Source organism: Malus sylvestris, chromosome 7, assembly GCF_916048215.2.
Source record: "Malus sylvestris chromosome 7, drMalSylv7.2, whole genome shotgun sequence".
NCBI lineage: Eukaryota > Viridiplantae > Streptophyta > Magnoliopsida > Rosales > Rosaceae > Malus > Malus sylvestris.
In genome coordinates this window covers 16,392,010-16,464,098 of record NC_062266.1, presented here as the reverse complement: position 1 = coordinate 16,464,098, position 72,089 = coordinate 16,392,010, and the positions used below count along the sequence as shown (strand labels likewise).

Sequence of the window (72,089 nt, the reverse complement as noted above, 5' to 3'; positions counted from 1 at the left end):
GTGTTTTAGCAATCCCTCCTAATCCCCAGCCTAGAACGATCCCTACTTACATTCTTTACTACAATTGACAACAAGAGGGTTTAATTTGTGTGTTAAGATAATTTTCGCATCATTAGCAAAATTGCTAATCCCTCTTTATTTATGTCTATACCTTTTAGTTCTGTTTCTATTTTGTTTTGTCTAGTTTTATTTGTTTTAGGTACTAATTTATGACTCAAAGTTCCCAACCTATTAGTGCAAATATCTTGGAGTTTGACGACGATTTTGAACGAACATTGAGAAGGAAAATGAAGCAGCCAAAACCCAATTCACCTAGTTCTAGTTTCGAATCTGAAGTGGAAATTGAAGAGGAATTCGAAGAGGAACAAGACATGGCTATTGACAATTGATCAATCAAAGAACTTTCAACCTCGGGATTGGACAATGCCTTGCCTTTATGCATTCAATACCTCGTGGCTGCCCAAGGCAAGACTGATGAGTTTGAATTAAAATCAAGCTTGCTGCATCATATTCCTAAATACCATGGGCTGTCCATGGAAGATCCAAACAAGTACTTGAAGGAATTTGAAGTAATATGCTTAAGTATGACACCCATCAACGTGGATGGGAATATTTTGAAGATGAAAGCCTTTCCATTCTCTCTTATGGACATGGCTAAAGATTGGCTCTATGAATTAGAACTTGGAATCGTCACTTCTTGGGAAAGCATGAAAAGAGCATTCTTGGAGAAATTCTTCCCAACTTCAAGAGTTATTCTTTTGAGGAAGAAAATTAGTGGCATTCAACAGAACCAAAGAGAATCATTTCCAGCATATTATGAGCATTTCAAGATGTTAGTTGCATCATGCCCACAACATCAGATGAAGGAGGAGCTTCTAATTCAATATTTCTACGAATGACTTCTTCCAATTGAGAGACAAATGCTTGATGCTTCAGCGGGAAGTGCTTTGGTTGACAAGACTCCAGTTGATGCAAAGATCTTAATTGCAAATCGGGCCTTGAATGCACAACAATATGAAGGAGTTGGAGGAAGAAACCCCTCACGGCATCAACAACAAGTGAATAAGGTAAGTGCAATTTCTGAAATTCAATCCCAATTGGCTAATTTCACTGTTCTTGTGTCACAAGTTGTTGATGGAACCAAAGTGCAAGGTGTGGCCATATGTGGAGTGTGCTCTATGCAGGGGCATCTCAATGATCAATGCCCTCAATTGATAGAGAATGGAGGATGGGAAAGTGCAAATGTCGTGGGCTACCAAGGCCAAAATCAGCCACGGAATGATCCATACTCTAATACCTATAATTCGAGCTGGAGAGATCACCCAAACTTCAAATGGAGGGAGCCTCAACAACCTCAACAACAAGGAAGATATAGACAGCCACCTCCCGGGCTCTATCAGAGACCATTCGTACCAATTCAACCTCATCCACAATTTACCCAAACAAACTCAGGTTCGTCATTAGATAATGACACACTTCTTCAATTATTAACTTCATTAACGCAGGGCCAACAAAATCAAGCCAAGGAGATAAGTGAAGTAAAGAAGCAAATAAGGTAGATTTCAGAGTTCATGGGGTAGTTTCGAGAAGAAGGAAAACTCCCTAGTTCAACCATTGTGAATCTGAATGGAGGGTTTGAAACCGGTAAGACCATCACGTTGAGAAGTGGTAAGGAGGTTGGAACCAAGCCAAACATGTCTAAATCAAGTCAAAATGAGGACGACAAGTTGCTGCTCGAAGAGGAAGAGATGGACAAAGCCACGACAAGGAAAGAGACAATCTTGCCGCAACCCCCCAAAGACCCTAAGTCGTCCAACTCAGGTAAGGTGGTTCCAAATTTGACTCATTCTAACCCTATTCCACCCGATGCACCTTTCCCTCACAGATTTATGCAAGCCAACAACAAAGAGGATGAAAAAGACATTCTAGAGACGTTTAGGAAGGTGCACATCAATATCCCGCTCCTTGATGCTATAAAGCAAATCCCAAAGTATGCTAAGTTTTTGAAGAAGCTTTGTACAACAAAGAAACAAATTCGGGAGAAATAGGTAAGTTTTTTAAGAAGCTTTGTACAACAAGGAAACAAATTCGGGAGAAAGAGGTGGTGCATGTAAATGAAAATGTCTCTGTAATGTTGCAAAGAAAGATACCTCCTAAATGCAAAGATCCAGGTAGTTTTACTATCCCTTGCGTAATTGGGAATACAAGGTTTAAACATGCCATACTAGATTTAGGTGCTTCCATTAATGTCATGCCATATTCTGTTTATGCATCTATGAATCTAGGAGAGCTTAAAAATGATGAAGTTATTATCCAATTAGCCGATTGTTCTAATGCTTATCCGAAAAGAGTTTTGGAGGATGTTTTGGTGTAGGTAGACCATTTGATTTTTCCTACAGATTTTTATGTGCTTGAAATGGAGGATTCAGCCCACTCTCCATCACTACCACTCTTACTTGGATGACCTTTTATGAAAACAGCTCAAACCAAGATTAATGTGGCCAAATGAGCAGTCACTATGGCGTTTGGTGGTGATATGATTAATTTTAATGTTTCTGACTTTGTGGAGAAGCCTAATCATATTCATTCTTGTTTTTCCATTGATATAGTTAAAAATATAGAGCAAGAACCTTCAGTACCAATCAAGAAGGATGAATCTAGCACCACCATTGAAGAGGGAAGTGGAGTGGAGCACAAGAAACACACCACTATCCTCAAAACACCCAATCTGGCGGAGAGCACCTCTCATGCATTTGTTGATAGTGCTGCCACTTTTGAACCTTCATTGCAGTACATCGGTGAGCCACTTATTCCTATTCCAATTTCCATTTCAACTAATAGGTTGTTACCATCTTTGGTACATGTACCCAATCGAATTCAAGGTGGTGGGACATTTTACATTGACTTTAGGAAGCTGAACACCACAATGAGGAAAGATCACTATCCCCTGGCGTTCATAGATCCACTGTATGGAAGTTTTGAGGAGCATGTCGTGGAGGATGTACCCCTCCATGCCATTGGGCCTAATGGAGCTTAAAAGGAGATATCATCCGGCTGAAAGACGTTAAAGCAAGCGCTTCTTGGGAGGCAACCCATGTGTTCAAACGAGGGCTTGATGGCATTCTAACTCCATAACCAGATTTGCGCTCTTAAACTCTACTCTTTCTTGTTTTTACTTTGCCATCATTGTCATGTTTGTTAGTTGTGTTGTTTGCTTATTTGAGTGTGAGTCTATTTTTCAAACATTGAGGACAATGTTTGGTTTAAGTGTGGGGGGGTAAAAAGAGCTGTTTTTGCATGATTTTCGTGGGATTTATTCACCTATCACTTCTAATGTTGTTACTCACTATTTTTAAGTGTTTTTAGTGTGTTTTGAAATGTTTTTGTGTCATATTACAGAAAAAGAAAGAAAAAATCGAAAAAAGTTTTTGAAAAATACCAAAAAGAGTTGTTTTTGTGTGTTTGTTGTATCTTAGGGTACATTCCAACACAATGATGAGGATTTGGTTTTTAATTGCATGATTGTTAAAGAAAGTTACAAACATGGATGGAAGTTTGATATACTCTTTGGTTTATGCTTGGTTATAGTTATAGTTTACGAATTCACATGTAATCACAAAGGAAAAATCAGTTTTGTAACATGCTTGAAGGAAGGAACTCAAACTAACGCTACATCCCTAAGAGACTTGAGCCTAAAACGTTCTTTAGAGAGTTATTAATCTGTGATTTCTTGTTTTCTAAAGTCGTTGCATGATCTCATTATTCTTTGCTTGGTTGCTACTTAGAATGCGTTTCATCACTTTAGTTTCAAATACTAGAACTCATATCCGTTTCATTCAAAGCTTAAAATTGAGTGCATAACATATAAAAAGATGAAGTTGTTTCGTAGTTACCACCAGAGCCCAAAAGCCTTCATCCCATGCATTTGTTTTGTAGGTTTAACCCCTTTGAGCCTTATTTAGCCTATTTTCGTTGTTAGCCACATTATCCTGACCTAGCCTAGAATAGGAATATTCATACCCTTGTTCTTGAAGCATAGTAAAGCATGACTTAGAGGGAATTCCTTTTGATTATGAAGAAAAACAAGTGTGGGGGAAGGGTTTTCAAAGTTTGTGTGTTTGTGAAAAAAAAATAAAAAATTCCTGGAAAAAGAAAAAGAAAAGAAAAATGTTGTGAAAAGAATGAAAAAGTGTTGAAAAATAAGTGAGAATAAACTCACATGTGTTGGTTGTTGAAGAAAGGGTCCAAAGTTTGAATTTGACCCTAAGTGTTGCATGAATCTTCCCTTCTGTTTAAAAGTTGATTTTTGCATTCAAAAGTGAATTCTAAGTGTCAATTTCATTACTTTGCTTACTATTGCTTTAAGAATGTTTGTTTATCCTTACCTTTCTTTGTTAGCCAATACCTTTATGAAGGGAAATTGTGAGATTTCATGTGGGATTTCTAGTGACTAGCATGCATATACAATTCAAAATTTATATACGAAAGCAACGGAAGCATGTTATCAAATAATATCAAAGCTATAGTCATGCAAATCCCCTTCAAGATGCATAGGTTTATGTAAGATGCATCAAAAACAATTTATTGAAGAACAAAGTGTAGGAGTAGTTTTATACCTTTTGATATAGACTTTAGACCAAGGATGGACCACCTCCAAGTCCTTTGTTGTTGGAACTCCTTGAGCCTAGCCTCCCTCCTTGCCTCCTCCACTTTGTTAGAATGAGTGCTCCTTGGTTCTCCTTAAGTCTCCAAAGTTGAAGACCTCTAAAGATCCTCACCCACTAGAGTAGTAAGAATGATGAAGGAATAACCAAAAGGGTGAGAAGATGATTAGCTAAACCCCCCCTTTGGTGGCCGGCCCTTTAAGTGTTGAGAGAGATATTTCCTTTTTCTCTTTTATTGTTTTAACACTTCAAAAAACCCTAATGAAACTTTGTGCTATAAAGTTCCTTTTATAACCAAAAAGAAACAAGTCAACATTTGACTCTCTCTCTCTCCCTCCTTTGGCCGGCCCCTTTAGTGTTGTTTGGGCTTTGGGCTTTTATTATTTCAAGTCATCCTATGCTTGAATAAAAGCCCAATGGGCCCAATTAGACCCGAACTTTTCTTTAAGTCCAAAACGATCTTTTATCGCTTTTATGATTTCTTTAGACATTCTAATTAATCACAACACTTAATTAATCCAATTAATTATTTCCATCATCCATTAGTTACTCACTACAAGAGTGTATTGGTGAACAATCATTTTAGGTTCTAATTAGCAAGGCAGTGAGGTGATTGGCACCAATCCAATTGATTATTTTTAATCCAATCACTTAGTGAATTAAAACTTACTTTTAATTCACCTTCTTCTTTGACGACTACATTTAATCATCTAGAAGAACTCACAAGTCATGAGTGACATCTAACCATATATCATGGCTACCCAAGTTAATGTAGAATTTGTTCGGAGAACCTATTCAGTTGGAATTACAATGTAATTCGATCATTCTCTAAAACAATACTCTCAATCACATTACTAGGGTATGGATATATTATGTCAAACCCCTAATGTGATTATTCCTTCTTATATGATTCATTTGAGTCGTATAGGAACGTTTTCCTTTATTACGCTCGATACTTCGGCCGAAAATTCCCGAATCATATCTTAGAGCATTCATCCTCTCTTAACGAGGATTAGAGATTCCTTGTTGCGCATTCACTTGCCTCCATGACTAAGTGGCTTAACCCCAACTATGCCGTGGACACCCGCGGATGGAGTGACTTTGACATAATCAAAGATCAAGTACCTAACCACAAGACAACTATGATGCCTCAGGTCAAAGGACTACTTACATTATTCCAACCATTAGAGTTACTTGCTTGACATGTGAGTAGACCTCCATGCAAGTACTCTCGTTCGATTGTGTTCAGTGAACTCATTCCCTTAATGAGCACCTACATACCTGTCTTAGTGTCACTACAGGAATGGGATGAGACTTTCCATCCTTCCAATTGAAGGGGACACAGTATGTACTGGTTTTTGCATTGTCAGTATCCCTCTGACAATCATATGACCAGGAACCTTTTTGGACATGATGGTTATGTGAAGAAGGTCTCTGTAGTCTAACATCATTAGATTACTTCTTACATCGATCCATTGTCCATGGATTCACTATTTAGGACATATATCGTTTGTTGAGATAGTCCTAATTAGTATCTTTTCCTTTTGATGTATAAGAGTCATCTATACACACATTCATTGTCCTGAAAGGTTTCTTCCAAAGATTGACTTTCAGGGCATATTTCCAACACTTTAGCCCTGTTACAACCCTCAACTTTTATCTTGAGTGTTGTGTATTTCAATATGTGGAGTTTGGAATTGGTTTGAGCATATGGTATCCTTGGTTCTCGCATCTAAGTAGTGGCATTCCGTTCATGAGATCATATATATACATGCATTAATAATTCTAGAAAAGTGCTTTCTTTGTTATAACATATGTGAGTATTAGTTTTTATGTTTACATTAATCTTCTCACATATACCTAGTGTAAGGAGTGTAGTAAGAAATTATTGTGTGAAAATAAGAGAGCACCTGGTAAGGAATTGAGTGAATTTTCTAAGGCATGTTACTACATTCAAAACCATGTTTTAAATTGATTAAATGTGAGCTAGTAAGTGGTGACTGTGATTAAGTATGTGCTCGAGGGTAAGGATGATTAAAATCTATGTGAGTAGTGATTTTTAACATATCATGTGCATTGGAAATCCTTGAGGCAAATGTTGGAAGGTCTAGTTGTGTTTTGTTTCTTTTCGTTTTGCTCAAGGACTAGCAAAAGCTAAGTGTGGGGCAATTTGATAGGAGCATATTTATGCGACTTAATTAGCTTGTTTCCTTGCATTTACTTAATTAGTTCTTAGTTATTTTAGTATTTTAAGCTATTTTCATGTGTTTGTAGGTCCATAGGCCTTATGAAGCAATAAGGTGCATTTTGGAGCAATTTTGGGCTTGGAATGGATAACACATGCATGGAGCAAGGTGGATGGACGAAATTGAAGACTAAAGAGGCTAGGAATGTGTTAAAGAGAAAGAAGAATTAATTTAAAGAAGATAAAGAGCTCAGCAAGAAAAGAAGACACATGAGTCAAGTTACCTTATTTTGATTTAACCTTTCTTAAACCTAATCCAACTAAGTTCCAGCCACAAGGAGGGTTCCCAAAGATATTAGGACACTAAATAAAGGATTCTAGAAGCCTTAATCTCAGCCACAAAGGAGTGTCACACCACCTTTCACCTTCCTTGCCGTGCACACCATTCTTGTCCCCTCCATTGTCTCATTGCTGCACCATTTTATCACTTTCCCCTTCCTTGCCTTACACACCACCCTTGTCCCCTTCATTGTCCCCTTCATTGTCCCCTTGCTGAACCATTCCACCACCTTTCACCTTCGTTACCGTGCACACATCCATGTCTCCCTCCTTACAGCCTTAACATTTTGCCTTTCCTTCCCTTTTCCTTATCACACCACTCCCTTTACTTTCCCTAGTTGTGCATTCATTTCCCTTTCTTCTATATTTCTGCCACAACTTTCACTTTCACTTTCACTATTGTGTCATAACCTTTCCCTTTCCCTTACCTTGTGTCCCCTTCCTTGTCCCTTTAACCTTTTCCTTGGATTCTGATTTGATTTAGAGTTAAAAATCCTTCTACAAACATTACTTTCTTTCCCTTGGCTTTTCTACCGCACCTAGCTATATTTCCCTAGTATTTTGACATATTTTGCTATTTAAGTGTGTGTAACAGCCATTGGGGGACCAGATATCATCACTCATCCGCACCACCCCCCATATAACTCAGAAACCCTCTAACTAGCCTATTTCACCATTCAATTCACCTGATTTCGTGCTTAATTTGATTTAGTTTTGCAATTTGTTCAATTTAATTAATTTTGTCCAAATCAATCCCCCCTTTAATTAAGTGTGTTAGATTAGTTAGAAAAGTGTTTCAATCTGTCCAATTTAGTGTTTTGAGTCTTAATAGTCTTAAATTCGTTCAAATAACTCCCTAGAGTCATTTTTGAGTCTTTTCAACTTAGTTTTGCTGTTTTGAGTGTTTTAAGTCAGTTTTAAGTATTTAGAGTTTAGTTAAGTGTTTTTTAGTCTAGTTTAGTGTTTTAAAGTTTAAATTGAGTAGATTAGCATCCCTTTTAATTTCCGGCCTAAAACGATCCCTACTTACACATACTACAACCATAGGGTTTTAATTTGAGTGTTGGATTATTTCACATCAATGAATGTCTAGGTCTTCCATTTTCTTAAATTTTTCCATTCATTTAAAGATATTTTAGAGTTATTTAAAACGAAATATATTAGGGCTATATTGGGAATAATGGTGGGTATGAAAATAACATTTAACTTTTTTTAACTTTTTATGGTGTGTGTGATTATCATGTGGGTGGGAAAATAAGACACCGTGGTGGGTCTAGTAACACTCTTTTTTTTTTAATCTAAAATGTACCATTCTTTATATATATATATAATGTACCCATTTTTTTTTAATATAAAATGTACCCATTTTTTGTTATATAATACATGCCCCTTTTTTTTGTATAAAATGTATACATTTTTTTGTATGTAAAATGTACCCACATTTTTATATAAATGTACCAATTATTTATGTAATAAATGTAGCCAAATTTTATTATATAAATGTACTCATATTTTATTAAAATAAAATTAAAATTCAATTTTGAATAATTGAATTGGTAGTGTAAATGAAAGCAAAAAAAAAAAAAAAAAAACGGTTGATGTGACAACCAGTCCATAAAATTTCGTTTTTTTTTATTATTTTAATCGAGAGAATTGACGAAAATGCCTAGAGGCAAGGATTTTGATTTCTATTAACCATCATTTAGAGGAATGTATGACTTATTCTTTTGGCGTATTTAAGTAGTACTCGTTGGTACGAGTACATAGGCGAAAGCTGTTTGCAAGTCCGAATTATAACGGTATAGTTACAAACATTTGAAGTTGGTTATTTAAAGTTAGTTAATTGGTTAAGGAGGACCAATTAGATAAAAGGTAGAAAAAGGGCAGCAGCCCAATCAGAAATCAGAAAAGAAAAAAAAAAAAAAGGGAGAAAGCTCCCAGCTTTCCTGTGCACGCCACCATCCCGACCACCCAACTTCCAAGGTCGATTCCGGCCAACTACGGTGGAATTTTTCGACGCCACCACTACCATCTTGAAGCTCTCATTCCCCTCTACAAAATCCATCCAAGAACCACCTTGATTAACCTCTTTATGTGGCGGTTTGAGGCCACGAAAGTTTACGGTTCTCACGGTGCTCCAGCCACCCTTTTTGATTTTTTGGCAAATCGGCAAAGCAATGGCCAATGCCACCACTTGGGCTTTGTAGCCCATCATCCCAGGAGCAAAACCTAACCAAACTTGACCCCGTTGGACCACCGTAGATGATGAATCGACACCTCGAAGCTTTAGGCATTCGCTGGCTTCGTGGGTAAACTTGACCATCTTCCGTCCACTTTTGGACTTCATGGCAGGTATGAAAGTTGTTCCTCTCATTGAGATCTTCATTTCTGTGAAATTTGAGAATTTTTGGAGATAGTTGAATTTTTTGGCGAGTCGGGGCGGCCGACCGCCACCTGAGGCGGCGCGTGGCCAAGGGACCGTCGATGTTATCCTTTGGCTAAATTAGATGTCTTGAGTTCAGTTTTGGCAATTGTATATCGTAGGTTGATTGTTTGGACCTAAACTCATTAGGATACGTTACTTGGTAAAGATATGAATCGACGATCCGACTGTTGGATCGTCACCAAACTTTAATATATTTTAGTACATAATATTTGAAAACAATAGGAATTCATGGATCGGGAATCCAATATACGAATCTTCCCGAATTGAATTTGTAAGTTCATGAAATAAAAGGTTAACCGCCACTTAGTTTTGGCAATTGGCGGAGATCCGACCGTTGGATCATAATGGGACTTTAGGATGTTGTTCTAGAGGTATAATGTGGATATTTGGAAGCAACAGATTGGAAATCTGTGATGTAGATCTTCCAAATTGAATTACGTAGGGATGTGTTTTATGTAAATTGTGTATTTTATCGGTATGAACTCTAAGATGTGATTTGATAATTGGTCATAGGCGACGATGGTTCGTGATATCTCGATATGTGTGCTAGGAACTCGTAGCGCGAATGATGTGAAAAATAAGTTAACACACAAAATTAAACCCTCTTTTTATCAATTGTAGCAAAGTATGTAAATAGGGATCGTTCTAGACCGGGGATTAGGAGGGATTGCTAAACACTTGAAAACTGACTTAGAAATGTAAAAACAAAGTTTAAAGCACTAGATTAGACTCAAAGAATGCAAAACTCACGTTTAAAATACTAAAACAAACCAAAAACTCAAAACAGCAATCAAAAGATTCAAAACTGCCTTAAAAACACTTTCTGAGCAGTTTTGAACATAAAGCATCAAATTGGACGAATTTGGGTTTTAACTTGTACCAAAACACTTAAAAACATAAACCAACACACTTCCCAATTAATCTAGGAATTCAAAATAATTAGGGAATTGATTTGGACGAAAATAAACTTAAATGGCAGATTGTAAAAGAAACAGATTGTAATACAAAGTTATGAAGAATCAATGGATGATGGAATGGCTAAGGGGTTCTTCTCCACACATGAAATATATGCAACCTAAATCGATTTCCAGTTATCAATTGAATAAGTTATGAATCTTGACACTCCAAGTTAATTAGGTCCACTTAAATTAACCTTCAGATTTCCCTAGAATCATTGAATTGGATGAATATGCATCGCAAACAAATTATTCCTAACAAGTTCTTTATATGAACAGCATGATAAAGACACAAGTTAGAATCATTACGTTCTTTGGAAATCGTAAGCATCGACAAGGCATTCGTAACTATGAAAAACATGATACTCTTGCTAGGAATCTACTTAACACGATCGTGACTAGCGACCTTCACTACTTACGAATATAAATTCATAACGATTAGGTGAAACAAATTTATATCCTAGCATCAAATTCAAGCATTCAAATTAAGCGTGCACTCTCAACCAACATACAAGAATAAGTTCTAAATCAAAGGGTTAAGCAAATTGTATTCACGACTTATACAACGATAACGGAAAGTAATCAACTTATTTCACATATATAATCATGGTTTTGAATCCACCCTTAGCCAAAACAAATTTAGCCAATCATACTTAAAGCAAAACAAAGATTATATGAATTAGGTATTGAAATATAAGATAGAAAACACCTAAAATCGTTCAACAACTCAGAATGAAGAGTCAAACAATCGTAGTGAATCTGTCCCCTTCCTTGCTTGCGGCAGATTGGGTTATGAAGATGTTTTGGGTAGTTTTATGGTGTAGAATGGATGGGGAATGGTATGGAGAGGTTTAGGGCGAGTGTGGAGGAGTGTTTGATGGTTGTAGGATGGTAGAGAACTCGGCAAAGAGGGTGGAAGAAGGTGGGGTGGTTGTTATGTTTTCTGGGCACTAGAATGGTGTTTTTAGGGTGTTTGGCTGCCTAGGGTGTGCATGGACGAATTTTCTGTGATGAATGATGAATATGGGAGGTTCAACCCTTTGCCAAGGGTTGTAAACATGTATATATAGGCCCCAAAAATCCTAGAGAATCAGATTAGACAGTGGGGGAAATGCACAGCAAGGAGGGTGAATTTGTGGTGTGCAATGGTCCAAGGATGAAAATGGAGCAATGATGCAAAGTATGGAGGGTAAAATGGAGTGGTATTTCAGCTAGGGAGCATGAATGATTGTGTTCATTGCATGGAAATGAAAAGGGGAGGTGAAATGTTTCAGAAATTAGTCAAAGGTGCAGTAACATGTGTTGCACACAGCATTGGATCCCAAATGTGGATGATGGAGCATCAATTGGTGCATGGAATGGTTGTGAAAGTTGTGTGAAATCTGATGGGTGAAGGGAACAAGAGGTATGCAGCAATTGAGTGTGATAATTGAGTGTATTGAGGCATGAAATTAGAAATATTTTAGGGGACAAGGATGATTAAGCATGCATGGGAATCCAAAGGGAATGCTATGTGGATTGCACGGCAAGGATGTGTGTCCTTTTGTGGCTGAGTTCTTGATCCTTTGTACATTAATTCTTCACATTCTTAGCCTCTTTAAGTCTTCAATTTCGTCCAAACCTTGGTTCCAAATATGTGACATGCATTCCAAGCTCCATTTTGCTCCAAAATGCTCCAAAATACATCTTCTTGCCTACTTTGTCCTTAAAATCTGAAAACACACGAAAATGACTTTAAACAATAAAATAAATAAGGAAACACGACATAAATGCACAAGAACAAGCCAACTAAGTCGCATAAATATGCTCCTATCAAATTCCCCCACACTTAGCTTTTGCTAGTCCTCGAGCAAACAAAGAAATGAAACGAAACGAAACAAATACAACACAACCTAAACCTTCCAACATTTGCCTCAGGGATTTCCAATGCACATGACATGTTAAAGATTATCATCCCCACAGATTTGAGTCATCTCTACACTTAAGCACATACTTAATCATAGTCACTACTTACTTGTTCACGTTAATCAATTAAAACAATGTTTTGAATGTAGTAACATGCCTTCGAGAGTTCGCTCAAGTCCTTACAAAGTATGCACTCAATTTTCACTCAGATTTCCAACTACACACCTTATACTAGTCATATGTGAGAAGATTGATGTAAACATGAAAACGAACGTTCACATATATGTATTACAAAGAAAGCGATTTCTGGAGCATGTTTAGATATGATCTCATGAATGGAATACTACTACTTAGATGCGAGAACCAGTGACACCATATGCTCATATCAATTTCAAACTCCACATATTTAAACGCATGACACTCAAGATGAAGTCAAAGGTTGTAACGGGCTTGGGGTGTTGGCTAACAAATGAAGGTAAGGGAAAACAAACGTTCTTAAAGCAATAGCAAATAAAATAATGAACTTGAACTTAGAATTCACTTAGATTGCAGAAATCAACTTTTAGACGTAAGGGAAAGATTTAAACAACTCTTAGGGTCAAATTCAACTTTTTTTTTTTTCTTTCCACCCGTGCCTATGGCACACTACTTACATGAGAAACACTTCCCCCACACTTATTTTCTGCCATACATAATCACAAGGAATTCAATTTGAATCATGCTTTACTATGCTTGAAGAACAAGGGTATGGATGGTCCTAATCTAGGCTAGGTGAGAATAACGTGGGTTAACAAAGAACGTAGGCTAACAAGGCTCAATGGGGTTAACTTAAACAAATAATGAAGTAGGATACACTGCAATTTGGCTTTGGTGGTGGTAACTACACAACTTCATCTTGAATATGTGTTATGCAAATCAATATCATGCTTTGAATGAAATGGGCATGAGTTCTAGCATTTGGAACTAAATGATGGAACGCCTTCTAAGTAGTAACCAAGCAAAGAAAAATGAGATCATGCAACGACTTTAGAAAACAATAATGCACAGATTATCAACTCTCCAAATAACGTTTAGGCTCAAGTCTCACAAGGTTGTAGCGTTTGTTTGAGTTCCTTTCTTCAAGCATGTTACAAAAACTAATTTTTCCTTTATAATTGCATGTGAATTCATAAATTATAACTACAACCAAGTATAAACCAAAGAGCATATCAAACTTTCATCCATGTTTATAATTCTCTTTAACAGTCATGTAATTAAAGACCAAATCCTCATCATTGTGTTGGAAGGTACCCTAAGACACAAAATAAACAAACAAAAACAACACTTTTTCGGTTTTTCAAAACAATTTTTCAAATGTTTATGAGATTTTTGGATTTTTATGTCAAAACACACTGAAACACTCCAAAACCGCTTGAAAACACTTAAAAGAGCAAGGCACAACATTAGAAGTAATGGGTGATAAATTCCTACGAATTTTATGCAAAACAATGGTTACCCCCCCACACTTAAATCAAACATTGTCCTCAATGTTTCAAGTATAAACTCACACAAAAAACAAGCAAATAACAAACGACAAATAAACATGACAAATATGGCAAAGTAAAAACCAGACAGAGTAGAGTTTAAGAACGCAAATCTGGTTTTGGAGATAGTTGATTTTGGAGCAAAATGGAGCTTGGAATTGTACGGCGAAGCTTTGCTCTTTGGCGATGTTGTTGAAGCTTCTTGAGTTCTTCAACTCAGACTCCTTCTGCTCTCGAGTTGATTGTGCAGGCTCAATTCCTTATTTGTTCTCCAAGCAGATGTGGCAGCTTCTCTAGTTCTTCAACTCAGACTCCTTATGCTGGGTTGATTGTGCAAGCTGCATTCTTCTCTGCTTGTTTCTTCTGCACGACGGGCAGGCACGAGGTAAAGGTGTTGGTCTGTTTCTTTCTTCAATCTTTCCAAGTGCCTACCTCTTGCTTTCTTTCTCCTTGTCCCTAGTTGAGGATGAATCAGCACGTTGTCTCCACATGCTTCGAGGTATCATCTTCACTTCCCTTATACGTGAGAGACGAAGAGGAAGCACAAGATGATGAGTACTCGAGAACAGGTGCTGGCTGGGGAAATGACAGGGAGAAAGCATGATATGAGATACTCGTGCTCTCAACCTTTATGATATGAAATACTTGTGCTCTGGATGGGTTGTTTGCAGGGGTATCCCAGGGGATGAGAAATACAGAGTGACTCGAGAGGGTTTGTTAGAAAGCCATTTCAGAGAGGATGAAGGGTTAAGTAAGGCTGAAAGTTGGGTGAGACGGCTTCACTTTGAAGTTCAACATTTATAGAATTTTCTTAATGGCTGGGAAGGCATTGTTCCATTACTCGTGTCGGCAAGCCTAGGATAATTTAACAGTAGTTTTCACATGCATTCCGCTTCTCCAGAAATTTTCGACAGATTGCGCGTGATTTACGCAACGCAGATGTGCAATTTGACAGATGCTGACACGTCTCGATAAAGCAGAGGCCTCTTTAATATCCGGAATTTACGTTTCGAGTTCTGAGCTTCATTGAAGGCAGAGATTGCATGTGACAAGTGCTGACGAGGCTGAGAGAGACAGATGGTTGGAATCGGCGCTTTGACAGACTGCCCGTGATTTTCGCAAAGCTGAGTTTGCGTGTGACGGGTGCTGACGAGGCTGAGAAAGCTGACACTCTTTGATATCTGGAATTGGTGGTTTGTGAGCAAGCCCAACTTTTGAGAAAGTTGGCGCCTCTTCGATTTTTGAATGGCTTCTTCGATTTCTGAGCTCACCTCTTCGATCTCTGAAATCCTATTGCGTGCTGATTTTTATAGAGGTATGCAGGACGTTCAAAGCACACTTGAATTTCTGCCTGTAAAAACTCCCGTTTTGCACTTCTACGATCTTGACTTGTCCGATCTCCTCTTTCTTTAACACCTCTGAAAAATGTCTAGCCCTTCCGACCGTCGTTTTGACTTGAACCTTGGTGAAGGAGCAGCCCCTCCTTCTCCAGACAACATAGGGCGCCCGTCCTTCATATCCCCTACTGGTCCTCTTACCGTTGGGGATTCGGTGATGAAAAATGACATGACCGCTGCGGTGGTGGCCCGGAACCTTGTCACCCCCAGAGATAATAGACTGTTTTCTAGACGGTCTGATGAATTGGCTGTTAAGGAGTCTCTGGCTCTTAGCGTGCAGTGTGCGGGTTCTGTGTCCAACATGGCCCAACGCCTATTTGCTCGAACCCGTCAAGTTGAATCGTTGGCGGCTGAAGTACTAAGTCTCAAAGAGGAGATTAGAGGACTCAAGCATGAAAATAAACAATTGCACAAGCTTGCACACAATTATGCCACAAACATGAAGAGGAAAATTGACCAGCTGCATGAATCTGATGGTCAGATTTTACTTGATCATCGGAGGTTTGTAGGTTTGTTCCAACAACATTTGCCATCGTCTTCTGAGGCTGTACCGCGTAGTGAAGCTCCAAATGATCAACCTCTGGTACCTCCTCCATCTGTGGCTCCACCGGCTGCTGAGATTCCGCCGACTACTGAGACTTCTCCCAAGCAGCCATTGTGAAGGCTCCCTCTTGTCTTATGCTGTGTTTCTTTATTTCCCAGTTTCCTGTTTATTTCCATGAAGTTTAATGTTAAAATCCTTTGCATATTTGTTAATGTTTCAAAATAGAAAGTCACACCTCAAAAATAATTAAACAAGCAAAAATATTGACAATCAAGCAAAATAAATGGGTTGCCTCCCTTGAAGCGCTTGCTTTAACGTCTTCCAGCCGGACGATGCCACATTGATCAACCTTCATGGGAACCCACGACATGCAGTGGGATCTCCTCCACAACATGCTCCACAAAGTGCTCGTAGTACGGCTTCAAGCGATGTCCATTCACCTTGAATTCTTGCCCGGTTCTCAAGCTCTTAATTTGGACTGCACCATGCACAAAAAGATTAGTAACAACAAACGGGCCAACCCACTTGGAGCGTAACTTACCAGGGAATAGACGAAGACGGGAGTTGAACAACAACACTTTCTGCCCAATTTCAAAAGTCTTGCCTCAAAGCATCTAATCATGGAATGCCGTGGTCTTCTCTTTGTAAATTCTAGCATTCTCATAAGCTTCATGCCTTATCTCATCAAGTTCACTCAATTGAAGCTTTCGATGAATTCCAGCTTGGTCCACATTCAAATTGAAGGTCTTGATGGCCCAATGAGCTCTATGTTCTAATTCCACGGGAAGATGGCAAAGCTTGCCATACACAAGTCGAAAAGGAGACATACCAATGGGGGTCTTGTAAGCCGTTCGATACGCCCATAGTGCATCATCCAACCGTAAGCTCCAATCTTTTCTATTTGGCCCAACAGTCTTCTCCAAAATCTGTTTGATCTCACGATTAGACACCTCGGCTTGGCCATTGGTTTGGGGGTGGTAAGGTGTGGAAACCTTATGCGTCACATGGTACTTCTTGAGTAATGCCCCAATGGTACGGTTGCAAAAATGAGACCCTCCATCACTGATTAGCACCGTAGGCATCCCAAATCTAGAAAAGATATTAGTTTTCACAAAATCTGCCACAACTTTAGAATCGTTAGTTCGAATGGCTTTCGCTTCCACCCACTTTGAAACATAATCAACGGCAAGTAATATGTAGGTGAAACCAAAAGATGAAGGAAAAGGACCCATAAAATCGATACCCCAAACATCAAAGATTTCAACAACAAAGATGGGTACCTGTGGCATTTGATCTCTTTGGCTAATATTACCTGTCCTTTGGCAGCGATCACATGTTAAACAAAAGGTTCTAGCATCTTTAAACAAAGTAGGCCAATAAAAACCACATTCAAGAACCTTAAAAGCTGTCCTTTGGGTGCCAAAGTGACCCCCACATGCATATGTGTGACAAAAACTTAAAATTGAGTGAAAATCTAATTCATGCACACATCTTCTTATAACCTGATCTGAACAATATTTCCACAAGTATGGGTCATCCCAAACATAAAATCTAGCATCCTTTTTAAGTTTATCACGTTGGAATTTGTTTAGGGTGCTAGGAACTTGTTTAGTCACCAAATAATTCACCAAATCTGCGTACCAAGGAGCACTTACCTGAACGGACAAGAGTTGTTCATCCGGAAATGTTTCGGAGATGGGAAGATCCTCTTCTTCGCGCACCAACCTACTTAGGTGGTCGGCAACAACATTATCACTCCCCTTCTTGTCCTTGATTTCGATGTCAAACTCTTGAAGTAGAAACATCCAACGAATGAGTCTAGGTTTAGCTTCTTTCTTGGTGAACAAGTACTTCAAGGCTGCATGGTCAGTGAAAACAATGACTTTAGTACCAATTAGATATGATCTAAATTTATCTAAAGCAAATACAACCGCCAAAAGTTCTTTTTCGGTTGTAGAATAATTCAACTGAGCATCATTCAAAGTGCGTGAAGCATAATAAATAACATGTGGCTGTTTATTTTTTCTTTGACCCAAAACAGCTCCAAGTGCATAATCTGATGCATCACACATCAATTCAAAAGGAATGGACCAATCCGGGGGAGTGATGATGGGTGCCATGGTGAGAAGGTCATTGAGATGCTTGAAAGCTTGCTCACACGCCTCGTTGAACTTGAAAGTCACTTCCTTTTGTAGGAGACGGCATAGGGGTTGTGCAATCTTGGAAAAGTCCTTGATAAATCGTCGGTAGAATCCTGCATGACCAAGGAAAGAACGAACCTCTCTCACCGAAGTGGGAGAGGGTAAGTAGCGTACAAGATCTATTTTAGACTTATCAACTTCAATTCCACGTTCAGAGATTATATGACCCAAAACAATTCCTTGTTTAACCATAAAATGGCATTTCTCCCAATTTAACACAAGGTTTGTTTCAACACAACGTTTCAAGATTAAAGTGAGATTATCCAAGCAATTATCAAACGAATTACCAAACACACTAAAATCATCCATGAATATCTCAATAATCCTCTCAACATAATCAGAAAAGATACTAACCATACATCTTTGAAACGTGGCAGGAGCATTGCATAAACCGAATGGCATGCGTCGATATGCAAACGTTCCAAAGGGACAAGTAAAAGTGGTCTTTTCTTGATCATCCGGGGCAATAACAATCTGATTATAACCGGAGTATCCATCAAGAAAGCAATAAAAAGAATGGCCTGCTAACCTTTCGAGCATTTGATCTAGGAACGGCAATGGGAAGTGATCTTTCCTTGTGGTTGCGTTTAGCTTCCTATAATCAATGCACACTCGCCAACTAGTTTGAATCTGGGTGGGCACAAGCTCATTCTCCGCATTCTCGACAACCGTCACTCCAGATTTCTTGGGCACACATTGAATAGGTGAAACCCAACGACTATCGGAGATGGGATAAATCACCCCACAATCTAGAAGTTTGATTATCTCCTTTTTCACCACTTCCATCATCGGAGGGTTAAGACGGCGTTGAGCCTCTCTAGTTGGTTTGGCCCCCTCCTCAAGAAATATGTGATGCATACAAGTCGTAGGGCTTATACCTTTAATATCGGCCAATGTCCAACCTAGGGCAGATTTGAACTCCTTCAAAACTCGAACTAGTTTCTCCTCTTCTTGTGCCATGAGGGATGAGGAGATGATGGCAGGTAGTGTCTCGTTTCCCCCCAAAAAGATCTACTTCAAATGGCTTGGTAGGGGTTTGAGATCAACTGTGGGTGCCTGAACGATGGATGGAAGCAACTTGTTAGTCGAAATTGGAATTGAATCAAAGTTAGGAGACTTACCACTATGCTTAGGTAGTGACTCAAGGGCGGCAACCAACTCAAAAATTTCATCACTAGGGGGCACGGCATGGCCTAGTCCATGCATGCCGTGGGTTGCCCTAGAATCTGCCCCCTTAGTTGTGAGTTCCATTCCTCGTGTAATGACTTTTTCAAGTGCATCGTCATTCAAATCTTCAAGATATCCCTGCGCCAAAGAGTCAAGTATATCAATAGAGAAACATGAATGGTCCTCACTAGGGTACTTAATGGAATCAGAAAGATTAAAATTAACAACTTCCCCATCAAATTCCATGGACAACGTTCCACTATACACGTCAATCTTCGTCCGGGCCGTTTTCATGAATGGCCTTCCAAGGAGGATAGGCAATGAAGGAGCATGATCCGATTCATCCATTTCGAGCACATAAAAATCTGCTGGGAAAACTAAATGATCAACCTGCACCAAAACGTCTTCCAACACTCCCTTTGGATAAGCGTTAGATCTATCGGCCAATTGTATGATTACACCATCATGTTTCAACTCACCTAAGTTCATAGATACATAAATGGAGTATGGCATAACATTTATAGAGGCTCCTAAATCTAGCATGGCAGATTTGAAACGAGTGTTACCAATGACGCACGGAATTGTAAAGCTACCCGGATCTTTGCATTTGAGGGGTAGTTTACGTTGCAAGATGGCGGAGACATTTTCACCTACCTTCACAACCTCTTTGGTTGAAATCCTCTTCCTAGTGGTGCATAGCTCCTTTAAGAACTTAGCGTATCTCGGGACTTGCTTAATGGCATCCAACAAGGGTATGTTGACTTGAACTTTCCTAAGTGTCTCAAGGATGTCCTTTTCAGCTTCTTCCTTCTTTGTTTGCACAAACTTGCTAGGAAAAGGAGCATTCGAAGGCACAACATTAGTAGAAACTGAATTTGACACATTCTTACCTTTATTGGATGAATTGGACAGATTTGGAGCCATGGGGGCTTGCAGCATAGGTGTGTCCACCCTTGCCGTGGGTAGGCATGCTTCCTCCTCCTCAAATTGAAGTTTTTCATCCTCTTTGTGACCTGTTTTTGATGAAGAACCTGCCCCAACCTCCTTACCACTTCTTAGGGTGATTGCTTTGGCTGATTCAAACCCTCATTTTGGATTTGGAATGGTAGAACTTGGAAGCCTTCCTTGGTCTCGAATCTGCCCAACAACCTCGGCAATCTGTCCCATTTGTTTCTCTAGTTGGTCCACCCTTTTGTTTTGATTTTCCTGCCCATTAGTCAAAGTGGTTAGTAACTTAACAAGTGTATCATTATCCAAAGCATTACCTGGAGTATTTGGGGCAGATTGTGGTTGGACTTGAGGGGGTGCGTATGGTTTGTTGTAGAAGCCCGGGGGTTGTTGCCTAAAGCCTCCTTGTGGTTGGGCTTGTTGTGGCTCTCTCCATTTGAAGTTTGGATGGTCTCTCCACCCCGGATTATACGTGTTGGAATATGGATCATGTCTTGGCTGATTTTGGCTTTGAAACCCAATGGCATTAGCGCTCTCCCATCCACCATTCTCAATGAGTTGAGGACACTTTTCGGATGCATGTCCTTGGATAGAACATACGTCATACACCATGGGTCCTTGAATCTTCATTCCCTCAGCCATCTGTGAAACAAGAGAAGTAAGATTAGCTAACTGAGATTGAATATTGGAAGTGGAACTTACCTCATGTACTTGTTGCCGTGGGGGTCCTCTTTGGCCTACACCTTCATATTGTTGAGCGTTCAACGCTCGATTAGCAATCAAGATTTTTGCAGCCATGGGCGTTTTGTCTACCAATGCTCCACTCGCCGAGGCATCGAGCATTTGACGTTCTAGTGGTAGGAGCCCTTCGTAGAAGTATTGCAAAAGCAATTCCTCCTTCATCTGATGCTGTGGACAAGAAGCAATAAGTGATTTAAATTGTTCATAATATGTAGGAAAAGACTCACCTTCATCTTGTTGAATTCCACTTATTTTTTTACGAAGAAGAATGATGCGAGAAGTTGGGAAAAACTTTTCCAGAAACGCCCTCTTCATACTCTCCCAAGATGTAACTGTACTGGGAGCCAACTCGTATAACCAATCCTTGGCTTTGTCCATTAAAGAGAATGGAAAAGCCTTCATCTTTAAAATACTTCCGTCAACGGTAACCGGAGTCATACTTGAGCACACCACTTCAAATTCTTTCAAATGTTTGTTCGGATCCTCCATGGACAGCCCATGGAACTTTGGAATGTGGTGGAGCAAACTTGACTTTAACTCGAACTCTTCGGTTTTACCTTGAGCAGCCGTGGGATATTGGATACACAATGGTGAGGCATTATCCAAACCCGAGGCGGCAAGCTCCTTGAGCGTACGGTTGTCCATGGCTATACCTTGCGCTTCTCCACCCACTTGTGTCGTGGGATCCTCCTTGTGCTGTTGTTTCCTCCTTCTTCTCAAAGTTCTCTCGAAGTCGTCGTCAAAGTCCAAAATATGCTCACGAACAGGTCGGGAACTTCGAGTCATGCACTAGTACCTAAAAACAAAGAAAACAAAACAAATCAGCAACTTAAACAGAAACTTAAACAAAATACAATAATTCGAAAGAAAACAATCCAAGAGATTAGCAAAGTTGCTAATCCCCGGCAACGGCGCCAAAATTTGATGTGAAAAATAAGTTAACACACAAAATTAAACCCTCTTTTTATCAATTGTAGCAAAGTATGTAAATAGGGATCGTTCTAGACCGGGGATTAGGAGGGATTGCTAAACACTTGAAACTTGACTTAGAAATGTAAAAACAAAGTTTAAAGCACTAGATTAGACTCAAAGAATGCAAAACTCACGTTTAAAATACTAAAACAAACCAAAAACTCAAAACAGCAATCAAAAGATTCAAAACTGCCTTAAAAACACTTTATGGGCAGTTTTGAACACGAAGCATCAAATTGCACGAATTTGGGTTTTAACTTGTACCAAAACACTTAAAAACATAAACCAACACACTTTCCAATTAATCTAGGAATTCAAAATAATTGGGGAATTGATTTGGACGAAAATAAACTTAAATGGCAGATTGTAAGAGAAACAGATTGTAATACAAAGTTATGAAGAATCAATGGATGATGGAATGGCTAAGGGGTTCTTCTCCACACATGAAATATATGCAACCTAAATCGATTTCCAGTTATCAATTGAATGAGTTATGAATCTCGACACTCCAAGTTAATTAGGTCCGCTTAAATTAACCTTCAGATTTCCCTAGAATCATTGAATTGGATGAATATGCATCGCAAACAAATTATTCCTATTAAGTTCTTTATATGAACAGCATGATAAAGACACAAGGTAGAATCATTACGTTCTTTGGAAATCGTAAGCATCGACAAGGCATTCGTAACTATGAAAAGCATGATACTCTTGCCAGGAATCTACTTAACACGATCGTGACTAGCGACCTTCACTACTTATGAATATAAATTCATAACGATTAGGTGAAACAAATTTATATCCTAGCATCAAATTCAAGCATGCAAATTAAGCGTGCACTCTCAACCAACATACAAGAATAAGTTCTAAATCAAAGGGTTAAGCAAATTGTATTCACGACTTATACAACGATAACGGAAAGTAATCAACTTATTTCACATATATAATCATGGTTTTGAATCCACCCTTAGCCAAAACAAATTTAGCCAATCATACTTAAAGCAAAACAAAGATTATATGAATTAGACATTGAAATATAAGATAGAAAACACCTAAAATCGTTCAACAACTCAGAATGAAGAGCCAAACAATCGTAGTGAATCTGTCCCCTTCCTTGCTTGCAGCAGATTGGTTTGTGAAGATGTTTTTGGTAGTTTTATGGTGTAGAATGGATGGGGAATGGTATGGAGAGGTTTAGGGCGAGTGTGGAGGAGTGTTTGATGGTTGGAGGATGGTAGAGAAGTCGGCAAAGAGGGTGGAAGAAGGTGGAGTGGCTGTTATGTTTTCTGGGCACTAGAATGGTGTTTTTGGGGTGTTTGGCTGCCTAGGGTGTGCATGGACGAATTTTCTGTGACGAATGATGAATATGGGAGGTTCAACCCTTTGCCAAGGGTTGTAAACATGTATATATAGGCCCCAAAAACCCTAGAGAATCAGATTAGGCAGTGGGGGAAATGCACAGCAAGGAGGGTGAATTTGTGGTGTGCAATGGTCCAAGGATGAAAATGGAGCAATGATGCAAAGTATGGAGGGTAAAATGGAGTGGTATTTCAGCTAGGGAGCATGAATGATTGTGTTCATTGCATGGAAATGAAAAGGGGAGGTGAAATGTTTCATAAATTAGTTAAAGGTGCAGCAACATGTGTTGCACACGGCATTGGATCCCAAATGTGGATGATGGAGCATCAATTGGTGCATGGAATGGTTGTGAAAGTTGTGTGAAATCTGATGGGTGAAGGGAACAAGAGGTATGCAGCAATTGAGTGTGATAATTGAGTGTATTGAGGCATGAAATCAGAAATATTTTAGGGGACAAGGATGATTAAGCATGCATGGGAATCCAAAGGGAATGCTATGTGGATTGCACGGCAAGGATGTGTGTCCTTTTGTGGCTGAGTTCTTGATCCTTTGTACATTAATTCTTCACATTCTTAGCCTCTTTAAGTCTTCAATTTCGTCCAAACCTTGGTTCCAAATATGTGACATGCATTCCAAGCTCCATTTTGCTCCAAAATGCTCCAAAATGCATCTTCTTGCCTACTTTGTCCTTAAAATCTGAAAACATACGAAAATGACTTTAAACATTAAAATAACTAAGGAAACACGACATAAATGCATAAGAACAAGCCGACTAAGTCGCATAAATATGCTCCTATCAGCGAACCTCAGGTAAGTGGGTCGTTTCCTTTCTATCGTGTGTGTATATATATATATAATTCCACAAACGGTTATAAATTGATTATTGCATATAATTACTGTGTATACTTTGAAGTACTAATGTGAACTACGAATGGTTTGATCTCTGTTTAGGGTACGTAGGTAGTTTAACGAGACGTTAGATGCAATCATACAATATTTGAAACAAAAACCTTGTTTGGGAATTGAGCATTGCGAAGGAAATTGGTGAAAATATGAGATTTAACCTTATGTTTTTAGTGATTGGATGTTGGTCATAAATCAATGTGGAAGGAATCAAGAAACTGAAATAAGGAAACGTAAGTAATGATAGTTAATTAAACTAGTGTTTAGTTGGACTTATCCCCTATAATTATTTCTGAAAATAAATAATTCGGGAGTAGGGCGTTATAGATTGTGCATTTTACGCCACATTATACATATATATATATATGTATATATTGGAAAAATATTGTGACATGGTTGAGTTTTAGATTTGCATTATGGCATATCCATGTGTATACTACCTGCACAAAATTATTATGAATGCTTTGAAGTGCGAAGATGAACGCGGAACACATAGGTAAGTTCAGATGAGTTACGGTATTAGTTGAAATGATTGAGTTATGACATGATCACATTATGTATTAGGCAACTCCGACATTGTCGTACAAGTTGCCTATGAGTTGTATATGTCATATGAGATGCATTTAGAGTTCATAAACCTGCACCCTGGTGTTAGTGCTCCCGCCCATGGCCAGGGCACAATCGTTCACGTGATGTTCACCTCCTGCACCTTACGCTCACCTTAGATCCAAGATAGGTGCACAGGCCTGTCGTACAGACCACTATAGGTGGTTCCAACTCGTAGGTGACCCACGATTATTCGCACAGTCTTCACGTGATCATAGCGCTTGAGCGTACTTATTTACACCCAGTCCTGTCTTACAGACCACTATAGGTGGTTCCGACTCGTGTGCAAGGATATGTGATGAGCTAGCATATGTGATGAAATATGTGATGAGCTAGCATATGTGATGAGATATATGATGAGCTATGGATAAGTCGTACAGGTCACTATCGGTCACTCAGACTTATGAGCTAGCATATGTGATGAAATATATGATATGTGATGAGCTAGCATATGTGATGAGATATGTGATGAGCTAGCATATGTGATGAGATATGGATGCAGTCGTACAGGTCACCATGGGTGACTTCGACTTGCGTGCTAGTATGGGTTATAAATCACATGATTATTTATATTGCTGATGAGATGCTATGTTGTGGTATATTTAGGATTTTTCTGGAAACTATACATGTGTCGTAGCGAGGGGTTATAAAGTTTTATATGGTTTCTATTCAAATTTTATTTCTAGGGCAACTCACCCTTATTTTGTTTCCACCCTCCAGGTTTTATTAACTGAGCTTTCTTATCATCGAAGATTTGTGGAAATTCTTAGTATTGGAGATTCTTCCGAGGATACGATTCTTAATTCACTCTACGGTACTTACTTATGCTCTAATGTCATGTGTGAAGTGGGTTCATTCCCGCTCACCAGCGCACTCTGGCATTAGGCACTTTTAGGTTTAAATTTATTCACATTTTTTCCACATCATCACATTGTATGGCTTCGTCACCTCCCAGGTGTTGGCCAGCGCAGCTCGATTCGGAGTCCTAGTGGACATTCCGGGTCGGGGTGTGTTAGTTGAGTCTTTGTTGGTATTACTGCATCTCTTTTATTATTATCATTTATGTGGTAGGAGAGGGACTTCAATAAAAAAACCTAAAATACATAAGATTTGAGTTTATAACAATTAGGGACCAAGGACTGCAACTAAACTATCTCATTTTTGAATGTCTAACAGCTCACCAAATATATATTGAATTTTTTTTCAACTTATTAGTTATGAGCAAAATGAAGTTGATGTGAAACCTGGGTCACCTGGCACAAACCTATCATAAATTTGTTATCATATAGGCATATGCTGGATTTAATTCATTCCCAAACTCCCCGGGTTTATGCATACGCACGAAAGAGTTATGTCTTCTATTCCGACTGTCTTCAGAATCTTGTCCAACTCAATTTTGTTACTTGATGCATCTCCTCCGTAAACTCTACACGGAATTTATAATTCCCGTTTGTCCAAGTCAGTTCTTTTGGTTCCATGAATCCTCATTTTGTACCGATTCTTTTCTCTAAAAAAGATCATCAAAGTAAATAAATAAATAAACTATGAGCATGTAATTGCTAGTTAATACTTGAATGTCTTCATTAGTTCAGTAAGATGCTTTCAGTGATTTAAAGTACGGGTTTAGGTGCGAGGACTAATTTTCTTGTGGCTAATCTGAATTCAAATTTGAGAGCGGCCTTGGGTGGAGATTTTATGACAATACTTTTATATATTATTTAATATTGTTTTGTGTTTTGTTTGATTCCATTTAATTTGATGATTAAAAATTAACAAAACTGTTTAAAGATAAAAATGCGTGTAGTTGTGATTTCTTATTTTTATTTTATTTTTTCTTCTTGAAGTCACAATTACAGCTAGCGATAGCGATGGTCCTACGTACTTCAATTCCATTATTAAACAAAATAAAGCATCTGAGTAATTGAGGCAAAGAAAATGTTGAGAAACAGCAAAACACTCCCAAAAAACCAAAACTATAAATTAAAAAAATAAATAAATGAAAAAAAATAAAAAATCGCTGTGTTTTGCAGATCACTCCTTCCCCATCCATGGATTCCGATTCTTTCCCTCGCTTTCGGCTCTAGCTTCGGTTCATATCGTCTCCAATTCAGCAAGATCCCCTCTGTAAATCCCCTCCCCCCCCCCCTCTCTCTCTCTCTCTCTCTCTCTCTCTCTCTCTGTATCTATGGATTCTGGAAGTCTGACTTTTTCTGTTGGTTTGATCAACTTTAGGTGATTGATCGGCAATGGCGTCGAAGCGGGGGCTATCGAATGCGGGCACCCACAGGAACCGAGCCTCTGGATCTCGATTCCCTCTTGCGATTCTTATTTTCTTTGCGCTTCTTGTCCCCTTGATTTTCTTCGTCGGCCGTGGCCTCCACATCTCCGGTCAGTGCTTAATTTATTATTTCCATTTCTGTTGAAAAATGTATGTGTGTGTATATATATTATATGTATGCGTATGTAACTAATTCTGTGCAATTGAAGTTTAGGTTTGCATTAGAATTTAGTTCTCAATTAGATCCTTTTCGGCTTTCCAATTTAGTATAATTTACCTCTCTTGCTTGCAATTGCTGCTTTCGTTGCTTCAGAAAAATCAGAAAACAGCTAAATCGATGCCATATTGGGGAAATTTCCGCTTTGAAAAACAAGATTGTTGCTTCACTTTTCAAGTGTTCGTGTTGCGATGCTGGTACTTTTTGGGTCCAGAAGAATGCTCCATTTGTTTCAGACATTTCAAGTATTTTTGTTGTTGAATCTAATGCTTCATGTTGCTCCTTGTGCTTTGAAAACTTGGAATTTACCTTTGTGTTGTTACCTTGGCCTCCAAGCTTTAAGCATATTACGGTGATAGATTTAACTTGATTAGGATTTATAATCATTGTGCTTATTAGTATCATCCTTCAATGAAAAATGAAAATATACAATTTTTATACAACAGTTATGGTCACACCTTGTACTGTATACTGGGCTGTATACCTGTCTAGCTGACTATTCAAAGAATTGCTGAGTTTTTTCTTCTTCATGATGCTGACATCTGGATTCAAAATGCATTGTAAGGGTCTACCGCATATTATGTAATAAAGAAGATGAGCATTGTGTGATGCATACCATTTTCAGTTCAGCAAATGATAACTTTACCATGTCTGTTTTACGCTGACTGGCAGACTAATATACTTTCTCTTTAGCTTTACAAGAGGCTATGATAGTTGAGTCACATACTTGGAAGCGTGATGAAAGAATGCTTAATATTCATATGGCTTGTTTGGTATTTATGCAACTTTAACAAAACCTCTTCCCTTGACAGAAAAAAAAAAAAAAAAAAAAAAAAAGCCTCTTCCTATTTTCATTTTGTATTATAGACTGTTTGTTCTTGGATATTGGAAAACGAAATAGCATTTTGAGACTTTATGTGCTACTGTTACATGCATAGAAGAAATAGCGAACAGATGCCCTATATAGACAAGAATATGTTTATTTTTCTCAGAAAAAAGTAGACAATGAAAGATTTTATCTTTTGTTGCTCATACGGTTCAGTTTGTGAAGTAATTAGTTTGTTAAGACTACGTCTTGATGAAAATAATATTCTGTTAATTGTGAAGTTTTTTTCAAAGTGGTAAAATGGAAGAAGTGCCACTGGGCTGTCTTTTGAAGTTATTGTCTCTTGATAAATAGACTGACAAGAAGTCAGAGGACATAAATCTTGAAAATTACTTATGAATCTTATAACCTATACGAGTGTCTAAGAAGAGAGCTATATATCCCTCTCTGTCACAAGTCTTACAACACATTGCTCATGTTTTGTGATGCTTCCCATCATTGCCTCAGATATATTTGTTTTCTAAATTCTTCAATCGATTGATATGAAGTAATATCAAAGAAGGAGAGTTGGATATGTATAAACTTGCTAGAGCAAGGGAAAAGAAGACAAGGGACCTAAACCAAGTGAGGTGCATCAAGGATGGAAAGGTTCTTGCTACAGTGAACGTGGTCAAAGACAAATTGAGAGGTTATTTTCATAATCTTTTCAATGAAGGACATGAAAGGAGTACTTCTTTAGGGGAGTTGAGTAACTCAGAAGAGTGTAGAAACTATTCCTTTTATCGTCGAATCAGGAAGGAAGAAGTGGTTGTAGCTTTGAAGAAGATGAAGCATAGAAAAGCAGTGGGCCCAGATGATATATCGATCGAAGTGTGGAAAGTTTTGGGAGAGACAGGTATAGCATGGCTCACTGACTTTTTCAATAGGATTTTAAAAACGAAGAAGATGCCAAATGAGTGACGAAATAGCACTTTGGTGCCTATCTACAAGAATAAGGGCGACGTACAAAATTGCATGAACTATAGGGGTATTAAGCTAATGAGTCATACAATGAAGCTCTGGGAGAGAGTCATTGAGCATAGATTGAGGCAAGAGACACGGGTTTCGGACAACCAATTCGGGTTCATGCCAGGGCGCTCAATCATGGAGGCAATCTATCTCTTACAAAGATTGATGGAAAGATATAGAGAGGGGAAAAAGGATTTACACATGGTCTTTATAGATTTGGAAAAAGCGTATAATAGGGTCCCAAGAGACATTCTCTGGAGGATTTTGGAGAAGAAAGGAGTACGAGTAGCATATATCCAAGCTATAAAGGATATGTATGAAGGAGCAAAGACTGCTGTAAGAACTCATGAAGGACAAACCAAAAGCTTCCCTATAACTGTAGGATTACATCAAGGCTCATCCTTAAGCCCTTATCTTTTTGTGTTGGTAATGGATGAGTTAACAGGACATATTCAAGATGATATTCCTTGGTGTATGCTTTTCGCAGACGATATAGTGTTGATAGATGAAACTCAGGAAGGGGTAAATGTGAAGCTTAACCTTTGGAGAGAAGTGTTGGAATCTAAAGGTCTTCGCCTAAGCTGATCAAAGACAAAATATATGGAGTGCAAGTTCAGTGCAAATGGAGGCCAAAATGAGCTAGGGGTGAGGATTGGAGATCAGGAAATACCAAAGAGCGACTGCTTTAGCTACCTAGGATCTATCTTGCAAAAGAATGGAGAATTAGATGGAGATCTCAACCATAGAATACAAGCTGGATGGATGAAGTGGAAGAGTGCATCCGGCGTGTTGTGTGACCGCCGTATGCCATTGAAGCTCAAGGGAAAATTTTATAGGATGACAATAAGGCCGGCGATGCTGCGCACAGAATGTTGGGCGGTGAAGCATCAACACGTACACAAAATGGGTGTAACGGAGATGAGGATGCTTCGTTGGATGTGTGGGCACATGAGAAAGGATAAGATTAGGAATGAGGATATCCGAGGGAAAGTAGGAGTAGCCGAAATTGTAGGAAAGCTGAGAGAAAATTGGTTACGGTGGTTTGGATATTTGCAAAGAAGGCCTACTAACGCTCCGGTTAGAAGATGCGAATACGGGATAGAGGTTCAGGGTCGAAGGGGTAGAGGAAGACCTAGGAAAACTTTGGAAGAGACTCTTAAGAAAAGACTTAGAGTACTTGGATCTAACGGAGGACATGACACAGGACCGAGCACAATGGCGTTTTAAGATTCATATGCCGATCCCACTCAGTGACTTGGATTTTTCAAGTCTCCAACCGAGAAGTTTTCCTCAAATTAAGGGAACACTACCTCAACCTATATGCTTCACTCACAAAGCTTCAACATACAAGCTTCAACATACAAGCTTCAACAAAAGAAAAATTCAAAGAATTTAGTGAAAAAGGCTTTGGTGTATTTAACACAATACGTTGAAATGAAGCAAAGGTTTTGGTGTATTGAACACAATACGTTGAAATGAAGCAAAACTTATTTATTGATATCTCCGATAAGTTACAATATGTACATATACATGAGTCAAAATAAACAAACAAGAGGGAGCCTTCATAAAGGTTGCTTAGGAGAAGTCTCAGCAGTCGGTAGAGCCCCAGAAAGAGAAGGCACCGGAGGGTGATCACTCGGAGCCTCAGTACTTGACAGAACTCTAGAAGGAAGAGGCATCGGAGGCTGATCATTTGGAGCTTCATTATGCGGTACAGCCCCAGAAGACGAAGGCAATAAATGCCTTTGGAACAAGCCCACAAACCTCTGATGATCAAGTAAAATCTGACCATCAGATTCCTTCACCTGGTCAAGCTTCCTCTTCATGTTTGTAGCATAGTCATGTGCGAGCCTGTGCAACTGTTCATTCTCATGCTTGAGCCCTCTAATCTCCTGCTTGAGACTCATCACTTCAGTCGCCAATTATTCAACTTGGTGGGTTCGAGCAAATAGGCGTTGGGCCATATTTGACACAGAACCTGCACACTGAACACTGAGAGCCAGAGAATCCTTAACAGCCAACTCATCAGACCGTTTGGAAAGAAGTCTGTTATCTTTGGGAGTGAGAATGTTCTTGGCCACCACCGCAGCGGTCATATCATTCTTCATCATGGAATCCCCAACGGTAAGAGGACCAGTAGGGGATAAGAAGGATGGACGCCATATGTTGTTTGGAGAAGGCGCGGCTGCCTCTTCACCAAGATTCAAGTCAAAACGACAGTCGGAAGGGCCAGACATTTTCAAAGGTGCTGAAGAGAGAAGAGGTCGGACAAATCAAGATCTTAGAAGTGCAAGAAGGGAGCTTCTACTGGTGGAGATTCAAGTGTGCTTTGGAACTTAATGCCAGCCTTTATAAAAATCTGCACTCGATGGAGCTTCAGAAATCGAAGAGGCACCTGCTCAGAAATCGAAGAAGCGTTTGCTTTGTCAAAAGTTGGGCTGCTCAGAGACCACGAGAGCCGATCTCAAAGATCGAATAGGCGTTTTCTTTCTCAAAAGCTGGGCTGCTCAAAGACCACGAGGGCCAATCTCAAAAATTGAAGAGGCGCTTGCTTTCTCAAAAGCTGGGCTGCTCAGAGACCACGAGGGCCGATCTCAGAAATCGAAGAGGCATCTGCTTTCTTAGCCTTGTCAGCACCTGTCACATGCACTCAGCTTTGCGGAAAATACGGGCAATCTGTCGAAGATTTCTGGTGAAGTAGAAAGCACGTGAATCTTACTGTTTAATCATCCACTTTCCACACGCAACATCAGCTCATGGGTACCACAGATAACTTTGCCTTGTCAGCACCTGTCGTATGCACACTCAGCTTTGCGGAAATTACGGGCAATCTGTCGAAGATTTCTGGTGAAGTAGAAAGCACGTGAATCTTACTGTTCAATCATCCACTTTCCACACGCAACATCAGCTCATGGGTACCACAGATAACTTTGCCAAAGATCTCTGACAAAGTTTAGGCACGTGAAGCTTGCAGCTTCCACTACATCGCTATGACTAAGAAGGGTAAAAGAATAGCAAAGAAACAACACTAACAAAGTTTAGACACATAAATTTTGAAGGTTTAGCTACCATATTATTACCCACAAGGGTAAAGGAACAGCACCACTGCTGGATAATTGGAAAGTCCCTGTGTGTCAACCTCTGTGCTTCGTGGCAAGGTAGACTAGCAAAAATGCCCAACCTTTACTCACATTCGAGAAAACACTCCTAACAACATTGCTTGCTCCAAAATCGAAGAGGCATCGCCCTCCGAATCTCGAGAGCCAGACTCCCAACAGGATTACTTTCTCAAAAATTGAAGAGACACCGCTCTTCGAATTTCAAGAGCTAGACTCCCAGCAGGATTGCTTTCTCAAAAATCAAAGAGGCACCGTTCTCCGAATCTCGAGAGCCAGATCCCCGACAGGAGCGCTTGTTCGAAAACTGAAAAGACATCGCTTTCTCAACTTCGAGAGCCAGATCTCCTTGGATAAAGCTTGTTTGTAATCTTCACACGCAACATCAGCTTTCTAGATACCACAGACCACTTTTTCAAAGTGCTCTGATAGAGTTAAAACACGTGAAGCTGGCAGTTCCCACTACAGTGCTATGACCAAGAAGGGTAAAGGAATAGCATTACTACTTGTTGTTAGGGAGACTCCTATATATGTCGACATCCATCCTCAACGGACAGGCAGATCTGCAAAAATGCTCAACCCTTCCTCATATCTGAAAGGGCACTCCCAACGAAGCCTCTCGAATTACTCAGCTTTTTTTTCCCCCGATAATACCTCTGCAAACAAGCTACACCAGAGCAAGAATATCTCATATCATCAGGGTTAAAAGCAAGAGTATCCCATATCATGCTTTTTCCCTTTCTTTTCCTTTGGCCTTGTTCTTACCTGCAAGGCAAGGAGAAAGAGCAATCAGTCAGCACTTGGAATCAAGCTTCCAGTCAGGAACCCCTTACCTGATTACTTACCTGGCATTGCTCTCGAGTACTCATCTTCAACATCTTATGCTTCCAGAGAAGATACCACATCTGCCTGAGGAACAGATAGGGCAAGTTAGAAGGATACAAGGAAGCATGTGGAGACAAGCGTAACAGAACACGTGCCGATACTTCCACTACTTTGTCAACAGTAAAAGTATCCCATATCAGCAGGGTCGAATGTACTCTAGATTTGATGGACTTGTTTTGACCCTCAAATTCTTCAGTCGGCCTTATACTCTAGAGGTAACCAGAAAACCCTCCAGCCCAGTTCAAGAATAAGCCTATGGAAAGTTACTTCTTCAAAAGCAAAAGTATCTCATATCATCTCTTCTCATTTTCTTCTCTTTATCCTTCATGCTGTCTGCAAGATAAGGAGAATGAGAACAATCAGTCAGAACTCGAAATCAAACTTTTGATCTGGGACTGATTGCTTGGAGCTATGATTGCTTACTTTGTTTGTCACCTCTTTCAGCAGATCCCCTAGCTCGGTGACTTGGGGGACTCCTACTACATGGTTTGTATCACGCTTGACCAAGCCTGAAACTACAAGTAAGCTTCAAGTGAAATTGATACATTACCTTGTGCATCTCCACTAGTTAAAGATACCACCCCTAGACGGAGGAAGAGTATTTCCAGAGAAGATGCCACATCTACCTATGAGACAGATAAGGCAAGTGAAGACGATACCACACTTCGGTACTTAGAAGTTTCGTGATTACTCAATGGCTTGGATCTTGCAAGTCCCCAACCGAGGAGCTTCCCCTCCAACCAGGAGGCCAATTACAGAGCGACACGTGTCGACATCGGAAGCCAATCATAGCGCGACACGTGTCAACATCGGAAGCCAATCACAACACGACACGTGTCAATGTCAGAACAAAGCTAGAAACTCTCTTCAATAAAAGGAAATCATTCTCCCAAAATATTTCCTAATACCATTTGTACTAAATCATTCACTTGTACCCATTAAAGGAGAGCTTGAACCTATGTACTTGTGTAAACCCTTCACAATTAATGAGAACTCCTTTACTCCGTGGACGTAGCCAATCTGAGTGAACCACGTATATCTTGTGTTTGCTCTCCTGTCTCTATCCTTTTACATACTTATCCACACTAGTGACCGGAGCAATCTAGCGAAGGTCACAAACTTAATACTTTCTGTTGTACCAAAGTCCTCACTGATTTTGTGCATCAACAATCCTTAAGTCCTTACCTTTTTGCATTGGTAATGGATGAGTTAACATGACATATTCAAGATGTTATTCCTTGGTGTATGCTTTACGCAGACGATATAGGGTTGATACATGAAACTTAGGAAGGGGTAAATGCGAAGCTTAACCTTTGGAGAGAAGTGTTGGAATCTAAAGGTCCTCGCCTAAGCCGATCAAAGACAGAATATATGGAATACAAGTGGGATGGATGAAGTGGAAGAGTGCATCCAGCGTGTTGTGTGATCGTCGTATGTCACTGAAGCTCAAGGGAAAATTTTATAGGACGGCAATAAGGTCGGCGATGCTGTATGGCACAGAATGTTGGGCGGTGAAGCATCAACATGTACACAAAATGGGTGTAGCAGAGATGAGGATGCTTCGTTGGAGGTGTGGGCTCACGAGAAAGGATAAGATTAGGAATGAGTAGGTTGGACATGTGCAAAGAAGGCCTACTGACGATCCAGTTCGAAGATGTGACTACGGGACAGAGGTTCAGGGCTGAAGGGGTAGAGGAAGACCTAGAAAAACTTTGGAAGAGACCCTAAGAAAAGACTTAGAGTACTTGGATCTAACGGAGGACATGACACAAAACCGAGCGCAATGGCGTTCTAGGATTCACATAGCCGACCCCACTTAGTGGGAAAAGGCTTTGTTGTTGTTGTTGTTGTGTTGTTGATTTATATGAAGTAGTTTATCAGAGTTTGCGTGAACTTGGTTATTTTATACCTTATTGATCAACCCACAGGGGCTTATGATCCAATAAAAATCCTATGGAAAAGACGTCTGTTGATATCTTGTTTACTTCAATTCCTGTTCGAATCTTGAAACTTTTACTAATGTCAAACCCTAAAAGAAAAAATGATTTTGCCAATTGCTGCTTTTTATGGCCCAGCTTTGTTCGTTACTTTCTGACTTTATTATGGGTATGAAACACTTGTGTTTACCAGCTGTAGTATAACTGTTTTTTATTGCAAATTTTGCAGATCATAGTGACATCTCATCTAGTCCTGGTGAAAAGGTATTTTTCATACTTCCATCAATTCAGCTGGATATCTTACGTAGTGTATAATAGTTTGTTTTGGAAAACAAAATACGTTTTGAGAACAAGAAGCTGGTGCAGAATCTGGATTGGAGACAAGGGCTGGCACTGCAACATGTGAAATCTCTTTTCTCAAAAGAGGCAAGTGCAACTTTAATGAATCTATGAGTTATCCACATGTAATTCCTATAAGTGGCAGCGGTTTTCTGTTATGTTGACTTTTGTTGCTAACAAGCACACTGATTGGATCAACATATCAGGTCATTGATGTAATTTCAGCCAGCACGAATGACATGGGGCCTTTGAGCCTTGATTTCTTTAGGAAAAACAATTTGTCGGCTTCATGGAAGGTCATTGGAGCAAATAATTCAGTTGTTACAGATTCTCAGGTCAGTATGCCTTGTATGCTTCTTGAATTTTTTCATTCTTGATATCTTTTGTTCTCTGCTGCAAAGTTATAATTGTTTGTTGCTGCTGATTCTTTGTGTTTTGATTTGTCTGTGAAGATAAATTTGACTGCTGTAGATGCCAGACAAGAGACACCTAGGGTTAAAGTGGATGATTCTTCAGGTGGTAATAACTTTCTAGTAGTACTTTCTTTTGTCTGTAATACATTTCTACTTGCTTTTTTGACTTTGTATTGTTTGCAGATGATCACGCTCAACCTCTTGATCCTGCAAAACTAGCCAGAAGGGTAATGATCATACTTCATTGTGCTATATTTTTGCCACGGTCATATGTTTCTTGACTTTAATTGTTTATTTCACTTTTTCCAACTAATAGAATCAAAATGAAATAAACTTAAATCATGGTTCTGTCTACTTAAGTTTTATTAGTTCTGTAACTGTTTATCATTTTTTTTGAGGTTCTAATATTTTCTTTTATAAACACTTCTGCAGCAACTAAGAGAGAAGAGACGTGAAAAGCGTGCAAATGAGTTGATACAATGGGATGACGAATCAGTTGTAAGGCTTGAAACTGCAGCCATTGAGCGGTCCAAATCAGTTGATTCTGCAGTTCTAGGAAAATACAGTATTTGGAGGAAAGAAAATGAGAACGAGAACTCTGATTCAATGGTGCGCTTGATACGGGACCAAATCATAATGGCAAGGGTCTACTTGAGTATTGCAAAGATGAAGAACAAGCTTGATCTGTTCCAACAACTACAAACTCGACTCAAAGAATCCCAGCGTGCAGTGGGAGAGGCAACTGCTGATGCGGATTTATCTCAAAGGTAATGTGATTATGGACATGTAATGTTTGTGAGCACATAGTAAATATTACCACCTCTTCCTTTGATCTGTACTGGTAATTATGGCAGTTACTTATTCCACACCTGAATTGCTTGTAGTGCACCGGAGAAAATAAAAGCTATGGGCCAAGTTCTTTCAAAAGCAAGAGAGCAACTGTATGATTGCAACCTGGTCACTGGGAAGCTGAGAGCAATGCTTCAGACTGCAGATGAACAAGTTCGGAGCTTGAAAAAGCAGAGCACATTTCTTAGTCAGTTAGCTGCCAAGACCATCCCAAATGGAATCCACTGCTTATCTATGCGCCTAACCATAGATTATTACCTCCTCCCCCTTGAGAAGAGAAAGTTCCCTAGAAGTGAGAACTTGGAAAATCCAAATCTTTATCATTATGCTCTCTTCTCGGACAACGTCTTGGCTGCATCAGTCGTCGTCAACTCTACTGTCATAAATGCCAAGGTGAGCTGAACTGTTATTCTATGCTGGTAGTTTCATTGTGCGTATCTTTGTGTCTGTTTCCAAAGGAACTGAAAAACTGTCACAAACGCCAAGGTGACTCTGTTGATGAATGTCAAAGTCCAAGGCATCTCAACTTCTATGAGGTGCCATTTCTGGTATATGAGGCTTAATAATAAAAGATCTCATCACCTGGTTTTCTTAAGGTACAAACACTAATTATTATCCGTATAACCTGCTTCTTTAATATTCTAGGTGTGGCAATCAGATGAAATGATTAGAAGATGTTTGATCATAAGCTTGCTATGTTTATCTTTTCTAACTGGACTGCCTCTTTCAGGTACCTCATTCATAGGAAGTTGAATGTTAGTTAACAAACAAAAATAAATAAATAACAATATTCAAAAGTTGACCGTATCCTATTTGACATATATCCCATCTGTAGTCCTTCGTAATGTCTGTTACTGAAGTCAGATGCAAGTTTCTTGTTTAACTAATGTGTGTTTCTTGGTGATTTTAGGATCCGTCAAAACACGTATTCCATCTTGTTACCGATAAGCTTAACTTTGGAGCCATGAACATGTGGTTTTTATTGAATCCTCCTGGAAAAGCCACTATTCATGTTGAAAATGTTGACGAGTTTAAGTGGCTAAACTCATCGTACTGCCCGGTTCTGCGCCAGCTTGAGTCTGCTGCAATGAAAAACTATTATTTCAAGGCCGACCATACTACCACTCTCTCATCTGGTGCTTCTAATCTGAAGTACAGGAACCCGAAGTATCTCTCGATGCTTAATCATTTGAGGTTCTATCTTCCACAGGTTTATCCCAAGTTGGATAAGATCTTGTTTCTTGATGATGACATTGTTGTCCAGAAAGACTTAACTGGATTGTGGGCAGTTGATCTACACGGAAAAGTAAATGGTGCAGTAGAAACCTGTGGTGAGAGCTTCCACCGGTTTGACAAGTACCTAAATTTCTCAAATCCTCATATTGCAAGAAACTTTGATCCAAACGCATGTGGATGGGCATATGGGATGAACATGTTTGATCTTAAGGAGTGGAAGAAGAAAGATATTACTGGTATCTATCACAAGTGGCAGAACATGGTGAGTGTCAGGAATCTTACGTATTTCATTGCTGCTGTATGTTCTGTTCTTTTGCATAGATTTGTGTATGAGCTCAGCCACAAGGCCATCACTCTTGGCACTGGCTTTTTTCCTTCCTATGAATATTGCCATCTGATATAATTGTTTTCCTTTTTTTTTTTTTGGGTCTTAGAATGAAGACAGGACACTTTGGAAACTTGGAACATTACCTCCGGGGCTAATTACATTTTATGGGCTGACACATCCACTACAGAAGTCATGGCATGTACTTGGTTTAGGTTACAACCCAAGTCTTGATCGAGTTGAGATTGACAACGCAGCTGTTGTGCATTATAATGGCAACATGAAACCATGGCTGGAGTTGGCGATGACTAAGTATCGAGGATACTGGACCAAGTACATTAAGTTTGATCATCCCTATCTTCGCAGCTGCAAGCTAAGTGAATGAACCTGATAAAATGGGGATTTATGTAAAAACTGGAAAGGTTCTCTCAATCTCTCTCTTGTTCCTTGGTATCTTCATCTGACAAGCCACTTAGGTTATGTATGGTTCGTTGGGCAGAGGTATTCGCTATTTTCTTGTTACCATAATCCACATTGTTTATTCTTCTTTGTAATTCGTTCAATTTTGTTCCATCATTGCTCACCCATTGTGACAAGGGTAGCAACAAATTATTTACCGTGATGACCTGTATAACTAAACACCTTATTTGCTTCAGAGCTAAGATGTCGGGACGTGATTAGAATTAAATTTCTAAGATGCTGTATTCTTTGAACAACATTCTCGCGTAGGTAGTGTAATATGCAAGGGACATGATATATTATGCTTAGATGCCCTCTTTCTTGATGCAATGCATGTGAGAAATGCTCTGATGGCTATTCGTTTGTTTTACTTCACAATTTTGGTGTTTTAGAAATTCCGGACATGTAACTTGTTGAGGAAAATTGGTTGAAAACCGTATCTTGCCTTGTAATTTGCTTTGCATCTTCAACAAAAGAGTACTTGGGAGGATGTTAGTGACCGTTTCTTTCATGTGTGTTGGGCTATCTGGGCTATCCCTTCGTATTACGCTGTATATGATTCTGCAGTAGCTATCTCGTTTGAAAAGAAAAGTTGGCTGAACTTATAGCTGACGTGATTAAGAACATCTATTCTGGTACATAAGGTTCTAGGTTCGACTCTTCCGTTTATTAATATCACTTGCATAAGAGAAAATGTTAGTGATATGGTTAAGAGTTGAGATTAAAACATTCAAAATACAAATTTTTAGTCTACACCCTTGATATCAAATCAAAAGTAAGTGATCATGCATTCATTGATCGCCAGGTGGCCAAGGAAAGTTGGAATTTCATTACTAGGGCTAAGCCAAGATAATGAAAATAGATAGATGGTCCGTAATGTTTTTACCGAATTCGTTCATATGCTTTTATACAATTCGATGACTATACAATCTAGTATTTATTGATTTTGCAGGGATGATCTTTACAAAGTGATTTATAATATGAACGGTTCCGATCATAAGTATGAAGTTTCTTAAATCGACCACGTAGTGAATTGAGGAGAAACTTCTCATCCATTGAGGAGCCAAGTTAATTCCTTTATTATAACACTAATGAAAAAAAATGTGGCATTGGGCATCAAGTTGTATCTAAACTTGCCTGTGAGAAAGTTTGAATATCATTAATGTTACTATTTAGTACAACGAGTTTTAACATCTCAATAGTTGGAGCTTTCTCACTCAGCACTGTATTCATGTTCTGATAGACGATTGGATTGCATTCCTAAACACGGATAAGCTGTCATTGGTCATCTGCTTTGCAGTTTAAAATATTTTCTTTTTCTCTTTCTTTCCTAATAAAACGATATTGGGGGTAGAAGGTTCCGTCAAGCCACAAAATGACTCCATGATAATAATTTGATATTGAATTTGCCATTTATGAGCGAATCGAACCTAAAACCTTTAAGGATTCTAAAATCTTTAAGCTAAACAAGTATGTGGAAGATATACAATTGCAAATGGGTATGAAGTAGGCCTACGAATTATGGTAGTGGAAGATATTGTATTGCTTGGCACATGCTCGGATTGATTTAGATTTCAGATCAATTTTTTGAGTAGATTTTCCACAGCAAATGCAAGATCAATTTGATGAATCATGTGATTTATGTACTTCCCCAAGATGTGTTGGAGAATTGTAAGAACCTCACTGCTAACCACTGCCTAGGCGCTAGGCGGGCGACCGCCCCGATTAATCCCTAGGGATTTGAAAAATTAAGAAAGGGCACCTAGACCTGCTTAGGCGCCCACCTAACTCGTGACTCTCAATTTGATAAAAAGTAGATAACTTTCATTTTGTATTAAGGTCTAATACTTTATAATCTATATGCCATTCTATTTTGCAATTAATGTATCCTAGTGCAATTAGGTGTGTTTAAGTATAAGTTGACACTTATTTATACAATATATAATAAATTTATCTAAATCTGCCTAGACCCCCCCACTTGGCCGCCTAGGCACTGGCCCTAGTCCATCGCCCGACTAGCGCCTAGTGTCTTTTAGAACCTTGTTGCTAACTAATGGATTTTTAAGATAAGTTCAAACGTTCAAACATTCAAACAGACACTGATAGTAAATTGATTTATGAAAGACTTGATAGAGTTGTAGCAAACTGTTGGTGGCTATATGATCATTCGGATTACTGCTTACACAACTACCCAATTTTTTGGTCAGCCCATAGCCCTTTTTTTTGGCTTCTGATGGCTTAAAGAAGAGTAAGGGTACTGTTTCCTTTAAGTTTGGAGCAATGTGGCTTCTACATCCAAATTTTAAAGATTATGTGAAGTCTTCTTGGAACTTTAAGGGGGCGTTTGTTGTACTGGACTATCTCGGACTGGACTAAGCTCATGGACTAAGTTAGACTGGCTTAGACTAGACTAAGCTGGATTAATTTAGTGAAGCATTTGTTCCAGTGTCGGACTAACAAGTAAAATAATATTTTTCTTTTTTTTCTTTTTTCTTTTTCCTTTACCATTTTCCAGAACACTTTCTGTGTCCGACAAAGTCCTCTCTTTTCTCCATTTTTTCTTGAAATGTTATCCTCACAACCCAGAATCATCGTCTGCTCGATTAGGTTCTTCTAATAATCCCCATGTGGAGCCTCTGCAACCACAGCTTCATCTCAATATTTTGCACATCTTCACAAATTCGCTCAAATCAAAAAACCCATATTCGCTGGAATTGAAAAAACCCATATTCAAATCACAAAACCCAAATTCAATCCCAAATTCGTTTGAATCACAAAACCCAACTTCACTAGAAGTGCAAATCCCATATTTGAATCACGAAACCCAGACGAAAAGATCCTGGGTTCGCAATGTAGGCAACGGCGAAGTGAGCAGACGAAGCAAGCAGGGAGAGGAGAGTTCGAGAGTGTAGGCAGGCAACCGCGAAGCGAGCAGATGAAGCAAGCAGGGAGAGGAGAGTTCGCGAGTGTAGGCAACAGCAAGCGAGCAGATGAGAGGAGAGAGGACGCGACGCAGAGAGAGAACGGGACACAGCATGGTCTTAGCAATCCCATGGTTTTTGGGGGGATTGGCTAAGAGCTCCTAGTGAAAGAGATAGTCCGTGCGAGTCCCCTTTAGTCCCACTTAACTTAGTCCCATCACCTATCAAACATGGGACTGTAATCCAGTCCAGTCTAGTCCCATTTAATGAGGCCAAACAAACGGGCCCTAAGTATTTGGTCATGGGTTGGAACAAATCAACCTTTGGCATATTAAAGAGCGCAAAAATAATTTGTTAAACGAGCTTAGCGAGTTAAAGAAAAGGACTACGGTAAACAATAATGTATATCTTCAAGAGGAAATAAAGATTAGAGATGAGTTGTCTCAGGTTTTAAGAGATGAGGAAGTGACGTGGCCTTTTTTTTCGAACTAGTACTACAATAAGAAGGAAGAGAAATGAAATTGTTAAGGCTAGGGATGGGAATGGTTTGTGGTGGTATTGTGGGGAGGGTCTTGAATAGGTTTTTGTGCAAGATTTTAAACTGCGTTTCTCCCGTGCTAACCCTAGCTCCTTGTCAAGATGAGATGGCTGCCCTTGTGATATAATCCAACCTTGTATAAATGAGGGACTTAATACTATGTTACTTAAGCAAGTGACTGGTGAGGAAGTTTGGGATGTTTTTAATAGTATTGGAGCTTTGAAAGCTCCTGGTCCTGATGGGCTACATGCTAGTTTTTACAAAGGCTGTTGGGAAATAGTTAAGGAGTTAGTTTTTAACCTAGTCAAGGATTTCTTTGAAAACAACTCTAGTTTTAGATTTATTTATTTATTTTTGGACAAGTCTAGTTTGAGATTGATAAATCATACAAATATAGCTCTCTTTCCTAAAGTGAAAATATTGCTTGGTGTTTATAAAGTCTCTACAAGCTATATAACATCGACTCATATTTCAATTAACCATAAATATCAGGATGTGATATCAAAGATCCGAACTGTTCATCTTCCAGAAGATCATGTTTTCAAAAAAGAAAATTTTAAAAATGAAATTCAATATAAAAAATAAAGCCTAAACGACAATCAACGGTTAAATACAAATTTAAGGTTTATGTATTATAGTGTCGGATTTCGAAGTTGACACTACAAGTGATTGTATATATATATTTTTTTACATTTCTTACACTTCTACAATAATTATTATTAATTTTATTACTTGTACACTCAAATAAAAAACACTATTCATGACAGTTTGGAGGGTTTTAATCTAAACTATAATGTAAGTGTAACCATTGTCTACTTGCGGAGGAATGATGAATCACGAGTGTTTATATATTCTTTCACATTTTTCATACTTGTAGGGATGTCTTATTGCTTATACTAATACTATACTAGTTGATTTTAATTTTGGACAACATGTTAAGTAAAATTTATCCTATTAATGATAATAAGAAACTCTCATAATAAAAATAAATAAATGTAATAAAACTGAATTTTTTTTAACTTATATAGAATATACCAATTAATACAATGTGACAACCCGTCCCAAATTTTACATTTCTATTAATTTTAAAAGCATGATTTTACAAAAATACCCTTAGAAGCGGGGGTATTGACTTTCGTTGATCAACGTATAGCGAGGTGTATGAATTAATCATTTAGCGTTTTCCTAAAGTACTCAACATTACGGAACTGTAAACTTGAGAAGTACTTTTGTTTCAGTCACTAATTATATTTTTATATATTTTATAATGTTGATATTATTTATTAATTAATTATTTTAAAGAGGAAGAGGAAGAAGATGAAGGAAAAAAGGAAAAAGAAAGAGAGAAGGGCTACTGCCCAATCAGGAAGAAGATGAAGAAAGGGTGAATGAATAGGGAAATGAGAGAGGAGTATGTGACCAACCAGAGAAGGGGGAAGGAGAGAAAGGAGGGAGGAGGAAAAGGAGAGGAACGGGCCGGATTTTCCCTTGACCCGTGCGGTGACCCGGTTTCCCTAGGGGTTTCCGTCGGTTTTCCATCCAAATTCCGACTTTCTTCTGTGACGACCCATCCCTAATTTTCCTATGTAATTTCTCCCCGAGTATGTGTTTTGACGACTATGCCTTACTGGCAAGTGATGTGGACTTATTCTTATCGCTTTCCATTTTATTTCTCGCTATCGCATTTAAATTGTACACGCTAGTACGAGTAGACGTAGATTTTAAAGTGTAAAAATATCTACTTCGGATAGATTTCGATTTCCTTTTACTATAGGAAATATAGAAATCTATCCCTTGGATTCCTTTTAAACTCATCCCGTGCTCTTTCTACATCACTCCACTTTCAGCCATCCTATCCCATCTTTTCCTTATATTTTGTCCCCCTCTATCAGAAAAAGCAAAGCAAATTTTAAAAACCTCACTCTCTCCCACTTCTCCCTCTCCCACGCCACATTTTTCTTCTTCTTCCTCTGCAACTCCATGAGCAAGCTCCAAAGCTTGTAGATCGAACAAACAAACTACATCATCATGCTCATCTCAGTCCCACGATCACGACCATACCCCTGGTTCGCGTGTTGACCGAGTTTAGAACTTCCAACTCGGAAGGTCCGACTCGGCGAGTTCGATACTACGGTTTTCAAGCCATGCATGGCTAAGGTAAGCCTTAAGAAACCCTTAGAACCTTCATTTCACTTCTATGGGTTGTTATTGATCCTTTGTTTGTGTTTTGAACGTGTGGTTTTACCCAGAAACTCGAGAAGGAGAACCCGAAGTTTTTCGTACAAGAACCGTGGCCATTTAGTCATTTTCAAACCATTTTTCTGGTCAACCTCAACCACAACTGGACTTCTTCTAGGTACAAACTTGTTCTCTACATTCCTAACTTCAAAATGGCTTTTGAATCACTGAGTTTGGTTAAATAATGAGTTAGAAATCAACTTTGGAAGTTGGGAAGAAAATTTTAGTTTTCTGGAAAATTTCAACCGTGGTCGTTTGGCCACTTTCAGACCACATTTCTGATCAACACAGACTATATTCCAACTTTCTGTAAATTGGGATCGGTAGATCACATTCCTAGCTTTAATTTGGCTTTTGTAGAAGTGAATTTGGTTGAGAATCGAGCTCGTTATGGGCTCTGGAAGTTGACCCAAAAATCTGTAAAACTGCAGATTTTCGCGAAGAAGGCGAGTACAGTGTACTCGCGGGGGCGCATGGGTGCGCGTGGTTGGTACGTACGCGTTCATGTCGTCGAGTAGATCAATTTCATATATTTATACCCTAGGTTTGAGCAAACTATGGGCGTTTTATTTAGGTTTCCGTTATGTGCTTTAATTAATGTTATTTAGTTATTTCACATATAGGGGAAACTTATTTCGAGGATTTTCAAGGCCAAGCTAGACTCGGGGGCTACGACCCAGCGACGTACTTGTGAGTGGGCAGTTTGTTTTTATACCTATACATATTATAGTTTCCATAAATGCGTATTTACTTCACTTTTACGCTTATATTGCCAAGTATTCGATATTGTGATATGAAATGTGATCAATGCTGTTATATGGTTGTGATATTACTGTCATGGCATTCGTACGTGCTTGTGTACATGCTCATCTTGCTGCACCCGGTGTTAGTACTCACCCCAGGGCCAGGGTCAGTCCTTCACGTGTATGTTCACATCCGCACCGTTCGCTCATCTTGGATCCAAGTTTAGGTGCCAGTCTTGTCGGGTAGATTGCATTAGGCGATCCGACTTGTATATGATGTGCTTTTGCACCAGTTTCACGTGATCGTAGTACTAGGGCATATTGATTACACCCAGTCCTGTTCGTGTCAGAAACCATCTGTTCGAACTTGTGTGTCAGCTTAGATGGATGAGCACTTAGTTATATTGATTATCACATGATTATTATTGTGGCATATGATACATCATTTACTTGGCATATTTTTGGTTATATGGCTGATATATTGGATTTTCATACTTACGTAGTATGTTTTGAGGAAACTATACTTGTTTTACGGCGAGGGGTTAGTATATTCAAAGATAAAGGTTTTCTTATAAGCATTGTTTTACTGACCCACTCAACTTTGTTTTTCGCCCCTCCAGGACCTAGATAGCTGTACTCTCTGTGGCACTCGAGGAATCACGGCAGTTCTGACATTTCCTTCTGTTTAGACGTATAAACTTATCACTACTATGTAATAAGTGTACTTTGGTTGCCTTGACTACTCTTTCGTAGTCTCACTGTCTATTACGCTCTGAATAATTGCAGTGGGTTCAACCCACGAATTGCGCACTCTTTCACTGTTTAGTCCTAATTAGTTTTAATTTTATTCACTTTTTGCATCACTTACCCTTATGGTTACGTCACCTCACGGTGACGGCCAGCATGCTTCGACCTTTCCAGGTCGGGGTGTGTCATCTTCGACCTCTCATCACCCCTGAACATCACCATAGTGTCCCAACATCCAATTATAGCCTTAATTGATGAAGTTTCATCACGGGTTTCAGGAAGAACCACCCACCGGTTCGATGACCCTTCGTCGAAAATTCACTCATTTCTGAAACACTTACCCTCGATCACCACCACCAAAACACTTCCCTAGAACCCAGAAACAAAGCCCAAGCATTGGTGGAGGCATCAGAATAAGTTTGGGGGTTGAATTGAATCACACCCAATTCTAGAGTTCCGACGGGTTTGAGCAAAATTGGAGCTTTTCCCGGCTAAATTGGCCTTGGCCGCAGGTATAAAGTGTGCTCTACTCTTTGAGATCTTCATTTCTGTCTTTTAAAAGAAATGTAAAATTTGGGACGGGTTGTCACATACAACATGGCTATTGTATTTTATAATAAAATTTTTAGTAATTAAACTTTAAAATTATAATTTATTTTTCTTAACGGGTCAAAACGGGTTACCCATGTGTTACCTACGTGTATACCCGTTAAAAACCTGTTATTAACGGGTTCTTAACGGGTCACCCGATAATGACTCGATTGGTTATATCGTGTTGATCCGAAACTAGTTATTTTCATGTCGTTTTCATGTCGTGCCACCGTGTCGTGTAAGAAACTGTCGGGTCTAGTATAACCTCCACTTCTTTTTCAATTGTCATAAATGGTTGTACACATGTGGTTACCTCTACCCAAAGAGAGGCATTAGGCAAAGGTACCCTTTATCACTTTATATTTTCATTCTTTGCATGGAGCCTTTAATTAGACACTTAAATAGCTTGACTCATATACCAAAGTAAACGAATAACACATAACAAATCTAAACACAAATTTAAACTTCACAAGTATACGAATTGAATAAGATAGGATAATGACGAGCAAGGGTCGATTCCACATAGACGAGATTAATTTAAGAAAAAAATAATAAATATCAACTCAAAAGTACAAACCATGACTCTTTTTATTTTATTTTCGTATTATGACTCAACTAAACACTAAATCATTAAACTAAAAATCACAATTTGGTTGACTGATAAGCAAACAAGAAAACCAACGAACCAAGATAGTAAAGGAAAGAACAGTGAATGAATGATTGTAATGAATTAGGATTGTCATCTATGGATGGTGAGCATAAGGTTTTGGAATCCACATTCAATCCTATGCTTCTCAAATCAATTCTCCGTTCATACAATTCCATATTTAATTCTTGAAGTTTACCTACAAAAAGGTCTTGGTCCACTCAATTTGCAATTGTTTCCCTTAAATATGATTTCTCTCAATGGTCATGGTAAGAGTTAAGTATTTTCCTATGCAACTAGCCTATGATCAAGGTCTAATTTAACATCGAACAATCCATTAAGCTCTTTGGAAACGATAAACACACACCATATAAGTCTAGGTCTAGCTCATATGCATATGCAATCACTAAATTGTTGTGTTATATGTAAGGCAAGATCATCACTTAACACAAACAGACACAATTATATATAGGAACTTTAACGAAAAGCACCCGGTACTGTTCACTTTAACGAAAAACCACATTTTTACACTAAAAAGTCAATCCTGGTACTATTCACTTTACCCTTTATTTTGTCCTTATCATTAAAACTCAAAGTTTTCAAGCCATTTTCATTAGTTTTCCTTTATCTATGGAATAATGATAGCTAAGCATCAAACCATAAATAATCAATGATAAATTATGTTTAGAGATTCAAGAACACAAATATGAAAAAATACATCAACTTCGCATTGAAATTGAGAAACTAAATCAAGTGCTTCATCCTAAACTTAGGATGAAAGGTTTAGCTAGACATGTAATCAAAGTGCATAACAACATTGTTCGAGACAATGATGAAAACGTTAAAGGTGCAAATAGAAGAGAGAGATCAATGGAAATCATGGCAATTGTTGGAATGATGATGATGATGATGATGGCATGTTCTTCTGCAAGTCATGCAGTTGTCTTTTTCACTCTGAAATTGCAGCCACACCCTCCTATTGCAGCAGCCCCCAATTAGGGTTAAATCCCTTGCTCTTCCTTGCTTTATTTTGACTCCAAAAACACCTAAGTAAACCCAACTAAAATAAGTAAATATATTTTGAGTCCACATGGTCAGCACATGTGTAATATATTTCAATACCATCGACTTGTAACTCTAAATCATTTTCGTTGTACAAGTCAATCACGTCTTATACCTTAGTGTCAGCATAAACTCACGTAAAATCTCTGATTGAGCAATAGTCACCAAAAATTCAATAATTTCTTCTTTAGACCTCAGAATCACATATCATAAAATTCTTCTTAAACTAGACATCCAGAGCTTTCCATCCATATATGCCTCACTACCTGGTTCTTTCTGGTATGTTCTCCACAAATTATTCTAGTGGACGTATCTGCACAGCCATATTCAGCACTTGACCAAACTTGCATTCAATTTCTTCAAAAATTCTTCCTTTATCTCCTTTTGTACCGATGAACCTACAAAATACAAAAATAATGTAAATGACTCAAAAACAAACAAAACCAAGCAACAAAGATGGGAAAAAACTTATAAAAATAATGACCAATTAAGCACTTATCAGGTGCTAGAAATATTTTGGGGATACTTAATGCTTTTGCTAAAGTTTTGGGCAAAAGATTAATTTATATAAATCTTCACTGTATTTCTCAAATAATACTAGTTCTCAGTTAAGGAATGATATTGTTGGGATTCTGCATATTCCACATAAAACAACTATTGGAAATACTTTCATAACATTGTTTTCTAAAAGGATCATGTTAGTAGGAGTGAGTTAATAAGAAGGGTTGAGCAATAGTTAGGGGTGGTTTGGGAGTGAGGTGTTTAAAAAAAAAGCACCCATGAAAAAAAGCTATAAGGGTTTTAGGTATTTGGTAAACTGAAAAAAAAAAAGGGTTTATTTTGAAAGCTGCTGTGAGAATAAGCTGAAATCAAAGGAAAAAGTTGAAGCTGCTATTTGCAGCTTTGGAAAACTGGCTTTTTTTTCAAAGCACACGGAGCTACAGTGTTCCTTTAATGAAAAGACCCACTATCAGACTGTTTTTTTTTTTTTTCCAAAAGCACTTTTACAAAAAAGTTTACCAAACACTCTGCTGATTTATTTCACAGCCGCTTATTCTCACAGCACAGTCGCTTATTCTCACAGCAACTTTTTTTCAAAGCACAGCAATACCAAACCAGCCCTTAGTTGGGTGGAGGGCTAATACCCTTTCTAATGCATGCAAACTTACACTTGCTCAGTCTAACCTTGCTAGTATGCCAAATCATGTTATGTCTTGTTTTAAGCCTCCAAACAGATTAACTGCTAAGATGAATCAAAAGTGCGAAAATTTCTTTTCGGGAAAGGAGAAAAAAAATGAACCTAGTTGCCTGGAAGGATGCTTGTTCTTCCAAGCAGTTTGGGGATTTAGGGATAAGGAGATTAAATCATTTTAATAACTCTTGTTTAGCTAAATTAAGCTAGAAAGTGTTGACAAATAATGATAGCTGTGGGTTCAAATTGTTAAGAAGTACCTAAAACAGAAAAAATTCTTAGAAAGTAAAGCAAAATCATTCTTTGGCCTAGAAAGGTAGTTTTATTGTAGAAACATAATTCTCAAAGGGATGAGAAGAGTTGTGGGTGATGGCAGTGACATTTTGTTCTTGACTCATCATTGGGTTTCTCCTGACCCACTGTTACATTTAATCCCCGAAAACCAGAGACATTTACTTGATTGGAATATAAAAGTTGGAGATTTTATCACTGATAATTGCTGGGATATGAACAAACTTAATTAGTTTTGTGTAGGGGTAATATTGCTAGGAAAATTTGTAGTATTCCTATCCTCTTACAGAGAACTTAGGATGATTTTGTGTGGGGAGCTAATGCAATGGTAAGTTCACAGTAAACTCAGCTACTTGGATTCAAAGTGATGTTCAAGTGGTAAGGCCATCCTTGTAGTTGTTGGAACTCAAAATTTAGGGAATAACATTATTTTTACGGCAGAAGCGCTGGCTCTAAGGGCATCTTTGAAATGTGCTAAACGAGGCATGGTGTACATTGTAATGTACGGGGATTCAAAGCCGATCATTGATGTGGTGTAAGGCTTGAGTCAAACCCTTGGAACTTAAGATCAATTTTGGAGGATATCAAGTGGCTTGCTTTCTTTTTCAGAAGGTCAAGTGGACCCATACTGTGACAACCGTCCCTAATTTTACGATTTTATTAATTCTAAATGAGTGAATTGACGAAAATGAAACTAGAGGCAAGGGTATTGACTTTCGTTGACCTACGTATTGGGAAATGTATGAAACATTCTTTTAGCATATTCTCGAAGTACTTGATGGTAAGAACGTATAGGCGCAAGCGGAATCGAAATTGGAGCTATGATGAAGATTTTACGGAACTACGAATCCGAGAAATACTTTTGTGAAAAATTGTTATTTTATATTTTATATATTTTTCGAAATTAATATATTATTATTTTAATATTTCTGATTTGGATATTTTAAATATGTTAATAATTTATTTTGGCCCGTGGGGCCCATGCCTCACTTAACTCTCATCTCCTCTCTCACCATTTGGCCTCCTTCCCTCACTCTCCGTGTTAGATCCCATGTTGCCTAGGGGAGTGGATCCTCTATGCCTTATATGTAAATGCTCACCTCCAATTATCACAAGGCCTTTTAGGAGCTCACTGGTTTTGGTTTCCGTAGGAACTTCGAAGTTAAGTGAGAAAGGAGCCAGAGCATTCTCATGATGAGTGACCCATTGGGAAGTTCTGCTCGTGTGAGTTCCCAGAAACAAAACTGTGAGGGCATGGTTGGGGCCCAAAGCGGACAATATCGTGTTACGACGGAGTCGACCCCGGGATGTAGTGGACCCCGGGTCTGGGTGTGACACTGCGGGATCCCTTTTTTCCCTCTCATTCTCTCTCGTTCCTCACTCTGTCACTTCCCCTCTCATTCACTCTCCTCCTCCAGGAACCACACGCCACCATCACCATCACACCGTTGTTGCTCGCACGAGCGTGACTGCACCACTATATGACTATACGTTTGAAACCCTAGCAACGAGAATGTGGCATATCTCTTTCTCTCTCTCTGAGTAGTGGTGCCACTATTGTTCAATAAGGTACTATTTGGTACGCAGACGGGACGGAACGGATGTTCTGTGTTATGTTTGGTATGCGCAGGACAGAACATGACAGTTGTTCCGTTCTACGTTTGGCGTATGGACGGAACAAAACCAAAAGATTAAAATAACTAAAATACCCACGTTCTGTCTGTTGTTTGGTACAATTTTATGCGTGGAATGGGACAAGACTCTTTTTTTTTTTTTTTTTTTTTTTAAGTTGTTCAAATTTGAATACTATTATCCATTATTTGTTTTTCTTGGTCCAAATTTTAATAGGTATATGTTGTGTTCCACATGCAAACCCCTTTAAAATTTGTAATTTATGTCTTCTATGATTTATTGATGAAGTCAGACTTCCTCGAGCCAGTGAATATTGGAAGTAATGAGATCGTTAGTATGAATGAGATGGTTGAGATGGTTTTGTTCATGGTTGCCATGCAATGTTGAAAAATATATAAGTTTAATGATCATGCATGTCGTAAACATTTTAGGGTTTAAACATTCAGAACTTAAACAAAGAAAATGAAATATTCAGAACTGAAACATGAAATATCCGAAATAAAACATTCGTCCTGACTTAAAAAACAAATAATGTCTTGATAAAGCAATAATGAAAACACTAGAAGTTGATAAAGTTCATCATACTAAAACCACAAATACTAAAACCCCAAATGCTCAAAGGCTCTCCATAAGCACTTTAATGAAATTTGGCTTCTGTGATTCATCCAAGGTAGACCAAATACCCATCAGATTGGTATCTTTCACTAACTTCATTGAAATTCTTAGCACCTGATCGTATGGGAGACCTATGGCTTGAAGCTCAGAATGTAGTCTAGCTTTCGCTTATCTCAAAGTAAAACTTTCACCTAATTTCTTCATTTCAGTAATAGCTTTATTCTAACCTTCACTGATAACAGATACAATATTTGCATCACCATCATTCCTACTCCTCTTCCTCTTCCTAACAAGTTGTTATGCACTGGATGTAGCAACAAAAAGAGATGGGGTAGGTGAAGGCGGAGGCATCTCGGAAGTCTCACAATCCTCACTTTCCAAACCCATATTTTCGATTGCATCTGCTGCTGATTCAGTCATACTACCCGTGGCTCGGTCTCTCCCAAACATCGTACATAACCGTGGATACAACGGTAATGGCTTATTTGGTTTGCAAGATGCATTGGGATGTTTCTACAATAAGAACACAAAGAAATCAAGGTTAAAACTTTCAAAGCAACTAATTGATAAAGAATAAGAAACAAAATTTACCTTCACCCACTCTTGTAGTATTTCATCACTATCCACAACAACACATTTTTTCATCATCCTAACCAAATCCAGATGTATTCACCTGGTCATGTGCAGATGAATACTTTTCTTTTAGACGCTTCAATTTGTTTTGTATATGCTTCGGCTCTATATTAATGCCAGGAATCTATTCCCTCATCTTAGAGGCAACCATTACAAAAGTACTAGCCTTAAAACTGTCGGTCTCACACCTAACACCATCAGCAACCATCTCCTCAAGGATGGTAAGTAGTACATCCTCTTCATGATCAAACCAATTACGTAAGGTGGCCATATAATATATCAAAGAATCCATATATTACATAAGTAACACAAATAAACATATTAGCGAACTCCCAATTACATAAGTAACACAAATGAACATATATTACATAAGTAACACAAATAAACATATCAAAGAAGCCATAACATCCAGATAACTCCCAATTACCACATTACAATAACAAACATCTCAATAGTCTTGATGTTACGAATTTTCAAGCCAATTACAACAACTACATTGAGTCCACATCTTAATAAAAGACAATTACAACAACTACCATGTCAACCAATTTTGAAGCCTTCATTCCTATCCACTCATCATATATTTCTCTTGCAAGATCATCCCTCCATTGAGTCCATGTCTGGCTTGACTCAACGGTTTCAATATAGGCTAATACTTCTGGTCAATCTTCCCCTATAGGTAATTCATCAAATGTAAGCCTTGAATTTTCTTCAAAATCAATCGCCATATACATTCTGATAAAATTATGAAGTAAACTACATGCGGTGATCATGATTAGATAGTGGGAAGGACTTTGTAAGATAGCCCAACGTCATTTGAGGAGGCCAAAACATCTCTCAATGACATTCCTAGCACGTGAGTGTTTCATATTAAAATATTCTTCATGATTTCTACGTGCACGTGAATTGTCTTCCCACTCTTGCAAATGGTATCTAGTGCCTCTATACGATGCCAGAAAACCCTCACCATTTGTATATCGGGAATCAACCATATAGTATGTACCTATATTAGTTGATAATAAATTTTAGTTGTTGGCCAACAAAGGTAAGGAAAAATACTAGGTACTTGTCTATCTTACCAGTTGGGACCTTGAGGCCATTAGCTCTAGTAACAGCGTTACCAAGAACTCTTGAATCAGTAGCTGATCCCTCTCAACCGGATAACACATAAACGAATTTGAGGTCGTGTGTGCATACATCTAACACATTAGTTGCTATATGACCCTTCCTTGTTTTATATCTTGGTCTATCGACATCAGGCACAGTGACCCCTATGTATGTTCCATCTAGCGCTCCTAAGCAACCGTAGACAAAAGAAAAACTTATATTAATTAGCAACTACAAATAATTATGTTATTAATGATTTTACTATGATGATTACCTTAAATAATTTCCATCTCGATTCCGTGCAATCCTCTGGGATAAGGGTTGGTTTTGCTAACAACACATCTTGCAAACTAAGCAATGCATGTAATACTCTACAGACATACCGACTAATAGTTTCACCAGACCTAATGAATCTAACTTGCATTGACCTATTTTTATTATGGTGGGCCAATATGTTAACAAAAGTAGCTACTTGCTCCTCTATTGTAACATGACCATCATCTACCAATCCACCACGAGTTTGTAGTAAGTCACTGATGCGAAAATTAACATAACACACAAATTAAACCCTCTTGTATCAATTGTAGTAAAGAATGTAAGTAGGGATCGTTCTCGACCGGGGATTAGGAGGGCTTGCTAATAACCTCTAAACTGACTTAAAAACATAAAATTAAGTTTAAAACACCAAACTAGACTCAAAAGATGCAATACAAACTAAAAAGACTCAAAACTAGTTTAAAAGACTCAAAACAGCTTAAAACAATGAATTAGACTCTAAACTGACTCTAGGGATGGTTTTGGATGAAATTAGGTTCTAACATGACTCAAGACACTTAAAAACACAAATCAAAACAAATTTTGACTAATAAAACACTTTAAAGTAAAGGGGGATTTGATTTTGATGAATTTGAAAACAAAACAAACAGATTGTAAACTAAAACAGATTTTGGACGAATTTGGGTAAACTATGGATGATGGGCTAGCTAGAGGTTCTTCTCCACACATGACACACTTGCACATAAACCAATTTTCAGTTGTTCTTTCGATAAATCATGCAACTCAACACCCCATGTTAATTAATTCCGCTTAAATTAACCTTCAAGTTCTCATTAAGTTATTGAATTGGATGGGAAAACGAATACAACAATTCAAGCATTCTTCAAAAGTCCTTTTCGTGAACATCACAATAAAGATACAATCAAAGATCATTAAGCATTATGAAAACTATAAGTATTGACGAGGCATTCCTTACTATGATGAGCATGAAACTCCTGCCAAGAATTCATTTAACGCGATCGTTTACAAGCGACCTCCACTACTTGTGAATATAAGTTTGTAACTATTAGGTGAAACTTCCTTATACTCTAGCATCATATTCATGCATGCAAACTAAGTGTGCACTCTTAATAAACATACACAAATAAGTTATCAAACAAGCAGTTAAACAAATTAAATTCACAACTTATGAAATCACAACTGAAGGTAATCAATTCATATTGCAAATATGTTCATGGCTTTGAATTCCCCCCTAGCTAAGGGGGGTTTAGCTACCCATAATTGCAACAAAATCAGAAAATAACAAAGTAGACATTGAAAGCAAGAACGAAGTACACCTAAAACGCTCCAATGTTCCAAGCTTGAAATGCCAAGGACCTTCGTTTTCACCACCTTGTTGTAGCACAAGTGTCTAGGATGTGTATGGATATTTGGAAAGGTTAGGAATGTATTTAGGATTGGTGAATGTCTCGGCCAAGGGAAGATGACAATGTATGCTTTGTGTTTTGGGATATGTTGGATGAATGTATAGTGAATGTGGTTGAATGTATGGTGAATGGGGAATGGCTGGATGAATGATGAAGGTCACGGCAAAGGAAATGAAAGTGTTTGTGGAATGTCAAAATTATGGGTCAAGATCGTTTTTTTAGGAATGGGAATGGTGGATGCATTTATAGGCTAGTACGAGGACCACTCCATTTCCTTTGCATGTGCAGTTTGCATGGGTGTGTGTTGTCCATGTTTCCTTCTACATTTGCACACACATGCACTCATCATTTCAACCACAAATCACTACACTTTCTGCCCATGCCATGTGTCTTTCTTTCCCTTTGCATGTATTTGTTCCATGTTCTTGTGGCAAAAATGTTAAGTAATGATGAAGGGTTGCTGCTACACAAGTGTGAAGGATGGTGCTCAAGGCCTTTTTGCATGTGTCATTGCTGTCATTTTATCATTATTTCCACTTCTTCATTCTTCATTTTCTAATTTCCTACTGCCCATGTGCCTTCATTCTACATTTCCTGCTACCCATTGGTGTGAGAAATAAGTTAACACACAAATTAACCCTTTTGTTGACAATTGTAGTATGGATAAGTAGGGATCGTTCTAGACCGGGGATTAGGAGGGATTGCTAAACACTCGAAAACTGACTTAGAAATGTAAAAACAAAGTTTAAAGCACTAGATTAGACTCAAAGAATGCAAAACTCACGTTAAAATACTAAAACGAACCAAAAGAATCAAAACAGCAACCAAACACTCAAAACTGCCTAAAAACCACTTTCTGGGCAGTTTTGGGACTCTAACTCAACTTGGACGAATTTTGGTTTCCTAGTGACCTAAAACACCTAAAAACATAAACCAACACACTTTCCAATTAATCTAGGAATTCAAAATAATTGGGGATTTGATTTGGACGAAAATAAACTTAAATGGCAGATTGTAAGAGAAACAGATTGTAATACAAAGTTATGAAGAATCAATGGATGATGGAATGGCTAAGGGGTTCTTCTCCACACATGAAATATATGCAACGTAAATCAATTTCCAGTTATCAATTCAATAAGTTATGAACCTCAACACTCCAAGTTAATTAGGTCCGCTTAAATTAACCTTCAGATTTCCCTAGGATCATTGAATTGGATGAATATGCATCGCAAACAAATTATTCCTAACAAGTTCTTTATATGAACAGCATGATAAAGACATAAGTTAGAATCATTACGTTCTTTGGAAATCATAAGCATCGACAAGGCATTCGTAACTATGAAAAGCATGATACTCTTGCCAGGAATCTACTTAACACGATCGTGACTAGCGACCTTCACTACTTACGAATATAAATTCATAACGATTAGGTGAAACAAATTTATATCCTAGCATCAAATTCAAGCATGCAAATTAAGCGTGCACTCTCAATCAACATACAAGAATAAGTTCTAAATCAAATGGTTAAGCAAATTGTATTCACGACTTATGTAACAATAACTGGAAGTAATCAACTCATTTCACATATATAATCATGGTTTTGAATACACCCTTAGCCAAAAACGAAATTAGCCAATCATACTTAAAGCAAAACAAAGATTACATGAATTAGACATTAAAATCCAAAGAAAGAAAACACCTAGAATGCTCCAACTTGGCAGCAAGTGCATCCAAGATTCCTCCTTTCCCTTGCTTGCGGCAGATTGGGTTATGGACAGGTTTTGGGTAGTTTTATGGTGTAGAATGGATGAGGAATGGTATGGAAAGGTTTAGGGTGAGTGTGGAGGAATGTTTGATGGTTGGAGGGTGGTAGAGAACTCGGCAAAGATGGTGGAATAAGGTGGAGTGGCTGTTATGTTTTCTGGGCACTAGAATGGTGTTTTTGGGGTGTTTTGCTGCCTAGGGTGAGTATGGACGAATTTTCTGCATGAATGATGAATATGGGAGGTTCAACCCCTTGCCAAGGGTTGTAAACATGTATATATAGGCCCCAAAAACCCTAGAGAATCAGATTAGGCAGTGGGGAAATGCATAGCAAGGAGGGTGAATTTGTGGTGTGCAATGGTCCAAGGATGAAAATGGAGCAATGATGCAAAGTATAGAGGGTAAAATGGAGTGGTATTTCAGCTAGGGAGCATGAATGATTGTGTTCATTGCATGGAAATGAAAAGGGGAGGTGAAATGTTTCAGAAATTAGTTAAAGGTGCAGCAACATGTGTTGCACAAGGCATTGGATCCCAAATGTGGATGATGGAGCATCAATTGGTGCATGGAATGGTTGTGAAATCTGATGGGTGAAGGGAACAAGAGGTATGCAGCAATTGAGTGTGATAATTGAGTGTATTGAGGCATGAAATCAGAAATATTTTAGGGGACAAGGATGATTAAGCATGCATGGGAATCCAAAGGGAATGCTATGTGGATTGCACGGCAAGGATGTGTGTCCTTTTGTGGCTGAGTTGTTGATCCTTTGTACACTAATTCTTCACATTCTTAGCCTCTTTAAGTCTTCAATTTCGTCCAAACCTTGGTTCCAAATATGTGACATGCATTCCAAGCTCCATTTTGCTCCAAAATGCTCCAAAATGCATCTTCTTGCCTACTTTGTCCTTAAAATCTGAAAACACACGAAAATGACTTTAAACATTAAAATAACTAAGGAAACACGACATAAATGCACAAGAACAAGTCAACTAAGTCGCATAAATATGCTCCTATCAAATTCCCCCACACTTAGCTTTTGCTAGTCCTCGAGCAAACAAAGAAATAAAACGAAACGAAACAAATACAACACAACCTAAACCTTCCAACATTTGCCTCAGGGATTTCCAATGCACATGACATGTTAAAGATTATCATCCCCACAGATTTGAGTCATCTCTACACTTAAGCACATACTTAATCATAGTCACTACTTACTTTTTCACATTAATCAATTAAAACAATGTTTTGAATGTAGTAACATGCCTTTAGAGAGTTCGCTCAAGTCCTTACAAAGTATGCACTCAATTTTCACTCAGATTTCTAACTACACACCCTATACTAGTCATATGTGAGAAGATTGATGTAAACATGAAAACGAACGCTCACATATATGTATTACAAAGAAAGCGATTTCTGGAGCATGTTTAGATATGATCTCATGAATGGAATGCTACTACTTAGATGCGAGAACCAGTGACACCATATGCTCATATCAATTTCAAACTCCACATATTTAAACGCATGACACTCAAGATGAAGTTAAGGGTTGTAACGGGGCTTGGGGTGATGGCTAACAAATGAAGGTAAGGGAAAAAAAACGTTCTTAAAGCAATAGCAAATAAAATAATGAACTTGAACTTAGAATTCACTTAGATTGCAGAAATCAACTTTTAGACGTAAGGGAAAGATTTAAACAACTCTTCGGGTCAAATTCAACTCTTTTTTTTTTTTTTCTTTCCACCCGTGCCTATGGCCTACTACTTACATGAGAAACACTTCCCCCACACTTATTTTCTGCCATACATAATCACAAGGAATTCAATTTGAATCATGCTTTACTATGCTTTAAGAACAAGGGTATGGATGGTCCTAATCTAGGCTAGGTGAGGATAACGTGGGTTAACAAAGAACGTAGGCTAACAAGGCTCAATGGGGTTAACTTAAACAAATAATGAAGTAGGATACACGGCAATTTGGCTTTGGTGGTGGTAACTACACAACTTCATCTTGAATATGTGTTATGCAAATCAATATCATGCTTTGAATGAAATGGGCATGAGTTCTAGCATTTGGAACTAAATGATGAAACGCCTTCTAAGTAGTAACCAAGCAAAGAATAATGAGATCATGCAACGACTTAGAAAACAATAATGCACAGATTATCAACTCTCCAAATAACGTTTAGGCTCAAGTCTCACAAGGTTGTAGCGTTTGTTTGAGTTCCTTCCTTCAAGCATGTTACAAAAACTAATTTTTCCTTTATGATTGCATGTGAATTCATAAATTATAACTACAACCAAGTATAAACCAAAGAGCATATCAAACTTTCATCCATGTTTATAATTCTCTTTAACAGTCACGTAATTAAAGACCAAATCCTCATCACTGTGTTGGAAGGTACCCTAAGACACAAAATAAACAAACAAAAACAACTCTTTTTGGGTTTTTCAAAACAATTTTTTTTCAAATTTTTATGAAATTTTCGGATTTTTATGTCAAAACATACTGAAACACTCCAAAACAGCTTAAAAACACTTAAACAGCAAGGAACAACACTAGAACTAATGGGTGATAATTTTCTACGAATTTTCATGCAAAACAGTAGTTACCAATTCCCCCACACTTAAATCGAACATTGTCCTCAATGTTTCAAGCATATACTCACACAAAAAACAAGCAAATAACAAACGACAAATAAACATGACAAATATGGCAAAGTAAAAACCAGACAGAGTAGAGTTTAAGAACGCAAATCTGGTTTTGGAGATAGTTGATCTTGTTGACTTTCCACAGCTTTAATCTTGAACTGGATTGGAATTGTACGGCGAAGCTTTGCTCTTTGGTGATGTTGCAATTCCTTATTTGTTCTCCAAGCAGATGTGGCAGCTTCTCTAGTTCTTCATCTCAGACTCCTTCTGCTGGGTTGATTGTGCAAGCTGCATTCTTTTCTGCTTGTTTCTTCTGCACGACGGGCAGGCACGAGGTAAAGGTGTTGGTCTGTTTCTTTCTTCAATCTTTCCAAGTGCCCACCTCTTGCTTTCTTTCTCCTTGTCCCTAGTTGAGGATGAATCAGCACGTTGTCTCCACATGCTTCGAGGTATCATCTTCACTTCCCTTATACGTGAGAGACGAAGAGGAAGCACAAGATGATGAGTACTCGAGAGCAGGTGCTGGCTGGAGAAATGACAGGGAGAAAGCATGATATGAGATACTCGTGCTCTCAACCTTTATGATATGAAATACTTGTGCTCTGGATGGGTTGTTTGCAGGGGTATCCCAGGGGATGAGAAATACAGAGTGACTCGAGAGGGTTTGTTGGAAAGCCATTTCAGAGAGGATGAAGGGTTAAGTGAGGCTGAAAGTTGGGTGAGGCTGCTTCACTTTGAAGTTCAACATTTATAGAATTTTCTTAATGGCTAGGAAGGCATTGTTCCATTACTCGCGTCGGCCAGCCTGGGATAATTTAACAGTAGTTTTCACGTGCATTCCGCTTCTCCAGAAATTTTCGACAGATTGTGCGTGATTTACGCAATGCAGATGTGCAATTTGACATATGCTGACACGTCTCGATAAAAGCAGAGGCCTCTTTAATATCCGGAATTTACACTTCGAGTTCTGAGCTTCGTTAAAGGCAGAGATTGCATGTGACAAGTGCTGACGAGGCTGAGAGAGACAGATGGTTGGAATCGGCGCTTCGACAGACTGTCCGTGATTTTCGCAAAGCTGAGTTACGTGTGATGGGTGCTGACGAGGCTGAGAAAGCTGACACTCTTCGATATCTGGAATTGGTGGTTTGTGAGCAAGCCCAACTTTTGAGAAAGCTGGTGCCTCTTCGATTTTTGAATGGCTTCTTCGATTTCTGAGCTCTCCTCTTCGATTTCTGAAATCCCATCGCGTGCTGATTTTTATAGAGGTATGCAGGACGTTCAAAGCACACTTGAATTTCTGCCTGTAAAAACTCCCGTTTTGCACTTCTATGATCTTGACTTGTCCGATCTCCTCTTTCTTTAACACCTCTAAAAAATGTCTGGCCCTTCCGACCGTCGTTTTGACTTGCACCTTGGTGAAGGAGCAGCCCCTCCTTCTCCAGACAACATATGGCGTTCGTCCTTCATATCCCCTACTGGTCCTTTTACCGTTGGGGATTCGGTGATGAAAAATGACATGACCGCTGCGGTGGTGGCCCGGAACCTTGTCACCCCCAGAGATAACAGATTGCTCTCTAGACGGTCTGATGAATTGGTTGTTAAGGAGTTTCTGGCTCTTAGCGTGCAGTGTGCGAGTTCTGTGTCCAACATGGCCCAACGCCTATTTGCTCGAACCCGTTAAGTTGAATCGTTGGCAGCTGAAGTACTGAGTCTCAAAGAGGAGATTAGAGGACTCAAGCATGAAAATAAACAATTGCACAAACTTGCACACAACTATGCCACAAACATGAAGAGGAAAATTGACCAGCTGCATGAATCTGATGGTCAGATTTTACTTGATCATCGGCGGTTTGTAGGTTTGTTCCAACAGCATTTGCCGTCGTCTTCTGAGGCTGTACTGCGTAGTGAAGCTCCAAATGATCAACCTCCGGTACCTCCTCCTTCTGTGGCTCCACCGACTGCTGAGATTCCGCCGACTACTGAGACTTCTCCCAAGCAGCCATTGTGAAGGCTCCATCTTGTCTTATGCTGTGTTTCTTTATTTCCCAGTTTCCTGGTCATTTCCATGAAGTTTTAATGTTAAAATCCTTTGCGTATTTGTTAATGTTTCAAAATAGAAAGTCATACCCAAAAATAATTAAACAAGCAAAAATATTGACAATCAAGCAAAATAAATGGGTTGCCTCCCTTGAAGCGCTTGCTTTAACGTCTTCCAGCCGGACGATGCCATATTGATCAACCTTTATGGGAACCCACGGTATGCAGTGGGATCTCCTCCACAACATGCTCCACAAAGTGCTCGTAGTATGGCTTCAAGCTATGTCCATTCACCTTGAATTCTTGCCCGGTTCTCAAGCTCTTAATTTGGACTGCACCATGCACAAAAAGATTAGTAACAACAAACGGGCCAACCCACTTGGAACGTAACTTACCAGGGAATAGACGAAGGCGGGAGTTGAACAACAACACTTTCTGCCCAATTTCGAAAGTCTTGCCTCGAAGCATCTTATCATGGAATGCCGTGGTCTTCTCTTTGTAAATTCTAGCATTCTCATAAGATTCATGCCTTATCTCATCAAGTTCACTCAATTGAAGCTTTCGATGAATTCCGGCTTGGTCCACATTCAAATTGAAGGTCTTGATGGCCCAATGAGCTCTATGTTCTAATTCCACGGGAAGATGGCATGGCTTACCATACACAAGTCGAAAATGAGACATACCAATGGGGCTCTTGTAAGCCGTTCGATACGCCCATAATGCATCATCCAACCGTAAGCTCCAATCTTTTCTATTTGGCCCAACAGTCTTCTCCAAAATCTGTTTGATCTCACGATTCGACACCTCGGCTTGGCCATTGGTTTGGGGGTGGTAAGGTGTGGAGACCTTATGCGTCACATGGTACTTCTTGAGTAATGCCTCAATGGTACGGTTGCAAAAATAAGACCCGCCATCACTGATTAGCACCCTAGGCATCCCAAACCTAGAAAAGATATTAGTTTTCACAAAATCTGCCACAACTTTAGAATCGTTAGTTCGAGTGGCTTTCGCTTCCACCCACTTGGAAACATAATCAATGGCAAGTAATATGTAAGTGAAACCAAAAGATGAAGGAAAAGGACCCATAAAATCGATACCCCAAACATCAAAGATTTCAACAACAAAGATGGGTACCTGCGGCATTTGATCTTTTTGGCCAATATTACCTGTCCTTTGGTATCGATCACATGTTAAACAAAAGGTTCTAGCATCTTTAAACAAAGTAGGTGATGCGGAATAGATAAGCACACAAATTAAACCCTCTTTTTGTCAAATTGTAGCAAAGATGTAAGTAGGGATCGTTCTAGACCGGGGATTAGGAGGGATTGCTAAACACTTGGAAACTGACTTAAACACTAAAAAAACAAAGTTTAAAACACTAAACTAGACTCAAAGAATGCAAAACTAAAAGTTAAAACACTTAAACAAACCTAAAAACCAAAACAGCAACTAGAAGACTCAAAACTGCCTAAAAACCACTTTCTGGGCAGTTTTGAGCACTTACACTAATCTGGACGAAATTGGTTGAAAACTTGAATCAAAACACCTAGAAACACAAATCAAAACACTTTCTAACTAATCTAAGACTTCAAAATAAAGGGGGAATTGTTTTGGACGAAAATTGAAAACAAAACAGAAACTTTAATTAACACAGATTGTAAAAACGATTTTGGTGAAATAGATGGTTAAAAGGCTAGTTAGGAGGTTCTTCTCCACACATGTCACACTTGCAAACAAAACGATTTTCAGTTGTTCTTCCGATAAACTATGAATACTCAACGCCCCAAGTTAACCGTGAATTGCACTAATTAACCCTCAGTTTTTCCAGAATTTATCAAGTTGGATGATTGCATACGACAACTCAAAACATTCCCTACAAGTTCCCTACATGAATTGCATAATAGAGATACAAGCAAGAATCATTACGTTCTATGAAAAACATAAGCATTGACGAAGCATTTGTTACTATGAATTGCATGAAACTTATGCTAAGAATTCATTCAACGCGATCGTTTTCAAGCGATCTTCTCTACTTGTGATTATAAGATTGTAACTATTAGGTGAAACTCCCTCATAATCTAGCATCATATTCATGCATGAAAACTAAGCGTGCACTCTCAATCAACATACACAAATAAGTTATCAATCAAATAGATGAACGAATTGAATCCATAACTCATGAAATAACAACTGAATGTAATCGAATCAAATTGCAAGCATGTACATGGTTTCGAATCACCCCCCAACTAAGGGGGTTTAGTTCCTCATACTCACAACACAAAGTTTATTGAATTGAAACATCGAAGACATAAGAAAGATTACACCTAAAATGCCAAAGAAGTCCACTTTGAAATCTGCACAGAAAGCTCCTCTTTCTTCTTCTCCTTGCTGCGGCAGAGATGGTTTTGGGGGTTTTTGGATGTGATTTTTGATGTAGGAAGGGAATTAGGATGGTATGGGGGTGCGGCAAGGTGTGTGGGTGGTGTATGGAGGTGTAGGATGGTGTATAGAGGTGGAGAATGGTGGCTGGAATGGATGAAGGCTGCGGCAAAGTGGGGAATAGGGTTTTGACGAATTTCTGAATATGGAGAGGGAGAGAGTCTGCGGCTAGGGTGTAAGGGTGGTATATATAGGCACTTAGAAACCCTAATGAAATCAGATTTTTAATAATGGGCTAGGGTTAGGTGCGGCACTTAAGTGGACTAGGGTTTAGGGTTTGTAAAATAGGGCTTCTAGGTGGAAAGGTGCGGCTTGGGTTTAGGAGGAATGGACTAGGGTTTAACATGGCAGATTTTAGATGATTAGGCCCTAGGGTTCGGCATGGGTTGAAGGTCCACAAGGAAATTTGGGTTTAGGTCATCTAAAAAAGCCCAACGCCAAGAATAGAAACTCTCGAAAATGGAAACCTCCAAAAATAGAAACTTCCAACTTTTAGAAACTTTGGTTGCCAATTCCGATTTAGGAAAGATCGACCCAGAATGGAAACTTTTAGGCATAGCTTTCCTACTTCAAGTAGGAAACCTCAAATCTTCAACTCTTCAATTCCATCCCAACCTTGCGTTCCAAGCATGTCCTTTTCAATTCAAGCTCACTTTTTGCTCCAAAAGCTCCAAATTGCATCATTTCATGTAATACGTCCGCTAAACCTGAAAACACAAGAAAGTAGCTTAAAAGACTACTTTAACGAAGAAAACATAACAAAGATGCATAAGAACTAGCTAACTAAGGCGCATAAATATGCTCCTATCAAATTCCCCCACACTTAGCTTTTGCTAGTCCTCGAGCAAAACAAACAAAAGAAAGGAAACAGAACGAAACCAACTAACCAAAACAAAACCTAAACCTTCCAACGTTTGCCTCAGGGATTTCCAATGCACACGACATGTTAAAGATTGTTATCCCCACAAATTTGAGTCATCTTTACACAAGCACATACTTAATTAAAGCCACCACTTACTAATTCACAAGTAATCAATCAAAACAACGCTTTGAATGTAGTAACATGCCTTAGAGAATTCCCTCAATTCCTTACAAGATATACACTCTATTTTCACTCAGATTTTCTAACTCCACACCCTACACTAGTCATATGTGAGAAGATTGATGTAGAAATGAAAACGAATGCTCACATATATGTATCACAAAGAACGCAATTTCTAGAGTTAAGAAGCATGTTTAGATATGATCTCATGAATGGAATGCTACTACTTAGATGCGAGAACCAGTGACACCATATGCTCATACCAAATTCAAACTCCACAAATTGAAACACATAACACTCAAGATAGAAGTTAAGGGTTGTAATGGGGCTTGGGGTGTTGGTTAACAAGGAAAGGATAAGGAAAACAAACGTTCTTCAAGCAATAGTAAGCAAAGCAATGAAATTGAGACTTAGAATTCACTTAGAGTGCAGAAATTAACTTTAAAACACAAGGGAAAGATTTAAACAACTCCTTAGGGCCGAATTCATTGTTTTGGACCCTTACTTCAACAAACAATACTTTGGAACTCTTTTTCTCAACTTTTCAACTCTTTTTCACACTTTTCATATTTTTTTTCTTCATTTTTTCTTTTTCCACGAATTTTTTCTTTTCTTTTTTTTTTTTTCTTTTCTTTCCACACGTGCCTATGGCACACAAAATCACAAAAAAAATACTTCCCCCACACTAGTTTTCTGCCAACATAAATCAAAAGGAATTCAATTTGAATCATGCTTTACTATGCTTTAAGAACAAGGGTTTGGATGGTCCTAAACTAGGCTAGGTGAGGAAAACATGGGTTAACAAATAACGAAGGCTAACAAGGCTCAATGGGGTTAAAACCTACAAATCACAATGACATAGGGCACACGGCTTTTTGGCTAAGGTGGTGGTCACTACACAACTTCATCTTGAATATGTGTTATGCAAATCAATAACATGCTTTGAATGAAATGGGCATGAGTTCTAGCATTTGGAACTAAATGATGAAACGCCTTCTAAGTAGCACCCAAGCAAAGAATAATGAGATCATGCAACGACTTAGAAAACAAAGAATGCACAGATTTTAACTCTCCAAATAAACGTTAGGCTCAAGTCTCACAAGGTTGTAGCGTTAGTTTAAGTTCCTTCCTTCAAACATGTTACAAAAACTGATTTTTTTCTTTTATGATTGCATGTGAATTCATAAGTTATAACCACAACTAAGCATAAACAAAGAGTAAATCAAACTTTCATCCATGTTAATCACTCTATTTAACAGCCATGTAATTACAAACCGAATCCTCATCATTGTGTTGGAAGGTACCCTAAGACACAAACAAACACACAAAAACAACTCTTTTTGGGTTTTTAAAACAAATTTTTAAAATTTTTATGTAATTTTCGGATTTTTACTTCAAAACACACTAAAACACATCAAAACTGCTCAAAAACACTTAAAAACAGCAAGGAACAAGTCTTCAAGTTTAGGGTGATAAAATCCCACGAATTTGCATCTAAAACACTTAGTTACCCCCCCCCACACTTAAATCAAACATTGTCCTCAATGTTTCAAGCATAAAATCAAACTAACCAAAAAGAAACATAAAACAGCAAGCAAAACAACTAAATAGGCAGATTCAAAATAAACAACAAAGAGAAGGGTTTAGGAACGCAAATCTGGAATTGGAGTGATTCCTTGGGCTTCCTTTGTTGAATTGCATGGGTTGCCTCCCAAGTAGCGCTTTCTTTAACGTCGTACAGCCGGACAATGCTCCTTTGAAGGTTATTGAACCCCACGACATGGAGGGGTGTTTCCTCTACACCTTGTCCTTCGAACCACTTCATGCATGGGGTCCTTGAATGGAATGGGATAATGATCCTTTCGTAGTGTCGTGTTGTGCTTCTCTAAATCAACACGAACTCTCCCACCATATTGACTTTGATTAGGTACCTGCACCATACAAGGTAACAACCGATTAGTTGAAATGGAAATTGAAATTGGATCAGGTGGCTTACCTAGGTGCGGCATAGGAGTGGGAGTACAATGGACAGATGCACAAAGGTTGCACTCGGCCAAATTTGGTGATTTCAAGGTTGAGGCCGTGCATTCTTTGTTGCTCACTCCAATTCCCTCCGCGATGGTAGTTCGAGGTGCATTCTTCTTGACTAGTGTTGAACATTCCTGCCCTATATTTTCAATTACATTAATGGCACGACAAGAACGAACATCATTAGTATTCTCAATTGATTCAGGAATCTTAAAGTTAATCATATCACCACCAAAGGCCATAGTTACGGCTCCCTTGGCCACATCAATCTTGGTTTGAGCCGTTTTCATGAATGGTCGTCCAAGCAAGAGTGGTGATGGTGGAGAGTGGGTTGAGTCCTCCATATCAAGCACATAGAAATCTGCAGGAAAAATCAAATGGTCTACCTGCACCAAAACATCTTCCAACACTCCCTTGGGATATGCATTAGATCGATCGGCTAATTGAATTATAACGCCATCATTTTTAAGTTTTCCTAGATTCATAGATGCATAAACAGAATATGGCATGACATTAATTGATGCACCTAGATCTAGCATAGCATGTTCAAATCTTGTATTACCAATTACACAAGGGATTGTGAAACTACCTGGATCTTTGCATTTAGGTGGTAGCTTCCTTTGCAACATTGCAGAGACATTCTCGCTTACATGTACCACCTCCTTCTCCCTCATCCGCTTCCTCGTTGTACAAAGCTTCTTCAAGAACTTGGCATACTTCGGGATTTGCTTGATTGCATCCAAAAGAGGTATGTTAACTTGAACTTTCCTAAATGTCTCTAGAACATCTTTTTCCTCCTCTTCATTCTTGGATTGCAAAAATCTGCTAGGAAAGGGCACATTGGGTGGAATAATGTTAGAATTAACTGAACTTGGACCTTTCTTACCTAGGGTGGACGGATTGGAGGACTTAGGATCAATGGTTGCTTGCGGCAAAGGTGGTGCTACCTTTGCCGTGAGTGGACTTGGTGTCTCCTCTTCAGATTTCAACATTTCATCCTCTTTGGGACCTGATTTTGGTGGTGTAGAACCTGCCCCAACTTCTTTTCCACTCCTTAGCATGATTGCATTTGCGGTTTCAAAGCCTCCTTTTGGATTCGCAATGGTTGAACTAGGAAGCTTTCCTTGTTCTCTAAACTGCCCAACAAACTCGGCAATCTGCCCAATTTGTTTCTCAAGTTGATCCACCCTTTTGTCTTGGATTTGCATAGCCTTAGCTTGATCTTCCTGCCCATTAGACAACTTAGTTAGTATCATAAGAAGTGCATCATTGTCAAGAGACATACCTGAGGCACTTGGGCCGGATTGGGCTTGATTTTGGGGTGGGCCGTAGGTTTTGGGAAAGAACCCCGGGGGTTGTTGCCTAAAGCCTCCTTGGTTCTGAGGTTGCTGGGGATCCCTCCACTTGAAATTTGGGTGATCTCTCCAACCGGGATTATATGTGTTTGAATATGGATCGTTCCTTGGCTGGTTTTGCCCTTGAAACCCAATTGCATGGGCGCTTTCCCATCCACCATTTTCAATCAACTGTGGACATTTTTCAGAGACATGTCCTTGGATGGAACATACGCCACATACAGTTGTTCCTTGCATCTTCATGCCCTCGGCCATCTGAGACACAAGTGAAGTAAGATTAGCCAATTGTGAATGAAGATCGGAAGTCGAACTTACCTCATGTACTTGGTGCCGTGGGGGTCCTCTTTGGCCTACACCTTCGTACTGTTGAGCGTTCAACGCTCTATTAGCAATCAAGACCTTGGCAGCCATGGGTGTTTTGTCCACCAATGCTCCCCCCGCAGAAGCATCAAGCATTTGACGTTCTAGAGGTAGGAGACCCTCGTAGAAGTATTGCAACAGTAACTCCTCCTTCATCTGATGCTGTGGACAAGAAGCAACAAGTGATTTAAATCGTTCATAATATGTAGGAAAAGACTCACCTTCTTCTTGCTGAATTCCGCTTATCTTTTTGCGGAGGAGGATGATGCGCGAAGTTGGAAAGAACTTCTCCAAGAACGCTCTCTTCATACTCTCCCATGATGTGACAGTGCCGGGAGCTAACTCATATAACCAATCCTTGGCTTTATCCATCAAAGAGAATGGAAAAGCCTTCATCTTCAATATATTTCCGTCAACATTGACGGGAGTCATACTAGAGCAAACTACTTCAAATTCTTTCAAATGTTTGTTAGGATCTTCCATGGACAAGCCATGGTATTTAGGAATATGATGAAGCAAACTTGACTTTAATTCAAACTCATCCGTCTTACCTTGGGCAGCCCTAGGGTATTGAATGCACAAGGGTGCGGCATTGTCCAAACCTGAGGCGGAAAGCTCCTTGAGTGTACGATTGTCCATGGCCATGCCTTGGACTTCTTCAAATATCCCTGCCGTGGCTTCTTCCTCCTCTTCTTGTACGTTTTCTTCAAGGTCAGATTCGGAGTTGGGTGGATGGTGTTCTTGTTGGTTCCTAGCTCTTCTCAACTTCCTCTCAAAATCGTCGTCAAACTCCAAGATGTTCGCACGAATCGTTTGAGAGCTTCTAGTCATACATTAGTACCTAAGAAACAAGAAACAAAATTAGGTCAGAACTTAAACAAAATCAGAAACAAAGTGAAATAAAAGAAACAAAAACAATCCAAGGGATTAGCAAAATTGCTAATCCCCGGCAACGGCGCCAAAAATTTGATGCGGAATAGATAAGCACACAAATTAAACCCTCTTTTTGTCAAATTGTAGCAAAGATGTAAGTAGGGATCGTTCTAGACCGGGGATTAGGAGGGATTGCTAAACACTTGGAAACTGACTTAAACACTAAAAAAACAAAGTTTAAAACACTAAACTAGACTCAAAGAATGCAAAACTAAAAGTTAAAACACTTAAACAAACCTAAAAACCAAAACAGCAACTAGAAGACTCAAAACTGCCTAAAAACCACTTTCTGGGCAGTTTTGAGCACTTACACTAATCTGGACGAAATTGGTTGAAAACTTGAATCAAAACACCTAGAAACACAAATCAAAACACTTTCTAACTAATCTAAGACTTCAAAATAAAGGGGGAATTGCTTTGGACGAAAATTGAAAACAAAACAGAAACTTTAATTAACACAGATTGTAAAAACGATTTTGGTGAAATAGATGGTTAAAAGGCTAGTTAGGAGGTTCTTCTCCACACATGTCACACTTGCAAACAAAACGATTTTCAGTTGTTCTTCCGATAAACTATGAATACTCAACGCCCCAAGTTAACCGTGAATTGCACTAATTAACCCTCAGTTTTTCCAGAATTTATCAAGTTGGATGATTGCATACGACAACTCAAAACATTCCCTACAAGTTCCCTACATGAATTGCATAATAGAGATACAAGCAAGAATCATTACGTTCTATGAAAAACATAAGCATTGACGAAGCATTTGTTACTATGAATTGCATGAAACTTATGCTAAGAATTCATTCAACGCGATCGTTTTCAAGCGATCTTCTCTACTTGTGATTATAAGATTGTAACTATTAGGTGAAACTCCCTCATAATCTAGCATCATATTCATGCATGAAAACTAAGCGTGCACTCTCAATCAACATACACAAATAAGTTATCAATCAAATAGATGAACGAATTGAATCCATAACTCATGAAATAACAACTGAATGTAATCGAATCAAATTGCAAGCATGTACATGGTTTCGAATCACCCCCCAACTAAGGGGGTTTAGTTCCTCATACTCACAACACAAAGTTTATTGAATTGAAACATCGAAGACATAAGAAAGATTACACCTAAAATGCCAAAGAAGTCCACTTTGAAATCTGCACAGAAAGCTCCTCTTTCTTCTTCTCCTTGCTGCGGCAGAGATGGTTTTGGGGGTTTTTGGATGTGATTTTTGATGTAGGAAGGGAATTAGGATGGTATGGGGGTGCGGCAAGGTGTGTGGGTGGTGTATGGAGGTGTAGGATGGTGTATAGAGGTGGAGAATGGTGGCTGGAATGGATGAAGGCTGCGGCAAAGTGGGGAATAGGGTTTTGACGAATTTCTGAATATGGAGAGGGAGAGAGTCTGCGGCTAGGGTGTAAGGGTGGTATATATAGGCACTTAGAAACCCTAATGAAATCAGATTTTTAATAATGGGCTAGGGTTAGGTGCGGCACTTAAGTGGACTAGGGTTTAGGGTTTGTAAAATAGGGCTTCTAGGTGGAAAGGTGCGGCTTGGGTTTAGGAGGAATGGACTAGGGTTTAACATGGCAGATTTTAGATGATTAGGCCCTAGGGTTCGGCATGGGTTGAAGGTCCACAAGGAAATTTGGGTTTAGGTCATCTAAAAAAGCCCAACGCCAAGAATAGAAACTCTCGAAAATGGAAACCTCCAAAAATAGAAACTTCCAACTTTTAGAAACTTTGGTTGCCAATTCCGATTTAGGAAAGATCGACCCAGAATGGAAACTTTTAGGCATAGCTTTCCTACTTCAAGTAGGAAACCTCAAATCTTCAACTCTTCAATTCCATCCCAACCTTGCGTTCCAAGCATGTCCTTTTCAATTCAAGCTCACTTTTTGCTCCAAAAGCTCCAAATTGCATCATTTCATGTAATACGTCCGCTAAACCTGAAAACACAAGAAAGTAGCTTAAAAGACTACTTTAACGAAGAAAACATAACAAAGATGCATAAGAACTAGCTAACTAAGGCGCATAAATATGCTCCTATCAGTAGGCCAATAAAAACCACATTCAAGA

At 38.8% G+C, this 72,089-nt stretch overlaps 1 protein-coding gene and 1 pseudogene across 2 annotated transcripts; one reads left to right on the top strand and one right to left on the bottom strand.

The window, feature by feature from the left end:
* Nucleotides 1-26,783: 26,783 nt before the first annotated feature.
* LOC126628636 (polygalacturonate 4-alpha-galacturonosyltransferase-like) lies at nucleotides 26,784-39,098 on the top strand. 2 transcript variants are annotated; one of them, XM_050298402.1, is made up of 11 exons: nucleotides 26,784-26,977; nucleotides 27,086-27,241; nucleotides 35,350-35,384; nucleotides 35,487-35,546; nucleotides 35,666-35,794; nucleotides 35,912-35,975; nucleotides 36,056-36,099; nucleotides 36,305-36,639; nucleotides 36,757-37,114; nucleotides 37,632-38,219; nucleotides 38,392-39,098. In XM_050298402.1, the coding sequence occupies exons 2-11, from the start codon at nucleotides 27,100-27,102 to the stop codon at nucleotides 38,665-38,667; spliced, it is 2,031 nt and encodes a 676-aa protein (XP_050154359.1). In that variant the 5' UTR covers nucleotides 26,784-26,977; nucleotides 27,086-27,099; the 3' UTR covers nucleotides 38,668-39,098. The 2 variants fall into 2 exon arrangements, with proteins under 2 accessions (XP_050154359.1, XP_050154360.1); XM_050298403.1 differs by lacking the exon at nucleotides 26,784-26,977 and adding an exon at nucleotides 27,445-27,556 and having other exon boundaries at nucleotides 27,095-27,241.
* Nucleotides 39,099-52,254: 13,156 nt separating this feature from the next.
* LOC126630132 (uncharacterized) lies at nucleotides 52,255-54,121 on the bottom strand (annotated as a pseudogene).
* Between the last annotated feature and the right edge of the window lie 17,968 nt (nucleotides 54,122-72,089).

Excerpts from the sequence above, each read along its gene's own strand:
- LOC126628636 (XM_050298402.1), top strand. The coding sequence starts at position 27,100 with ATGGCGTCGAAGCGGGGGCTATCGAATGCGGGCACCCACAGGAACCGA. Across the intron at positions 27,242-35,349 it reads CCGTGGCCTCCACATCTCCG|ATCATAGTGACATCTCATCT; the intron begins GTCAGTGCTTAA and ends CAAATTTTGCAG. Across the intron at positions 37,115-37,631 it reads CTACTGTCATAAATGCCAAG|GATCCGTCAAAACACGTATT; the intron begins GTGAGCTGAACT and ends TGGTGATTTTAG.